This window comes from Diabrotica undecimpunctata, chromosome 5, assembly GCF_040954645.1.
Source record: "Diabrotica undecimpunctata isolate CICGRU chromosome 5, icDiaUnde3, whole genome shotgun sequence".
Lineage (NCBI taxonomy): Eukaryota > Metazoa > Arthropoda > Insecta > Coleoptera > Chrysomelidae > Diabrotica > Diabrotica undecimpunctata.
The window spans coordinates 99,126,860-99,187,807 of record NC_092807.1 but is presented as its reverse complement, the minus strand read 5'-3'; the positions used below and the strand labels follow the sequence as shown (position 1 = coordinate 99,187,807).

At 33.2% G+C, this 60,948-nt stretch overlaps 3 protein-coding genes across 4 annotated transcripts in view; 1 reads left to right on the top strand and 2 right to left on the bottom strand.

Annotated features, from left to right (window-relative positions):
• Positions 1–5,557: 5,557 nt before the first annotated feature.
• On the bottom strand, positions 5,558–10,919 carry LOC140440717 (cilia-and flagella-associated protein 96-like). The gene is made up of 3 exons (XM_072531081.1): positions 10,481–10,919; positions 6,146–6,314; positions 5,558–5,987 (listed from the first exon to the last, which is right to left on the bottom strand). Exons 1-3 carry the CDS (start codon positions 10,849–10,851, stop codon positions 5,580–5,582), a joined length of 948 nt encoding a protein of 315 aa, XP_072387182.1. The 5' UTR covers positions 10,852–10,919; the 3' UTR covers positions 5,558–5,579.
• A 3,680-nt stretch (positions 10,920–14,599) lies between these two features.
• On the bottom strand, positions 14,600–28,280 carry LOC140442385 (uncharacterized). The gene is made up of 2 exons (XM_072533459.1): positions 28,148–28,280; positions 14,600–15,402 (listed from the first exon to the last, which is right to left on the bottom strand). The coding sequence occupies exons 1-2, from the start codon at positions 28,278–28,280 to the stop codon at positions 14,600–14,602; spliced, it is 936 nt and encodes a 311-aa protein (XP_072389560.1).
• A 22,416-nt stretch (positions 28,281–50,696) lies between these two features.
• Positions 50,697–60,948, top strand: part of LOC140441537 (uncharacterized) — a 464,737-nt gene continuing 454,485 nt past the window's right edge. Inside the window, exon 1 of one of the 2 annotated variants that reach the window (XM_072532320.1) lies at positions 50,697–50,845. The gene's annotated coding sequence lies outside the window, so the exon portion shown is untranslated. The remainder of the gene's footprint in view (positions 50,846–60,948) is intronic. The other variant, XM_072532322.1, reaches the window with a different exon arrangement.

The following is a 60,948-nucleotide window of genomic DNA, read 5'->3' as shown; positions in this document are numbered from 1 at the left end:
CACGTAATTTAACCCGAGATGAATGTGCCCAAGCAGTGATACTATCGGAAGAAGGTTGGAGGTACCGAAGAATTGGTCGTCGTATTAATGTATCCCACACATCCGTCTCACAGGTGTTAGAAAGATTCTTCGAAACAGTGGATCATACTCGCAGACCAGGGCAAGGACGAAACCTGGTAACTACCCCTATTCAAGATCGATTTTTAAGAATTTCTGTCCTTCGACAACGTTTTGTAACACATCGAAATCTACAAATTCTGCTTCGAGACGTGCATGCTATACAAATTAGTACTTAAATTGTTCGCCAGCGACTTGGGAATACAACTTAATACCTAGGATTTCCGCCCGAGGTCCTCTATTAACTGCAGAGCATCGAAGGGGGAGACTACATTTTGCCAGAGAACACATTAATTGGTTAGAGGCTGACTAGAAACGAGTGCTATTTACTGATGAATCCCGATTTTGTTTTTACAATAACGACAGACGCGTTCGTGTGTTGCGACGACTCAACGAACGATATGCTCAGTGTAACTTCTCACACACCACATTTTTTGGTGGAGGATCCGTTATGGTGTGGGGTGGTATTTCTTTGACGGCACGTACGGACCTAGTGGGCACACAAAATTGAACTGTTACAGCTGAAAGGTACATATTGGAGATCCTGGAGCAACATGTAGTACCATTCGCTCCTTATATCGGTGAAAATTTCTTACTAATGCAAGATAATGCCAGACCTCACGCTATACAGATCGTCAGCAAATATCTAGAAGAAAAAAGAAGAAGAAGGTAGAAATTAACACTATGGAATGGCCAGCACATAGTCTAGATTTAAATACGATTGAAAAATCTCTGGGATATCCTTGGTAGGCGATTAAGAGCGACACCGATACAACCAAACAACTTACAGGAAGTGGGACAGAGGTTGATCCAGATTTGGAGAGAACTAAACCAAAATGAAATACGGCAATTAATTTTAAGTATGGGCCAACAATGTGAGGCTGTTATACGTAGTAGAGGTAGAAACACAGACTTTTTTCATATTTTAGTTTACTTTTCCTATCTTTATTTTTTTAGTGTATATATATATATATATATCTATATATATATATATATATATATATATATATATATATATATATATATATATATATATATATATATATATATATAAGTGTATATATATATATATATATATATATATATACCCATAAATTTAAACTTAAATTTAAACATTATTGGGAGTGGATGTTATTTGAAATAAAAATTCGAATTATAAGACAAATAAAATATCCATATGCTCCGTATTTTCTTTTAATTTACTCTACACGCTTTGAGAATTACCAACGGAAATAAATATGCAGAGGTAGATATAAATTTGAAATCAAAATAAGCAAAGATATTACATTCAAGATTTTTAATGAAGTTGATTGCTGGAATTTTTCTGACATGAGAGTAGGTTCAAGTCACACAAATAAGGAAAAATAATGTAGGTTTAAAGATGATTGGAATATTGCTTTGTAATATTTAACGATGAAAATCATCTTTGATGGTAATACTAAACGTAGTTTGAAAATTATTAATAGCACATTTGATTTTTGTTACATAGTTGTGTCTATATATGACACACACATACACATACATGTGTGTGTGTGTGTGTGTGTGTGTGTGTGTGTGTGTGTGTGTGTGTGTGTGTGTGTGTGTGTGTGTGTGTGTGTGTGTGTGTGTGTGTGTGTGTGTGTGTGTGTGTGTGTGTGTGTGTGTGTGTGTGTGTGTGTGTGTGTGTGTGTGTGTGTGTGTGTGTGTGTGTGTGTGTGTGTGTGTGTGTGTGTGTGTGTGTGTGTGTGTGTGTGTGTGTGTGTGTGTGTGTGTGTGTGTGTGTGTGTGTGTGTGTGTGTGTGTGTGTGTGTGTGTGTGTGTGTGTGTGTGTGTGTGTGTGTGTGTGTGTGTGTGTGTGTGTGTGTGTGTGTGTGTGTGTGTGTGTGTGTGTGTGTGTGTGTGTGTGTGTGTGTGTGTGTGTGTGTGTGTGTGTGTGTGTGTGTGTGTGTGTGTGTGTGTGTGTGTGTGTGTGTGTGTGTGTGTGTGTGTGTGTGTGTGTGTGTGTGTGTGTGTGTGTGTGTGTGTGTGTGTGTGTGTGTGTGTGTGTGTGTGTGTGTGTGTGTGTGTGTGTGTGTGTGTGTGTGTGTGTGTGTGTGTGTGTGTGTGTGTGTGTGTGTGTGTGTGTGTGTGTGTGTGTGTGTGTGTGTGTGTGTGTGTGTGTGTGTGTGTGTGTGTGTGTGTGTGTGTGTGTGTGTGTGTGTGTGTGTGTGTGTGTGTGTGTGTGTGTGTGTGTGTGTGTGTGTGTGTGTGTGTGTGTGTGTGTGTGTGTGTGTGTGTGTGTGTGTGTGTGTGTGTGTGTGTGTGTGTGTGTGTGTGTGTGTGTGTGTGTGTGTGTGTGTGTGTGTGTGTGTGTGTGTGTGTGTGTGTGTGTGTGTGTGTGTGTGTGTGTGTGTGTGTGTGTGTGTGTGTGTGTGTGTGTGTGTGTGTGTGTGTGTGTGTGTGTGTGTGTGTGTGTGTGTGTGTGTGTGTGTGTGTGTGTGTGTGTGTGTGTGTGTGTGTGTGTGTGTGTGTGTGTGTGTGTGTGTGTGTGTGTGTGTGTGTGTGTGTGTGTGTGTGTGTGTGTGTGTGTGTGTGTGTGTGTGTGTGTGTGTGTGTGTGTGTGTGTGTGTGTGTGGGTGTGCGTGTGCGTGTGTGTTTGTATGTGTGTTTATGAGTATGTGTGAGAGAGAGAGAAAATGAGAGAGTAAGGATGGCTGGGAAGCGGGTTCTTTGGATACCAATTTTTATTTGTTATTTTCTACTGTGATCTATTAGTGAAAGTGAAATAAAATGATGAATAAAAATGAAAATTATTTGATACTTATTAGAAAACACACTTGTTATTGTAGTAGATTATAATACAGATAACGACATTGTTTTGTTGACCATAGGAATTAAGTAGTAAGTAGAATTAAGTAAGTAAATAAATAATATGCTTCATTGTCACTGAAAATTGTACAAATTTTATGGACAAAGCTTATAACAATAAAACAAGAAAGAAGAAAAAAAATCAGAATAAGGATCGTTTGTACTTTTAAATAAAAAAAACAACGAAATTCTTCCAAACTTAAACATAAAAATTACTACTTAATTAAGAACCTACAAACTTCGTAAAATGTACCTAACAAAAAATAAAAATTAGGAAAGCAGATTAATGAATTAAGAGCTCAAATATTCCACCTCCTTGTGCTAAACAGTAACCAAATCTGTCATACAGATTTCTCCTCATATTTTGGAGTAGGGGTGGTGTAATGCTTGCAGAGAAATGAAGTATTTTTGTCCTTAATTCGACTAGGTTTGTGGCCCTTGCAAACTGATGCCTATAAATGTTTTCATTGAGAAAACGCTAAAATAGAAATCGTTAGGCGCTAAGTCACAGGATCTAAGGGGCCATTTAATTGTACCACGTGACCTTATCAGTCGATCAGGAAACGTTTGATTAAGGAAGTCAATAGTTGCTCTAGAGTTGTGAGCCTAACACCCATCCTGTTGGAAATAATCCTCCTGAAAATTAACGGGAAGGCGTCGAAATGCCGGAATGATCTCATTTTGTAAAAGTTGTTAATATTTGGGCCCGTTTAGGTTTCCAATGGATTGCCAATTGATTGACAATATGTTTGCCTAACATTCCAGTCCAAGCATTTAACTTCTGCGGATGCTGCGTTCGCACTGCAAAACTGAGGTGCTTATTTTCCTGAGAATAATACCTTGCAACGGATGGATTGTGTTTTTATGTAATGAAAATGAAGATTCGTCAGAAAATAAAATATATTTTAAAAAGTGTACATTTTCATTCTGTTTATCTAACATAACTTCACAAAACTCCATCCGCCTAAAGTTATCATCCGGAAACAGTTCTTGTGTTGGTTGTATCTTAAAACAGTGACACCCATTCCTTTTGGGAACTCGCTGGACAGTTCGAGCATTCACGTTAACTTCCCTATCAATTTGTACACTATTGCAGGGTTCACTAGCTTCCACAAAAACACAAATATCAATATCCCTGTTTTAACGATCCTCATCGATAGGTCTAACATAAATGGTTCATTACCTTCATGACACTTTTTACAACTTTTTACACATCCCGAAGTTTGAAAATGTTTAATGGTATTTTTTTTAACTCATTTAATGGTAACTGTTGTTATAATTGGTGAGGGTCTATTTTCGAAGGCAACAATAAATAAATCACTTACTTCGCGTATCGAATGACCCTGAAAGTACTATGTTACAAGTTGCACTTTTTCTTGGACGGTATACAACGTAGTAGGCATTTTATTAATTATTTGTTTATTCTTTTAGAACTTTGTTTGCAATTTTTAATGTCAATGTGACAATTACAACAATTCGTACCTACTGTGAAATGACTATAGAGGTGGAAACGTGTAACTTGTCACGGCTGTTGCCATTGTCTTGTATGGTCAATAAAACTATGTCGTGATCTGTATAATCTTTTAATCTAAATTTAATATGTATTTATAAATACAATTTATTAATATATATTATGATCAAATTGTGTAAGAAATCAAAACATAAACAAAATTCTTACTCTAAAAAAGCGGCAACACTTTAAACAACTTTGCTACACGCTGAACTGTCATTAAAATTTGAAGTATTCCCGTATCAGTTGCGTACAATTGTCTAATATATTTAATTAAAATTATTATTTTGTGGAATATTAGAAAGAGTTATTTTATAAAATTTCTGATTATTATGTTGGCGTCTATGAAAGTTCGAGCAGTTCCGTATGGGTTTCGTATTATTAGCTCTGTCAGGAAAATTTAAGGTTGATGTTCTGAAAATTTTAAATATAAGTGACGATACTTTATATAAATTGTGACGTGCACGCATTTTTATATGAAAAACACCATATCTGGTTTTTTCAGTAGATACCTTTAAGGCACCCAAAAAATGTACTTATTCAAATATTTTACAAAAATATAGGCCTTTAGTTTTGAAATATAGATCATTTTGTCCTACAGGCCACCATCGTGTGGTAATGTAAGTTTTAGAAATATGTACTTTCATATATTGGCTGTTAATTAAAATTACGTTGGATGCAGAATATAGCCAAAATGGAAGGCTAAAAAATTTGGGAATTATTAAGTTAATAAAAGGACAAATCGCGAAGTAAAATTATTCTCATTTAGTATGAAAAATTATTCTAATTCAATGTTTTAGTATAAATAGTATCAAAAATTATCTGTTTCAGTCTACAGTCTTGCCAGCCGCCAGCCGGCGGCGGTGCGAACTTACTAGCCTACGGTCCGGGTGCGAACCTCGGTCCGCCATTTGGTGACCTTTGACCTAAAGTAACGTCAAGCTCTCTTACGCATCTCTGACAGACGCAGGCCATACCCCCTCAAAGGATGCAAGCCCTAATTGGCAAAAAACTTGACATGACATGAAAAAGTAAGAACTGGTAAATATATAAATTACGAAATAAAGCAACAAGTAAATAATGTTACTCAGAGTTAGAGTTAAATTATTGCTACACAGCATACATTTTATTCCAAATATTTGGTATAAGTCGGTTGAACGGTACTTAAAGTTCTTTCATTTACTCTAAATCGAACATTTTCTTGTATCACAGAGACGGTGTAGAACGTCTTATCAGCTATTGACTGTGGAAGCCATGCAGTTCCCTTATATTTGCTTGGCTTATTCAAGTCCCAAATTGTAAAATATTTGTTGGGGTGGTATTCAGGGAACTTACTAAAACCACCACATTTGCAACCACCCAGTCTTTTCCCGGGACCTGTGGGTGTAATATATCCAGGTGGACGAACCACGAATGCTTTTTCTTTTGGTTTTATATAAACTTTTCCTGGTTTTACATTTGGAGGATCTGGGAATGGATTTTTATCGAATAACGCTGCAGGGTAGTGGCTAGTAACCATGGGTCCACCTAGAACCTTAAGAAAAATTATAGATTACAAAAAAAAATCCGGTATATATGATATATATAGGGATGTGATGTCATCTGAAAACTCATGTAATTCAGCTAAATGCCATCTATATCAATGAGCTTATTTCGCATTCCAAGTTTTAAAACTATCTAGTATGTACTTACATGTCCATATTCCTTATACTTCGGTTTTGCATCATATTTATTATATGAGTATTTTGGGAACGGATTAAGACAAATATTAACGTAACCATAACCGCCCTTCTTTCCGGGGCTGGTGAGAAAATTTCTTCCAAGATCTGGTTTAGTTGGCAGCTTCTTTTTTAGAAGAGGACTAGAAAATAAAAAAATATTTGTCTAGTAAATTTTAATATTTTGACTACATGTTAAGGACATACACAAGAATTATGGTGTACATCAATAGTCACAAGGCAACATATTCAAACGACACTTAAATGTAATGAATTTAAATTTTCCTTGTTGAGATGTTAATCGCGTAATACAAAGAACCGCTAATCTGCTAGTTTCTAGAAGGAGTAGAAGAAGAAGAGCAAAGGAGACCTTAGGGGGAAACGCTTTAGACGACTTTCAAATGATATTGCCCATATTGCTGAGTTGCGTTTCTGGGACGAATTTAGTGTAAATTTCATTCGATTACATAAAATCAACTTTAACTTAAGAATATTATCATCATCAGTGGCATTACAGCTCGTTATGAGCCAAAGCCTTCTTCAGAACAATCTTCCATTCGCCCTGTCTCCGGCAACTCTTCTGCATGGTTTAACTCCGATGGATTTTAGATCATCCTCTATGTTATCTTGAGACCTAAGTTTTGGTCTTCCTCTGGCTCGTCTTCCCACTGGTCCTCTTCGGTCGAAAAATTTTCTGATCATTGCATCTTCATCTCGTCTAATTACATGTCCTATTCATCGAAGGCGTGCTAACTTAATATATTTTACAACGTCAGGTTCCCCAAAAATTCTGTATAACTCAAAGTTGTATTTGTAACAAATTTTTTCTTGAAACGTTTAAGCAATTCTTGGTCGTTTTGTGTAAGTGACCACGTTTCTGACCAGTTTGTAAACACTGGCCCTATTAGTGTCTTTTATATGGTAACTTTAATTTTTCTGGGTAGTTTTGTGGCCATTTGTTTCCTTAAGCCATAATAGCACTTATTGGCAAACAGTATTTGTCTTTTAATTTCTTCGCTGACATTGTTGTCTTTGCAGCGAGCCCAGGTAGACGAAAGTGTCCACATCTTCCAGTTCCAGATCATCAATTAATCGTGTAGGTATCTGGTTGCCTGATCTAGTACAATACATATATTTGGTTTTCTGTGCGTTTATTTTTAAACCCATTCTCAATGCAGACGCCCTTAGTGATCGAAATCCTTCGATCAGAGATTCTGTGAACCTAGCAATATTGTCTATGTCATCTGCATATCTGACCACTTGTACAGATTTATTAAAAATGGTGCCTTTCGTATTAATATGGCACTCTCGAATTAGTGCATTATTCTAGTGCAAGATTAAATAAGAGACACGATCTCCCTGTCTCAGTCCATTTTTAAAATAGAAGAGTCTTTAAAAACGATGGTTTCTAAAGGTATAGTTTCCTCCCTATGGAAAGAAATTATACACTATCCTCGATATGCCATAACGAACAAACATTTTAAAACCCAATTTTTTGGTTTGTTCTTCACATATTGTCTTCTCGAGCCTGGCTTTTTCCTCTTGTATGAGACCATTATTTTATCCACTGAACATCTAGACTCTCATTCAATTGTAAGATTGTTTCTTCGTACACGATCTAATGAACACACATCAGAAGAGTTCGAAGTTAAAAGAGGAGTGCGACAGGGGTGTGTATTGTCACCACTACTATTCAATGCATACTCTGAAGAAATTATGAAAAGAGCTCTTGAGGGAGAAACAGCGGGAATCAAGGTCAATGGAACACCAATTAACAACATTAGATATGCGGACGATACTATCATTATAACAGACAACCTCCGAGACCTCCAAAAGCTAATGAACAAGATAGTTGAGTATGGAGAAGAATATGGATTATCAATAAACACCAAGAAAACCAAATTTATGAGGATATCAAAAACCCAAAATAATGGTGAAAGCCTGACAATTAACGGTAGTGCTTTAGAACAAGTTGAAAACTACCACTATCTTGGCACAATAATTAATCACACAAACGATTACTCCAAAGAAATCAAAGTTCGAATAGAGAAAGCACGTACAAACTTCAATAAAATGAGAAAGGTACTTTGTGCAAGAGAACTGAAATTGGACTTGAGAGTTAGGCTGGCAAGGTGCTATATTTTCTCGACTCTGCTTTATGGGATAGAAGCATGGACACTTAACGCGTCGACTGCTAAAAAGTTGGAAGCATTGAAATGTGGGTGTATAGAAGAATCTTGAAGATATCATGGACCGAGCATGTAACAAACAACGAAGTCATGAGAAGAATCAACAAAAGAATGGAAGTATTGGAAACCATCAAGACGCGAAAGCTGCAATACCTGGGGCATGTTATGCGTAATGAGAGATACAACCTACTTCAATTGATTATACAAGGGAAAATCCAGGGCAAGAGAAGTGTAGGAAGAAGAAGAATCTCATGGTTGCGTAACTTGAGGGAATGGTACGGATGCACATCAATTGAACTATTCAGAGCAGCAGCATATAAGATCAGAATAGCCATGATGATTGCCAACCTCCGTCGCGGAGATGGCACGTGAAGAAGAAGACACGATCTAAAATAGGCCTTATTTTGAAATATCTGTCATTATTAAACTCCTCATTGTTGACAAAATGTAGACTGTGTCGTATTGCTTGATACCTCTTTAGTGGCATTACATTTGCAATAAGTTCATATCGCGTCTCTTGAGACCAATAGTCCGTGTACGCCGGCATGTCAACAATCCCCATTTATTTGATCGTACATCTCATCTATACATATGTCACACATTTGCAAAATGTTTGTGTTGAATACGGGTTAGTTTGTTCTACGATTAATTCAACAATATCTGGACTAAAAAAGGTTTTACAATATTGCAAAGGTGTTTTATATTTTGGGGTTTTGTAAAATCATTACTTTGTTCTGTTGTTAACTCATATTCAAAATCATCAGTCATTCGGTTAAATGAAGGCTTATCTTTTTTCCCCTTTCGTTTTATTGAAGAATTTGCTTGTTTTTGGACTACTAGAGATAACTGTGGCACTACTGAGAAAGTAGCTGCTGCTAGTCTTTGTTTGCTGACTGAAACAGGTAATATTTCTACAGCTCTTCTCTTCCATATCTTCTTCAGAAGTTATATTTTCTTTAACATCATCTGTCTCCTGTGAATTCGTTAAAAAAATTACGAGATAATACCTCTTGTTCGTTCTCACTACTACTTCTGGGCTACTAAGCACCAACTGGAGGCAAACAAGCCATTATTTTATCAAATCTCCTTTTTTTCTCCAATACAAAAAGTTTTAGCACGCCTTTGATGGATAGGACATGTAATTAGGCGAGATGAAGATGCAACGATCAGAAAAATTTTCGACCGAAGAGGATCAGGAGTTAAAGCATGTAGAAGAGTTGCCAGAGACAGGGGCGAATGGAAGATTGTTCTGAAAAAAGCTTTGGTTCATAATGAGCTGTAATGCCACTGATGATGACAAAAAGTTTTGATTCGATTTTTGTTTATACATAAAGAGTATAATGCTACAAAAATAAGTTGCCAAAAATTTAGCAATGTTTAATAAAAGACAATAAACACTTACCACTTGTTGGTTGGAACAACAAGCTTGCTCAGCCATTTTTTAGAGAATGTATCTATCCATACCGTTAGAACTAAATACGCGAAATTAAGAAACGGGCCGATTTCCAGTCAGCTACATACGGTAGTATATACTCAACTATACAGTGCCAAGAACTGGGTTTCAAATACTATTGATTGACAAATAAAAAATTTGAAATATTATGTATATTATAACATGCGTTGCCAAGTTAAGGGTTACCGAGCCTGTTAATATTGATTTTAGCAAAAAACTAAAGTGATAAATATTATATGAAATAGAATTCTCTCCATTTTGGTTTATATACAATAATGTAATAATTATGCTTTCAAACCTTTCACTATTTTCACCTTAACTCAAATAATGTCGATTTTACAAAAAATTTTTACAAAATGTAAATTGTAGGAAAACAAATTCGCAACAATTTCAGTTCTTACCATTGTTGTCGAAAATTGTGAATATAGCGCAGATATTGAGCAAAAACGGTTCTCGTTAAAATTCAAGATGGCGACTCCGTCGCGATTTTAAATTTATACTACTATTATAGACCACCCCTAAAGGTTAGAACAACAAAATTTTGGTGATAGATAGTCATCGGTGTAATGATTATAAACCAATAAAAGCTTAACATTTTAAAACTCTATAATAAAGTTACATCTATAGTAAAAAGACTTCTGGTCTAATAAACAAAAACAATACTGACCTGAAATGTGAAATTTTTTCAAATGTACCATAATAGTCGCCTGGCGTAGCATGTTTCTTCGAAGGTCCAGATGGTATAAAATCACGACTATGTATACTTTTACCCCTTGGTACTTTTTGCTTCCTACCTCTCCCTTTTATCGCTTCTCCGGTATATATTCTTTTAAACTCTTTTTCGAAATAACAATCTGCTCTGCCTGTTTTTATTTTGAGGGAATCTGCTATAAAATTTTTGCCTTTCAAATAGTCTGGTTTTGGCCATGGATATTTAACACCGTGCATATATGGCATTTCTGAGAACAGACCAACTCTTTCCAAATCAGGCCTTCCAAATTTAGAGCCTAGTGTTTTATCTTGCTTAATTTTGTCCATTTTGCCTTTAATTTATAAACACACAATAAAAAATATCCCAACGTGTATTTTTTTCATTGACATTTATACATATAAAATCATATACAATACAAATGTCACTTTTATTTTATATTTCAAACTAGAAACTAAAATTGCATTTAAGAGATTTGGGGCAAATATCAATAGTCAGTGTAATCCAAAAAAAGAAATTCTATCAAGAATCAAACAAACAAGGAAAGCATTCATGAGCATGAAAACATTTTTTACAAGATCAAACCTTAGTTTGCACCTTAGAATCCGAATTATCAGATGTTAGGTTTTTCTGTCTTACTGTATGGCTGTGAAAGTTGGACAATGGACTTTGAAATAGAAAAAAGAATAGATACCTTTGAGGTGTATATATATACAGACGAATGCTGAGAATTCCATGGGTACAAAGAGTTACTAATGTTGAAACACTTTGTCACATGTGTAAAGGAAAATGCAATACTTGGGTCATGTGTTGAGAGTCGAAAGATACGAATTACTTCAAGTTATACTGGAAGGAAAAGTACAGGGTAAAAGATCAGTAGGAAGACGCCAGAACTCGTGGCTGAAAGACCTGAGGAGATGGTTCGACCGCTCATCCTCAGAAATCTTTCGCGCAGCAGTTTCCAAAACTACAATTGGCATTTGGATCGTCAACGTCAACCTTCGAAAGGAGACTGCGCCATGAGAAGAAGAAGAGATTTGAATTGACACTTGGGAATAAACGTTTCGAATTTTCAATTAATTTTACAAATTTTCAGAAAGTTAAACTTGATAATTATTTCTGTGATTGTCTTTTTTTGAAAAAGGTTGTATTAAAATAGTTCTGTGCAGAAGTGAATTACAATTCAAAATGCAGGTGAAAAAAAAAGACAAAACTAAATAGAGGTAACTAACTTCCTATTTTTATAAACTTTAATTTAACTGTTAGTTGTATATGTAATGAAATGCAAAACCTTTATAAACTAGGTTTTAATATACAAGAAATTAGCATTGTTTTGTTTGAATGAATAACATGACAATTACATATGACATTAACTAAAACTAAGATGACAAATGACAAACACAGTTCACAGACCACAGGATATTCACCCCAACTTTATTTTTGAACAAAGTCTTTAAGGTAAGCAGGAGTGTTTCTTTCCCTGGTACCTCTTCCAATAAGACTGTCTTTATTTTCTTCCTTTAAAACACTTTCAATATTACCTTGATCTTCCAGAACGTTAACAGGAGAAATATTTGGATTTTCCTCACATATACTCAATCTAGGGCTTGGTAGATCTTTGATAAACTGTTCATTAGAAACCGCAGATTCCGATCCACTAACACAGTCCAGTAGGGATGCATCTCCTCGTGGTGCAAGTTGTCTTAAGGCTACTGTTGTTTCTTTACCATCTTCACGTCTAACAACAGCATAGTTTGGATTTGCTTCAATTAGCTGTACTTCTTCAACGAGGGGTTCATATTTGGACTGCCTCACATTTTTTTTCATAAATACTTTTCCGGGGGTTATCAACCATGAAGGAAGCGCAGCTATATTTATAGCTTTTCTGGAATGATGAAACATTCGCTCATGAGGGGTACTGTTTGTAGATGTACACAAAAAAGAACGAATTGAATGAAGAGCTATCTCAACTACTTCTTCCCACTGTTCAGTTTTTAAATGTTTAGATTTTAAAGCAAGAGAAATAGTTTTCTACATAATTCCATTATATCTTTCTGTCTGGCCATTGCCTTCAGGATTGTAAGATGTTGTTCGGCTTGTAGGTATTTTTTGTGAATGGAGAAATGTTTTGACTTCTTGAGACATAAATGCCCTCCCTTGATCTGAATGGATATAACTAGGCATTCCAAATAAAGAGAATAAGTTTGTAAGACACTTCACAACAGTTTTTGCTGAAACATCTTGACATGGATATACAAAAAGGGGAATCGAGAATATTCGTCAACAATTGTTAAGATATATTTGTTATGAGATCTAGATGGAAGCGGTCCTTTAAAATCCAGAGACAATATTTCAAAAGGCGAAGTAGCTTTAATTAATCTCCCTTGAGTTTTCAAAAACTTTGGTTTTATTCCTGCACAGATAGGACAGCGATTGGTCATTTCACGGACTTCATCAATAGTATATGGTAAGTTACGTGTCTTTATCCAATGGACCATTCTGATGATTCCTGGATGACACAAGGATTGATGTAGTTCAAATAGACTTGGTCGAGGATTTATTGAACAGCTCACTCGTGAGAAAGTATCTGGCACTACATTCTCAACTCCTGGTCGGTACTGAATATCGAAACTGTAGCATGATAATTCAATGCGCCATCTGATAATCTTCTCATTTTTTATCTTACTAGTGTGGCGCATATTGAACATAAAAGAGACAGACTTTGAGTGAGTTATAAGTCGAAAATGTTTACCTATCAAGAAATGTCTCCATTTTCTAATAGCTTCCACTATTGCATAAGCCTCTTTTTCCACTGATGAATGATTTCTTTCACTTTTTGATAAGGTTCTTGAAAAGAAAGCAACAGGTCTTCCTCCTTGGCTAAGAGAAGCAGCAATACAAAAATCTGAAGCATCAGATTCAACGATAAAAGGAATCTTGTCATCAATCGTAGTAACGGCTGAAGAAATAATTTCAGATTTAAGAATTTGGAAACCTTCAGCTGCTTGTTCTGTTAAAGGAAAAGTATTGCATGTGACTGGTTTTTGTATCTTTTCTGAAAATTGTGGGATAAATTTGGAATAATGTGCAAACATTCCGACACCTCTCTTTAGTGATTGTGAATCGTTTGGCAAGGGTAACTTCTTTAATGGTTCAAGTCTTTCAGGATCAGGTTTTAAGGTCTGATTTTCTATTTGATAACCCAAAAGTTTGATTGAATTTAGTGTATAAGGACTTTTATTTTGATTTATTGTTAGATTGTATTTCTTCGCTACTTCCATAAATTTATTAACATTTTCATTATGTTGTTGTTGATTTAATCCACAAACCGTAATGTCATCAAGATATGCATATACACCTTTTAAATGTTCGGACTTAATAATACCATCGATAACCCTTTAAAAACAAGCCACTCCGTTGGTAACCCCAAAAGGAATCCGGCAAAATTGGTATAGTTGGCCGTTGGCTTCAAAAGCAGTGTATATTTTCTCTTCATTTTTGATTGGAATTTGATGGTATGCATTTTTAAGATCAATAGTACTGAAGACAGAATATCTTGCTACTTTTCTAACAATATCTTCAACATCTGGGAGAGGATAGGCATCTAAGTAAGTAAATTTATTATTCGTTTTTGAATAATCTACCACCATTCGCTTTTTGTGTGTTTCACATTTTGTAATAAGTACTTGTGCACGCCAAGGAGAGTTGCTTTCTTCTATAATTCCATTCAATAGCAGATACTGTATCTCGTCAGATATGAATTTTATATCTTCAGTTGAAAATTTTCTTGATTTAGTTGCCCTCGGTTTGCCATCATTTGATAGATTGGACCTATAACTACATCAGCACATAAATCTTGAATTATTGATAATTTGACATTTTTATAGGTATGTTCGTTTATTTCTAAATTAACAAAGCAGTGTCCTAAAATAGTCGTTCTGAGTGCTGTTGAAGCCATTATTATGCTTGCATGACTTCTAAATGTTTTCACGTTTATAGACAATGCATAATTCTTACCGATATATGACTCAGAACTACCTGTGTCTATAAAAGTTTCAGTTATATTTCCATTCACCTTTATCTCAGTGAAGCACTTTTAGATAAGCATTGAGGGGCAGCAGCAAGATTTCTAACATTGGAACTAGATGTAGTAGTAGCTAAAACAGCAGCTGATACTGAATTGGGCATCTGAAGCCTACATATCTTGGAAAAATTTCCAACTTTCGAGCATTTCTTACAAACTTTGTCTCTAGCAGGGCATAGGCTACGAGAATGCCTTTCAGTTGATCCACAAAAGTAACATTTCCAACTTTTCACAGAAGCAGAAGTATAATTAGTGTGCTCTCTGGTTTCGGAAGAAATTGCATTAATAATGTGTACAGGAGTTGTATAAGCCTCAGAGTGTTTTGAAGCTGACTCCAGAGACTGGGCTTTCACTATGGCATCTTGCAGAGTAATAGTGTTGTTTTCTAGTAAACGTTGTCTTATGTCATTAGAAAGAATGCCATTAATAAAAGAGTATCTTATATAATCATCTCTATTTTGGTCTGCAGAAACGGCTAGAAAATTACAGTCTTTGGAAAGCACTTTAAGATGTTGAACGTATTGACCTATATTTTCACCAGTTTGTTGTTTTTTTGTCATTAGGATATGTCTGGCAAAAATTTCATTTTTGGGTTTAACAAAAGCTGCTTCGAGAATACTTTTGGCTTCAGAATACTTTCTACAATCAGAGATGAGTTCATAGATATTGTTGCTCACGTAATTTACCAGTAGTTTGAATTTCTCTTCCTCTGAAACATCAATCACAGAGGAAATAAAGTTTTCAAAGGTAGCTTTCCAATGCATCCATTCTTGAGACGATCTAGGAGAGTTAGGATCTGCATCGAATTTGTCTGGTCATAGTAGCTTATCCATATTTGATATTTCTTGTATATTAAATTGTAATGAAATGCAAAACCTTTATAAACTAGGTTTTAATATACAAGAAATTAGCATTGTTTTGTTTGAATGAATAACATGACAATTACATATGACATTAACTAAAACTAAGATGACAAATGACAAACTCAGTTCACAGACCATAGGACAGTATATAAGTAATTTGGATTACATATTATCAATTTTAAAAAAATTAAGTTTAAAGAGGCTTAATATTTGGGGAAAGCACAGCGGGGTTGGTCCCCTAGTGTTGAGATAGCAGTAAGTAAGATAGATGATTCAGTTTTAGAATTGTGTGAAAATAATGGTAATTCGGAGAGCACTAACCGACATGATAATAAAAAGACAAAAAACAATATTCTTATCAGTATACCGACACTGGCTCATTCGAGGTCTATATACAATCAAAAAACAATAACATTGGAAGTTATAGTTTTTTAAAGCTAGCCAAATAGATACATTATAAAAAAATTGAGAATGTACAAAAAATTAATAAAAAAAGGAAAAACCGAATTAGCGTTATTTTTAAGAAAGATAATGTGAATGTGCTAATAAATTCGTTTCAAATTTAGAGGTTAAAAATGATGGATATGAACTCTTTATTCCTGCTAATAAAGTAACTTGTAGGGGTGTAATTTCAAAGACGTTTCAAAAGAAAATCAAAATATGATTCAGGTAAATATATAAATACAGAGACAGTTCCGTTTACCTTTTCAGGAAAACAAATTCCAAAAGAGGTTTCTATATACGGGATTCCCTTTAGGGGAAAGCCATATATGATTCCGGTAGTTCAATGCTATCATTGTTTTCGTTTTGGTCCAATGATTTCACCAAATCATATAGGTCAATAAGCAGTCAGTTTTTCTAGATGTAATGGTGTCTTAACATGCATTTGAGGATTATCTTTATTTCAAACAGGGCAGGTTTGTTTGTTGACGTTAAACAAAATTCGCTTATGAAAATCCGGATCAACGGCAATCTCGTCTTGGAACCACTCACCGAATCTAAGAATCTACGCCTTACTAGTTGGTAATGTAGCTTCAATTCTTGCATAATTAATAAAGTTGGATTTTCTAAGCACAACAAGCAAGATCATTTAGCAAAATCTTCCATAAAGTGGATGGACACGTATCTAACTACTGTGACGATGGCAGATAGACTGATTCTAATCTTCCTGTATGCTACACTCTACAGCAGTAATAACTAGTTCTGCATGCACTGTACAATATGTCTGTGAATGCATATTGTCATTTAGAGTATGTGGTGCAAAAACGTTTAATGGTTAAACGAATTACTTGCTTTGATGGACTATTATGTTGACCATAAAATGGACGTAGCGCCCTATACTCATTTCGAACAGAACAACAATTTTCAAAATAAATTTGTACAATTTGAAAGCGTTGTTCGGGCGTCAAGTCTATTCATGCTGAAATGCCAAACTGAACTCAACATAAATCACTTGACAGCTATCAAAATGGCCGACAGTTAAAAAAGTGTTACCAACTTACATTTCTATGCCTATAAAAAGAAAACAACCTTTATATGTATTTATTTTAATTTTAGTTAATATTTGAATGGTTGGATATATGACACATAAATGAACGAAAAAGGCAAATATTAAAATAAATTGATAGAAAGGTGCTTTAACAAAAACTTTATCTTAATAAATATCTTTACTTCTTCATAATTTACTATCGCGTTCAAATCGCGTAATCTAAATCGGGTCGAATGTAATTTAACTTTTACTTGGTACGAAATTATCGCAAAGTTTGTAATCGTAAAAGTGCTACAGCAAATTAAATTACTTTCTGTCTAAAATTCATGTTCTATTTGAACCGTGGACGTGACAAAAATCAGATTCATTTGCATTAGCTGATGGGGTTAAAAGCTTCCCAGCGACATCATAAAAACTATGCATTTTATAAAACTTTTGTAAATATGGAAGCGAGGACAGCTACTTTATTAATGTAGGCATGTTAAATTTGGACTAGTACGTAACAGTAGTTGGTTACCTGGTATTTCGTTAGTTAGGTTAAATATGTATAGTTAATTTTAAATTTATTTTAAGCTTCCGGACACTAGTAAAGTCCTATCGCTCTAATAGAAGTATTCAAATGCAAATCACACATTTACTGGATAACCACAAAAAAATTCTATGAGCGTGACTATTTCTCAAAGAAAATTAACTGTTATAACAATATGCTAATATTCTCTAAACAACAGGAGGAAGATTATCTTCTTTTTTATGTGCCGTCTCCCTGAGGTTGAATATCATCATCATTATCTTTACTCTATCTACTGCTGCTCTGAAGAGTTCTGTAGAACTGCATTTAAACCAGTCTGTTAAATTCTTCAACCATGACACTCTCCTTCTTCCTATACTCCTTTCTCCTCTTATCTTTCCCTGTATTATCACCCTTAGCAGTTCATATCGCTGTCCCCTCATTACGTGTCCCAGATATTGTAACTTTCTTATTTTTATTGTGTTTATTATTTAGCATTCTTTGCTTATTTCTCGCAATACTTCCGTGTTATTTTTCTTTTGTGTCCATGCTATTCTAAGCATCCTCCTGTAACACCACATTTCTTCACCACAAGGACTGTAACTTATTTATGTGTTCTTGATTTAATGTCCAGCTTTCAAGCCCATATTGCAGTATCGAAAATACGTAGCATCTCAGTGTTCTTACTCTCAGTTCTAATTTAAGGTCTTTGTTGCAGAGAATTGTTTTCATTTTTACAAACGCATTTCTTGCTATTTCTATCCTTGCTCTTATTTCGGTTGTTTGATCATTATTGTCTGAAATCCAGGTTCCTAAGTATTTGTATTTATCAACCCTTTCTATCGGTACATTTCCCAAATGCGTGTTTGTTGATATATTTGTTTTCTTTGTTATTATCATGTATTTGGTCTTTTTTATATTAATTTTTAGTCCATATTTTTGACAAAAACTGTTGGTTTTGTTTATCAGTAATTGGAGTAGTTCAGCAGAGCTTGCCATAATTACGGTGTCATCTGCATATCTTATGTTGTTAATAGATCTTCCGTTAATTATTATTCCTTCACTTTGAGATAGTAATGCTTCTTCAAAAATGGCTTCACCATATACACTAAATAGTAATGGGGACACAATACATCCCTGCCTAACTCCTCTCCTGATTTCAATTTCTGGACTGGGTTCGTTATCTATTACAATTTGTATTCTTTGATTCCAGTAGAGGTTTGTTATTATTCGTAAGTCTCTATGGTCTATGTCTTTTGTCTTTGAAGATTATCTATTATAATATAAAATGGTAATATAAATTTCAAACTTAAGTAGCATTACAAATTTTAAGCATTAACATAATTATTAAGGATAAGGTAGTGATAAACATGGTCACTTTTTTCTCGTCTAATGGCCCATTAAGACATTGTTTCTGAGACAAACTGGACTAGGTAACGTGTAGAAGTAAACGACAAACGGGGTAAACTATTACCATATAAGTTTTATATAAATACCTTGAAATTGGTAAATAGTAAATAATTTTATTTAACTGGTTTTAGAGGAGGTTTTCTTTTACTATTGCGATATAATTAATTTGTAGTCAATCTTTGTATTTCCGCAACCCGGTTGGCGACAAATGTACGAAGAAGATACGGCTGGGTATTTATCCAGTGAAGAGTGATTGTCGAGTCCGACCAAAAATAAGTACCTCTTGTAAAAGAGAATGCTGAAGTGTGGCATAGAGCCGAGCTAGAAGTAAAGCGCCGCATAACTCCAATCGCAGTAACGATATTGAGCTGATGGGGGCTTATCCATAAGGTTACTTTAAAAATGTACTAGATATTTAAACAATTTATCCACAATAAAACAAACTTTCCATGAACAAATTTCATGTTAGCAAAGTATATTGAAAATGCAATAATCTATATTTTAACAAATATGTTTTTGTTGAACAATCATGATATTTATAAAACATAAGAATACCAAAAGACATATAATTACCCTGGACAAATAAACCTATTGATTAATTCAATAAAGGAAATTATTATTCAACTCCATTGTTGAAATTGGAACATCGATTTGCTCTGTATGCAGATAATTTGTATTCATTTCAACTGCTACAATGGCATGTTCTGGCTGTTATTTGACTACAAAAGGATTCCGCTTATTCACGATGAAAGTGAATATCGACATATTAGGTTGAAATTGTCGATTTTCGAACAAGCACAGCATTATTATCCGTCTTGATAATCACTAACAGGTTAGTCATTAAACGATAACAGCTTTTTTATTAAGTTAACAATTGATTAAAAGATAGAAAAATCAATATGTTATTTAAAAGAAAAACTTCTTTTTAATTCATTAAGGACTTCATTAAGAACAGGCCCAGGACATGGAAGTAACAGAAATGAAAAACAGGAAAATAAGGAAAATCGAGCTTTCTTGTATATTAAATAACAAAACGTAAGTTAATTAACACAATTTACAACTGTACTAGTTCCAAAATTCTAAAAAGACAGTCAGAGCCTGAGATGGAGTCCTAGCGCCAATAGATACATTTTTTGTGTCCGAGATAAACTATTTGTTACTCACACTAATGCAGTTAAACTAGTCTGAGATAAGAAAATATGTGACGTGGACATGGCAGGGTCCGAATAAAAAAACCAAGAAACGAGATCGATTTTATCATCACTGACAAGAGTCAAATCTTTGATGTTACGTATCCAGGTGCATCAACGTATTCCTCACTAATTTGTTCTGGATTATTTGAATGGTATTTATATTGTATATAACATCAAGAGTCAACAACCATGTTGGTCTTAGTATGTGCTTATAGATTAACTATTTGTTATGAATTCTTCTTCTTTAAGTGCCGTCTCCCGATTGGAGGTTGGATATCGTCATCACTAAAGCTCGGATTTATAGGCAACAAAAATTGAAGAAAAAGGCGCCTATATAGGCAAAGATTTTTATTAAAAAAGGCAGGAATATTAACATTAAGGCAAAATATAGGCAATAAAGGAATATAACTTATTATTTATTGTATAAAGTGAATTAACTTAATATTAACTTAAGGCAGGTATATTTACACATCATAATCATAACATTAGTATAGATAAACTAGTAACTAAATAACTGAAAATTATTAATTAAACATTGTAACCACTTAAAATTTTATTATTAATAGAAACCAAATGTTTTTCAATATTTTCGGTCTTAAAACTATGTCTTCGATCACTTAAAATTAATTTGTACATTGAAAACGAACGTTCGACATCGACAGATGTAATTGGAGCATATTTCAGAGCGGATAATAAATCTGGCATAATTTGAAATTCCTCGGAAAATGTCCCATTCAAAACTTTAGCAACATTAGATAAAAACGAAAAACCTTCATTCTTGTCGAAAACATATTTCATTTTTTTTTTTTAAATTAATTGACCGTTACTTCCAGGTACCGATTTAATTTTCGTCTTTAAATTATCTATTAATTTTACTGACTCACATAAATTTATCTCTTATTTTTCTAATAAGGTAATTGTGGTAACTATTAATTTATAATTGTCATTGATATAAGCGAGTTCCTGTTTCAATTTGGGATTTTTTAATATTTTTTTTGCTTCTCGAATGACTTCGGAAAAATCATCATCAAATTCTGACATAACTAATTCTATTTCATTGTAGTGTTCAAAGTACAAAAAAAACTGCTTCGAGCCAGGTTCCCCACCATGTAATTACTGGTTTAGGTGGCAAAGGGACACCGGAAGTCTTTCTTTATATATTTGCACCCTCAACGGAGCCTTTACAAAAACTTTTTTCATAAAATTTATAAAATTATTTACCAACGGAAACAGATTTCTTATTTCTTCAGCAATTATATTTACCCCGTGGGCTACACGGTTAGTTAGATAGTTTGTTAAACTATCTTGTATAAATCGACTTATTGTTAAATTGTTTGTTTTTTCCAATTCTTTAACGGCAACTAAATAAGGTTTTCTCGCAAAGTTTTTGTTCAAAATTCCAATCATTAAATTAGCTATATACCTGCCGCATACATCTGTCGTTTCATCCACGATAATATACAAAAAATTGCCCTCTAACTCCCGCTTAATTTTTGAAATACATTCCACATAACATTCTTCCATAGTATGTTTTCTCAATGTACTCTCGTCCGGTAAGGATTTATTAAGATATTTTTCGAAAAAGCATTTAAAACTAGGGTTACTAACTTTATATAGAGGAATGTTGGATGCATTCATCATCTGGCATAAATCAAATTTAAATGCGTCTTCCTCCTTTTTTTTTGAACTGCTTAAACTATCCCGCAGAGATATTTGTGCTAACTTAGAGGAATTCAATTTTTCCAAATTACGTTTATGAAGTACTTTTTTCTACTAGAAATCTGAGAATTAAAAAAAAATAATTAGAATTCTAAAACCGCTTTAGAATTTAGTTATATTGTGGGACGAGAAAAAATAAAACTTACCGATTTGCTGCATGGTTTACAAAATGCTCCATCTCCTTCTAGAGAAAGTTCCAAATAAGGTGCGATCCATAGCCTTAATTTAGATGTCATCTTTTCATACAAATGTCTAAAACGTTTTAAAACGTGCTCTTTGCTTTTCGGTATACGCAACAAAACTAAACTAGGATATAGCAATTTGTGACTAAACTCTGATACAGTAACCGACTGTACAAGTCTCGATCAGGTACATTTTCCTAGAAATCTGTTAGATAAACAAACCATTGATATTTTATTATTGACCCAAAATTTTATTATAGAATGGTTTAGTAATAGAATAATATCATGGGTAGTACCATGAAATTTTAAAATAGGCTTAAAAAGGCACAAATAGGCGGAATTTACGAAAAAAGGCAAAAAGTGCAAAAAACAATTATAATAGGCAAAATAGGCAAAAAAGGCATTTTGCCTATAATCCGAGCTTTAATCATCACTATCTTTACTATATCTACTACTGCTCTGAAGAGTTCTATATAATTGCATTTAAACCAGTCCCTTAAATTCCTTAACCATGACACTCTCCTTCTTCCTATACTCCTTCCTCCTCTTATCTTTCCCTGTATTATCAACCTTAGCAGTTCATATCGCTGTCCCCTCATTATGTGTCCCAGATATTGTAACTTTCTTAGTTTTATTGTGTTTATTATTTCGCATTCTTTCTCCATTTCTCGCAATACTTCCATGTTAGTTTTCTTCTGTGTCCATGCTAGTCTAAGCATCCTCCTCTAACACCACATTTCAAAGCACTGTAACTTATTTATGTGTTCTTGCTTTAATGTCCATATTGCAGTATCGAAAACACGTAGCATCTTAGTGCTCTTACTCTCAGTTCTAATCTAAGGTCTTGGTTGCAGAGAATTGTTTTCATTTTTACAAACGCATTTTTTGCTATTTCTATCCTGGCTCTTATTTCGGTGTTTGATCATTATTGTCTGAAATCCAGGTTCCTATCCTCGATTATCCGTCTCTCTATTAACCGTCACCTCTGTTAACAGTCAGGGTCCATACATAGGTTATATTGAATACATAAGTAAAAATTTATTCATCAATTTATTTTGTTTGAGCATTGCGATAAGCCAAACGAAATTCGTTGAAATGTACACGTGCAGTTATACCACCACCCCCTTTTCTATGTAAATAATTTTTGTTCTTATTCAGGACTTTGGATTAATTTTCAATTTAAATAGGCAGTGATAAAAGATACCGTGCCTGTAGAGTTCTATTTTTAGAATGGCAAGCCGAAAATAAAAACGCACAGCACAATAATCATTACAGTCAATATCTGTGTGTCACCATAATTCAGTTTGATTCAAATTCGAACATTGATTGCGTCACGTAGTCGTTTGATCAATTAAGTTTTGAAAAATGGAGCCTTCACATCTAGATCATCAAAAAGAAAACGTGTTGTTTTGTCAATTGAAAAAAAAAATAGAAATTATTGCAGAACTAAAGAAAAGTGTTTCTGCTGTCGCATTGAGCAAAAAATGTGATGTTCCGAGAACAACAATCAATAATTTAAAGAAAAATGCTGAAGGAATTGAAAAGTATGAAAAGGAATTGAATAGCAATCCTTCATTTAAAGGAAGCAGCGTTTGGTTGGAAAAGTTCAAAGATCGCCACGGTATACGAGAAGTGTAAATCGAAGGTAAAAAATTGAGTGCCGTAAGTATTGAAGTCGTTGACGAATATAAAAAAAATATAGTTGGATACACAAGAAAAAAGCAATAAGTTTTTGTACGGGATCGTTTATTAATAAAAATTGTTCTTTTTGATTGGATGTTCCTTCCGGGGGATTCAGTGAGTCATGTACTTCCTGCACGGAATTTTGGGAATAAGTTGTTTTCTGCCTTTTTACATATGTTTCCAATCAAAGTACATCTTCTATAGTTCGTTTAATTTCGCTGTGTATGAACTTTTCACACAAATTATCCATTACCTTTAACTTAACATCACTACTTAATTTTTGAAATTTAACAGTGTTGCTATATTCAACTACACTGTTACAAATATTTAGTTTAAGCAAATGCTTTGCAACTTCGTTTTACACACTGCCAACGTTTGGTATTATTATCAAGCATTTTATAGAAGTTATACTTTTAATTGTCAATAACTAGCATAGACTTGTCCTTTTCGCTTAACATTTAACTCATTTCATTTTTCTCCGTGATGGACTAGACATTCAAAACGTAAGTAAAGTGATAATATTGACATACTGTTAGTTGCAAGATATTTCGGATCTAATCTTCTAGGTATAGTTGTATAGAGGGTCAAACTTATATACTGATACATTTTATCAAAATTATGGCAATCCCACAAAGTAAAAGAAAAATACATAATTATAAGTAATACTTTTATATTAAAATATATAAAGGGTGTTCCGTAATGGAATTTAGTTTTTGAATAAATGAAACTCCGTTACCGTACATGTTAAAATAGGTTTAATTAACAATTTAAAATCAAAAGAAATGCGGATTTTAATGTTTCAATAAAATATCTTTTAAATGTTGACCGTCTTGTTCCTGGCACTGCTCCAATCTGGATCTTAAGCTAGCAAAAACTCGTTGACACATATTCAAGGGGAATGTTCCCAATAGCGTCTCGAGTACGTTGTTTTAACTGTGCTGTAGTTGCAGGTGGGTCATATACCACACTCTTTAGGTACTCCCACAAAAAAAAGTCCAGCGGAGTTAGATCAGGTGATCGTGGCGGAAAGGGGATATCACCGCTTAATGCGATGACGGTGCCTGGAAACAATTCTCTAACCGCGTTCATCGAAAGAATGGCTGTATGTGGTGCGGCACCATTTTGTTGGAACCAGGTGCCGTCTTCATTATAACCCGAAAAATTCTGTAGTTCGGGGCGCAAAAAATTTCTTATCATGTCGACATACCGCTCGCTGGTTACACTTACATTGCGTTCATTTAAATCTTCAAAGAAATATGGCCCACTTATTCCATGTGCAGACATGCCACACCACACGGTCACTTTTTTAGAATGGAGTTGCTTTTGGTGTAATTGTCGTAGATTCTCATTAGCCCAGTATCGTGATCCTGCTTATTGACGTTTCCATCTAAATGCAAGTGTGCTTCGTCACTGAAAATAATGTCGATAATATAACTTTTTTTACATTTGACTAATTTTAATAGTTCTATAAGTTGTTTTTTTGTGTAAGAATCCATAAAATATATTTCATGTTTTGATAAAAATTTAAAGTTTATTTAAAGCTGGTAAGTTATAAACTGAATACATATGATATATTGTTTTCCGTATAGCTGATAAATGAAAATTCGGTAATACTTGATGGGTTCCAGAATCCTTTCTTTTTTTTTTCGGAACACTGGATCATCTTCGTACACAGTGAATCGTGGCATTGTGTCAAAAAACCGTCCTTTTCACCGCTTCTGATTTAATCATCTTCGAAAGAAGACCTACGAAAGATTTTGTAATTTTACTTTTTAAGGAATTCTGCTCGGAATTCTGTTTTTTATGAACTAATTAATCGGTAAATATGATTAACCTTCCTAATACCCGGTGGGGAAAATTCTCGCCCCAGGTCTAACGTTTATATTAATATTTGTAATTAAGTTTAATCAATCGCTTTGACGGTTTAGGACATTGGTAATTGATGTATTAAGAGTACAAAGAAGTAGTAAAACCCAAAATACCGCGAACAGAAAATTAAATATTCTCGTCGGATTTCGCGGAAATGTATGTGGCGCGAGAATTCGCCTCACGTGGTATCGAGTGTTTTCACGTTCTACAAATATAATTTCATCATTTTAGACGAAAGTTTTGGAAAATGGTTACTTATGACTGTACTATATTAGCAGTTTATTGTAATCTTTCCTTTATGTTTAAAATTCCATTCTTGCTATTACCCAGTGGGAACTTTTATAATTCCCATATTAGCACATTTTTGTCTAGATTCTTTCAAGCATCACTTTCTAGTTGGGATTGTCTATCTAAGGATAACTGTTAAAATAACCTATTTATTTGGCGAGTTTCTAAATGAGACTGTCTTCTGTCTCTGATTTTTAATTTGTTGAATTTTTACTAAACTAAGTATACAGACAATAAAGAGTTAAACATATTGTAACATTTTTTTTTGTGATTAAAATTTTAAATTATTGTTAATTATTTTACCCCCGTGCTGATACGCTCATGGTCGGTTTAACAGAGGCAAAATTTTTAGTGAAACTATCGACTACCTCAAAATACGGAATAACCGACTTATTAAAAACGACGGTTTAGGTAATCCTCGGTTAATTCCTTCCGGCTTTAAGGCCGGGTTCCTTTATGATAAATTTTATAAATATCGTCGGGGTACGTAGTAATGTTTTCTTTCTATAATAATGTAATCAAAAGGATTTTAATTTTCTCATGTCCAATTGCTGGTACCGTTGTTTAAACCGAAACTTTCGGAATTTTTACCTTCTTAGAAATACTACAGGCTGATCTGTCGTTTTTGAGGGGGAGATATCTCACCTTTCTTTGGTAGTTTGGTAAATTTTTGCAGAAGGAAGACCACTTCTGAGTGGACACTCGTTGAGAAAAGACCTACTTCTCGTGGGGCGCTTCGCTCATATTATTGTCTCTGTGTTACCTTCTCTGTGCATTTTCTTTCTAAGTGTGTATACACTTTTCTAATGTAAGCCTGTTGAGTTTTTTGATCTAATATCATATTAGATTAAATATTAGTATAGAGTACCTTTAATTTTAATTAACTTCAGTGCTTGATACAAGTAAGGTATTATAGTAAAGTAAATTAACTTCAGTGAATTAGTGCAGCAGTCACCAGGAATTACTGTAAGTTACCATAATCTTAGTATCTCCACTTATCTGGGCGAATAATATGGTATGGTATCATATTTTTTTTCAATCATCTGGGCGAATCTAAGTTCATCCATGTCGTCACCTGTAGTTGAGAGTAACTACTGATTTTTGCATTCAATTTAAAGAACATGCAATATTTTGTTACGAACTTTCCATCAGCTGCTAAGAAAATTCAATAAATAATAATTACGAACATTTAGTTCTCAATCATTAAATAACAGTGCGAGATAGATAATCAACTTAACCAAGTGCGGTTTGGTTAAATTTTTATTTCGGTAACCTTTTTGTATTCTTGTAAAGTTAGATTTGATTAATTTTTGTTATTTGCTATAATTGTTATACATTTTTAACCCAGTGTCTCGAGATATGCCCATTTAACAGCAAAGAGAGCTTCTATAATCAACTTTGGTTGAATTTTTTTCTTACTCACTCAGGCTCTCTTCGCTGATAATTGAACCTGTGCATTATTATATTGTTGCATTTGTAAAAGTACTTATTATTCATATTACTGCTTACTTTTATATGTACACCACCATTTCATAATTGATGGTGTATTTTTATTACTTGTATGTACATTCAGCTCCCGACATCATTGTGTTGTTGAATAAATTGTTTTTGTTTTATGTATGTATTTTATTTATCGACTTCTAACAAGTTTCCTGATATAATAATAACTCTGAATATTTGCTTATTATATTAAATTATTATTATACCTTCGACCAGTAGAAAGATCAGGCTGATTAAGTTTTGTAGGTAAGTAGGTGGACGAAGTCCACCTAATATATTTATTATTTGTTTATGTATTGTGTTGAGCAAATTTATTTACTAATTAACTGTTGGTATCTTTCCTTGGATTTGGTCTCAGAACCAAAATATCTTTTTTTATCTCTTTTGTTTTCTAAGGTTTCTTAATTTTCTCCTTAAATCCTAAAAAATTGAGTGACGCCCTGTTTCTATCTTATTGTATCTTTGGTAATTTTATCCATCTATCTTTTAGTTTATTTCTGTATCTTTTCTAATATCTCGTATCCTATCTTTACTTATTTCGTCCGTTGGACCCATTCTCAGTTCCAAAAACTAGTTTCGAACCCACGACTCGCTCTCCACCAACCATCTGGCTGCCGTCCGCAGTGTCTCCATTGGTGACCTTTCTAGCACCATCCAAAAAAAAAGGTTTCCGAGGTTACAAAATAATAAGAATAATGGAATACATAGAATCCTTGCTCTTAAAAGTGAATCAAACTACGAGAAGAGGCGAGAAGTCACCTCACCTGGTACTGGTCGTTTTAAAATTCACCGAGTATTAGGACGGTTAACTAAAGAGTATTTTTAACGAGTACTTACCGTTGTAAACGTTAAGCACGATTTGCTTTGCATCGTGTATGAGATGAATATAACCAGAACGTTTTTCAGGTTCAGCCTCGTCTTCACTTCCTGAAATAGTGGCAGGAATGTACAGAACATCGTCACTAATCATTTCTATATCACTTATATTTATAGTTATTACACTGACTTCTGTTCTAAATGAACGACAAAAGAAAAATAAAGTTCTTTTCAAATAAACTTTCTTCTCACAGAAGCCCATCTAGTGATAATTTGATATTAAGTAAACATTATCCTTTTACCTAAATAAAATTCCATTAAATTTCCAATCTCTTATAAACACTGGCTTTACATACATAGAAATTTGTAATTCTGAATTCCAAGTATAAATGCAATTAACTGATTAAATTTAAAATAGGTACACAAAATTATGCTTAAAATTTTATTGACCAATCGTTAACAACTCAAAATTGAAATACGTACCTGGCTACACCTACTTTGTATTATTTAAAAAAAGTACATTTAAACTTTGGATATAATTTAAAATTGAACCTAATGTAACGAAAGACTAAGGGTGACTATTCGTTACAGCATTAAGGGAGTAGTCATTTTGTGCTTGATATCGGCCCAGTCTCTTAATCTGGGGAATTCCATCCGAATTATCTTGCAACAGATACTACACACCACCCCTATTCCTTGTAATAAAATTTAAGGTAAAGAAACCCAATCAAATATTAATTGAACAAGGGAATATGGGCTCTAACTTCATAATACTTTCAATAACATCCTCTATTTACTCTGATCCTGGCTATTCATTATTATTCATTGTATACCTACTAGAGGTATTTTTAAACTATTCTAATAAATATATGGCCGGAACCAATTTACCCGTGACTCTCTTCTGTAGGGTATTAAAATCTTACCGCCAGATCGAATTTACCTGTGGCCTTAAACAATTGGCTCCCGATGTTGGTTGATGTTACATAATCACTTCCAACTTTCTGATGGGTAGTTATATTGCTACAGTTTTATAAACTTATTTATAAGAAATGTGAACTGGAAGAAGGGAAAACCAACATTAAAAGTGCATCCTAAACTAAAACAATTTTTAATTGAAGGTGATTACTTGGCAACATCGCACTTAACGAAGCCCTTAACGATAACTTTTCAACTAAATCATATTCCACTTATCAATTTTGCAGAGGCGTACCCAAAAAATTTTTAATTATTTATTTAAACACATAAGTAATGAAGTTAAAATTAAATCGAAATTAAAAGAACGATATAATTATTAAATTATCATGTTTTTTTGACAGGTACCTTGTTGTCTAACAAATTAAAGTAAAATTTTATTAAAATCGTAGACTAATTTTCGAAACCAAATTCAAGAATTCCGCTTTAATCTGTGCCTTCTTAGAATTGCAAGACAAAACAGACGTTGATAAAGATGTTAAGAGAGATATGGGGAATCTAAAAATTGCATTCCACAACATATCTCCTCAACTAAGCAAAATTCTTAGCGAATTGGTTTCTAGTACTCGTACAGAGTATATCGAAATAAAAAGGAAAAGACAGTTAAGATTTTATTTCACGTATAGGGAGCTTGCACATCCGTTTATACGTATTTTAGCCAAATAGGCATCATCAGAACGGCTTTCGCAAACGCTCTGAACGTGAAATAAATCTTTTCTGCCTTAGGAAGCAACTCTAACATGGCTTCGTATAGATGCAATGTAGCGACATCTAATAATAAAATCGTAGACTAATTTTCGAAACCAAATTCAAGAATTCCGCTTTAATCTGTGCCTTCTAAGAATTGCGAAACAACGAATACCGTTTGCGAAAGCCGTTCTGATGATGTCTATTGGGCTAAAATACGTATAAACGGATGCGCAAGCTCCCTATACGTGAAATAAAATCTTAACTGTCGTTTCCTTTTTATTTCGATGTACTCTGTACGAGTACTAGAAACCAATTCGCTAAGAATTTTGCTTAGTTGAGGAGATATGTTGTGGAATGCAATCTTTAGATTCCCCATATCTCTCTTAACATCTTTATCAACGTCTGTTTTAGAAGGCACAGATTAAAGCGGAATTCTTGAATTTGGTTTCGAAAATTAGTCTACGATTTTATTATTAGATGTCGCTACATTGCGTCTATACGAAGCCATGTTAGAGTTGCTTCCTAAAATAGAAAAGATTTATTTCACGTTCAGAACGTGGGCTGTGAGACTTGCTACCGTACGGACGCATATCACAAACTAGCCACCACGCTGAAGTCTAAGCGACTAACAGAGTACCCCAATTCAATTTGGTCGGATGACGAACTGAATTGTTCCAATCTGACCGTTGATACCGTTGAATTTTCTAACGATTTTGTAAATCAGGATATCTCTGATTTAGTCTTTTTCAAGACTAAAGAAGTAGATAAAACTGAGGTTTTTTCGAAAATAACTAATTTAATTTCAGATTCCAATCCTTTCCGAAGGGATTTTCCAATCCACAGACGTCTTTTCAAGACAAAGAAAACCAGGCCCACCTCCCGAAGAGGTGGTGGACCCGCCCAGGACCAGTTACAAAATAACGACTCGACCCAGACAACTCCAGGACAAGAGATATTGGAAATAATGTCTCAAAATAACATCGAAATCATGGAGGAAGAACCATTCCAGACGGTGAAGTGTAATAGAAGAAACTCGAGAGAGGACATTCAAGGGGCCAGACAAAGAACTTCCACCTCAACAAGCGCGGGAACCTCCGGATCCGGACTCGTGACCAGGAACCGTTACCAAATACTTGAGTCGGTAAGTATAGAAGAGAACTCAGGTGTCAAGAAGAAGGAAAGAATCCCTCCAATAGTAATTGCAGGCCAAATAGGAAGTTATTCCACGTTCATAAAGGAAATCAGGGAACTACTTGGACACAATAACTTCCAAATCGCCCCAGCGGGAAAAGCAGGTACAAGAGTTTTCACCAGAAACAATCAAGACTACGAGAAGTTGAAACAAGACTTCATCACCACCAGCACAGCATTTCACACATATACGAAAAAATCTGAAGTTACCAAGAAAATCGTAATGAATGCAGCACCAGGAATGGACTTGGACGAAGTAGAGGCAGAGCTCAGAGAACAGGGAATAGTCGCCAAAGTAACCGAAATGAGGACCAGGCAGCAAGGAAAAACCAGCAGATCATACCTTCTACAAGTAGATAAACAGCAAGACCTAAAAGAAGTCAAGAGGATAAACGGTCTCCAAAACATACGAGTAAGATGGGATACATATGCCAAACCAACCAGAGCCACGCAGTGCTTCAATTGCCAAGAGTTCGGACATTCAGCCAGGAATTGCTATAAAACACCCAGATGCATGAAGTGCGCCATGAACCACCCAACCAGGACCTGCCCTCTACCCAAGGGAAAGGTCAATAAAGTCAAGTGCTGCAACTGCGGAGAAGATCATACATCCAACAACCCAATGTGCAGGAAGCACATAGAATATTTGGACCAGCAAGCGCAGAGAAGAGCGAGAAGCCAACCACAACCCAAAGTTGCACCTCCACCGCACCCATCAGCATTCAGGACCACCACCAGCGGACTCTCCTACGCTCAATCAACAAGAGGGAACCAACAACAATCCACAAGTCACTCAGAAGGCATCAAGAACACATGGGCCGAAATTAACAAAATAGTAAACGTAGAAAAAATGATGGCACTCCTCCAGGATATGAAGAGAGAACTTTTAGCAGCAAAATCATTCACCGAACACGCAATGATTTTCATGAAATACGAAGACATCTATAATGCCGCTTAAGCACCTCAAGATACTCCAACTCAACATAGCTTCACTAAGGTTACGAATTAACGAACTGCGGGAAACGGTAATAAGACATACTCCAGATGTCATATGCCTTTCAGAAACACTCTACATGACGACCACACAGCTGCCAAGAATTACAAACTACGATGGATATGGAAGGAGAGACATACCCAACAAAAGAGGAGTGGCAATCTATGTTAAAAATAACATAGAATGGAATCAGGTTGTATTAGAAACTAATCAATTTGAAAATGTAGGTATTAAAGTAGGTACTACTAATATTTTTTCTATTTACAGGAAGAAGGGAGAAAATCCAGCTCTTGAAGAATTAGATGCCATGCTTAACTCAGCAACAACCGTAGTGCTAGCCGGAGATTTCAACGCTCAACATACATCATGGGGATGCAACTCGGATACAAGAGATGGAACAATAATACTAAGGTACTGTGAAGACAGAAACAAGATGTTATTCGCACCAGACGAACCGACAAGAATCAACCCTATTAGAGGACAAAACAACTCAACGTTGGACTTTTTCATCACTAAAGAAGTTATTATGGAAGATGTCAGGACCAACTTCGAATGCAGTTCGGATCACAAACCAGTTACAGGACGGATGACATCCAGAGTAGATCTTCCCACTATAGAACCAGTCGAAAGATGGCGTTGGAAGGATGCAAATTGGCCAAACTACAGAAGACAACTCAACCAAATCGAGATGAAGAGGGAATTCCAATCTACAGAAGAAGTCGAAAGAAAAATTGAAGAGATAACAAGAAAAATTCAACAAGCCATGGAAGACAACATACCAAAATCTATGACGAACAACAAAGGACTCATCATCCCAACCGAACTACAGGACCTAATAAAGGACAGAAATAAGGCCAGAAAAGCATTCCAGAGAACAAGAAGACAGGAATTTAAGGAATACGGAGATACACTATCTGAAGAAATAAGGGTAAGACTGAGAAGTCTTACAGAAAACCAATGGCACAACAACATTAGAAAAGCTGAAGAAAATCAAGGAAATATATGGAAGATGCTGAAAGCCAAGAGAAGAGGAAAACAAAAGATGCCACAAATTATAGACAATGACGGAATACACTTTGAAACCCAAGAAAAAGTGGATGCAATAGCAAGAAAAATGGCAGCTACACATAGGCAGAATCAGGACATGTCAGACGCAAGAACAAGAGAAGAAGTCAACAATGAATACAACAGGATCAAAAGAAGAAATGAATTCCTAATAGAAGAAGAAGACTACACCAGCCCTAACGAAGTTTCCAAAATCATCAGGAAACTTAAAGGAAGCAGAGCACCAGGTCCTGAAGGAATTCACAACATCACCCTCAAGGAACTACCAAAGAAGATTATAGTACAACTGTACTATATCTTCAAATTCTGCCTAGAAAAAGGACATTTCCCTAACAACTGGAAACACGCCAAGATTATCCCACTACTAAAACCTAGGAAGGATGGAAGAAGACCAGAAAGTTACAGGCCAATATCTCTCCTCGAAACAATAGGAAAAATACTGGAAAAAATCATTTACAAAAGACTGACGAAACATGCAGAAAGAAGAAGAATTATACAAGAAGAACAATTCGGATTCAGAAAAGGAAGGAATTGCGAACTCCAGCTAGCAAGAATTATCAGCGATACGAAGATAAGATTCAACAGAAAACAAAGGACAGGATTAGCTATATTGGATATAGAAAAAGCATACGATACGGTTTGGAAAAAGGCACTAATCTTCAAGATGGACAAAGCTGGTCTTCCTCATTACTTAATCAATATTTGTGATATGTATTTATCTAATAGAACTTTTCAAGTTTCAGCTGACCAAAAGATGTCAACGATACAAGAAATCCAGGAAGGGATGCCTCAGGGCAGTATTCTCTCACCCATCTTATACAATATTTTTGTTTCAGATCTACCAAATGATCCAAAAACCTCAACAGCACTTTACGCAGACGATACAGCAGTGTATGCAACCGGAAAAGATGACAGAAGAATAATCAGAAATATGGAAAACCACCTTGGAAAAATCACGGAGTTCACAGACAAATGGAAGATAAAAATCAACGCAGAGAAGACTCAATTCATCATTTTCACTCAGGAACATAACCCACCAGTACACGAAATCACAGTAGGAGGAAACAGGATCCAAGCAGGAGACGCAGTCAAATACCTAGGAGTTCACCTCGACAGAAAACTCAACTTCCGGTTGCATACACAAAAAACAAAGGTAAAAGCTAATGCTGCTAAAAAACTAATACTCCCCTATATTTTTAGGACCAGTCCACTAACGAAGGCCAAGAAGATCCAGTTGTACCAGGCCTACGTTAGCTCGGTGATACTATATGCAGTCCCAGTTTGGAGTTCAATAGCGGAGACCAACTGGAGGAGACTTGAAGCCACAGAGACATCATGCTACCGAATCATAGACGGATCAACATGGGAAGAAAGAATATCCAATGCAACTATCAAAGAAAGGCTCCAGTACACACCACTGAGGGAGGTGGCTGAGAAAAGGACAAGATACTTCTTCCACCAGGCCACAAGAAGACTCCGAAAGACCAGGGACATCCTCGAGAAAAACAGGAACCAGAGGATATACAGAAGCACCCATAAGCTGATCGACCACCTGATCAGGGTCTAGCCGGATGGTTGCCGAAGAACAGCCAACCAGGGAAGTAGGTACGATGCCACAAAAAGTACCTACAGAAGAAGACGCCAGGATGCAACCAGCAGAAGTCCAGGAATCCGAGAGAAAAAATTACCAATATCAGGCGGTGCAAGAGCGGGACGTCGTGAAGAAGAAAATGAAATATAAACAATTTGAAATGTAGACTAATAATGGCAATAAACGTTTTTATTTTTTATTTTTATTTTTATTTTTATTTATATCACGTTCAGAGCGTTTGCAAAAGCCGTTCTGATAATGTCTATTGGGCTGACATACGTATAAACGGAGGCGCAAGCTCCCTATGCGTGAAATAAAATCTTAACTTTCTTTTCCTTTTTAAAATTTTATTCTTATTAGAGAGTGCCTAATACAGAACTTCAAAAAACAGAAAACTTTGGAAAATAGTTTTTTTTCATTAGGCTAAATAATCTGAGATTATAACATACGATCTCAGCAATTATAGAATTGCTGCATGCTGTAAACGTTATATTTGTTTTTTTTTATCTTAATTTAAGTTTCCTTGTGTTTATTTGTTAATATAAATATAAAAATATATTATAAAGTTCATATAAATTAAAATAAAGTAAGCTAAACTATTATCATGTGAATGCGTGTATATAGTAGTGCATTTGCTTATTTCAGTAAATTCTCGAAATTTGAAATGAAGATGGCACTAAGTACTAAAGAGTTAATAGCTTGGTTAGAAGAAGACTCAAATTGTGAAAATGCTGACTCACTTAATGTGGTTTATTTGCCGCCGAGATTAGATTAGAAAGTTTCTGATATAGAAGACATTGATGATAATATTATTTGTGAAGAATCAATAAAATCGGATATTGCAGGTACATATGAAATACAAGTGATTGGGAATTCTGACGATTCTGATTATGATATTCCTCTGAACCACAGATAAAAAGTCAAAAGAAAAAAACTGAGCAAAAATAGTAAATCCAAATTTGTCTCGAGTTGTAACAACAGATACTCTTTCGTGCTCAGTAGTAATTCAACATCGCCCACCATGGAAGCCACCATGGAAGAAAATCATATATTGAAGTTTTTCACTTTTTTTTGATAAAAAAGTAATTAAGAGCAGTCTATATTTTACAAATATTTATGCATCGCAGAATAACTGTCACGATTTTAAAAGGAATAACATAGATTTAAAAAAAATATATAAGCATATGTATATTATCTAGTTCACACTCTGCTTTAAGTTGATATGGATTGCTCAAAGGATGAGGATAAAGAAGTGCACATTATAAGAGAAAGCATGAGCCGACATAGATTTATATTTATGATTTATACTAGTAAAGAAACCGCTACATCAGTGTCAAACTTAGTACATGGACGTCAATCTAAATTTGATTAACCAGATGAAACCAGATTCGACAATATTGGCCACATTACAAAAAGAGACGATAGTGCAAGAATGTAGGATGTGCAAAAGTAATACTATTTTTATGTACACTGAGCGGCAAAAAAAGTGGCCACCCTATAAATTTCCGAAAATAAAAATTTATTGCTATCATGTATGCTTGTTTTTGACAGTTTTGACATTTATGTTGTTGTTTTCTGTAGTCGCGGTGATTCTTCTAAGTTTAAGTTCACAGACCACTAATAACTAGACATTTCACGTAGGTAGCTCAAGGTCAAACTAAACTAAATGTCATTTGTAGTGCCGATACAAATCTTAAGATGTCGCTATACTCTGGCTATAGTATATACTCTGCAGTTTAGGTTTAGAGCCAAACTAAAAATTATAATTGTCAATCGCAAATTGTCAGTAATTGATTAGCGTTAATATAATCAGATTTCAGATGGTTATTATTCGTCTAAATTGTTTGATTTAATGGTTATTATTGCAAAAAAATCAAACTAAACTTGGTTTAATATCTCTGGGTTATTGTTAGCATCAACCTCAAATTAGTTTGTGTTTTAAATGTTCCTGGACTTCAAATAGTATTTTGCAGATTAATAATAATTAGTTAAATATAGTTTTTCACAATAAATGTTGTATCCTACAATGTACCAAGTCGTCAACAATTAGACCAAATTCTGATAAAGACATTATACGATTTAGGAAGTGGCTTAGTGTTATAAAAAATCCTAATTTTGATATGATGAATTCCACAATTCCACTACAGTTTTTAAAACAAAACGAATATGCCACAGGCACTTTGAAGATAAGTTTGCGTCTACATGGAGTCATAGCTTGTACCAAAATGCAATTCCCGAGAACAAATAGCTGATTGATTTTAGATTCCTGTTCTAATCTACATCCCAGAAGTATTTCAATGTTGTATGCGGAAACAAATGTAACAGAAAGTAAGTAACCCTCATATGTAATTAATAAAAATTATTTTGTTTGAAGTGAATCATGCTATAAATTATTATATTAACTTTTTATTTTAGTTGAAAGTTCTTCAACAAATAGAGATGCACAATCTACACACATGTTTCAATCATTTGAGATACCCCATTGTCGTAACTATTGGGAAGATAACAAATTAATAATTAATAATTAATAATTTCCATATTACAAAATTAATAATTTCCAATTGGTTACTATTTCATGAAACTTTTTAGTTGCAGAACACAAGTATGTACAGTTACCAAACGAAGAGATTTTAATTGTAAAAACTGTTGAGAGTAAGGATTTAAAAGGTAATTGTAGTTAAAATTTTATATTTTGTATTGTCATCAGCAGATTTGTAAACATTCTCTAATATGATTAAATATAAAATTAACAGTTTGATTAACCTTCGGATAGTGATACTAGAGTTTTTTAGTTGCTTCCGTGTCATAGACCAGTTGGGGCTAAAAACTAGAAATAGAAGCTTGCCTGTGTTCATAGTCTCCATCAAAAAAGAGTCTACTGAGTATCTCACGCAGTAATGCCACTACACGAAGGTTAATATAATGAATATGTTTTGCCTTGTAAGTATTGAATAAAGGAATTAAAATCACATTTACTTTTAGGTGTTTCCCTTAAAAATATCACACCGCTGAAAATATTGCAGCAGTGCAAGATTACAAGAAGTAAAATTACCCCTAAAAAGAAAAAATTATATGAAGCATTAAAACAACTACCCCATAAAATATTCTTTGGAAAGAAATAGTAAAAAGTCTGTTAAACGCAGACTGTTTCAAGCTAAAGAGTTTTATAAAGAAAATAAATTGGTTGACCTTCGGAACATTAATAGAAAGGCAGCTATGCTAATTCAAATTCAGTACAGAGAGAGCTGTAAAGCAAAAAAGCTAAGATGATTTACTCTTAATAAGAAATGTTTAACTTTGTCTTTATAAAAACAAAGTGCTCGTTCATATAGTATTCTTTCCAATCTATTTATCTTACCCAGTAAGTCAATATTAAACAAACTTCTGGCTTAAACTATTGCGGGCCCAGGAATTAATTAATTATTAAGTTAATATTTGAGTCACTAAAAGCAACAATATCAAAAATAGAAGGAATTGATAAGCATATAGCTATAATATTTGATGAAATGGCGATTATGCTAAGTCTTCGTTACAATGAGCATAGTAGGTGTATAGATGGCGTTAAAGACATAGGAGATAACAGAGATTCATATATAGCAGATCATGTTCTAGTTCTTATGGTAAGAGGTCTAAGAAAACAGTAAAAATCATCTATTTCATACCAGTTTCGTAGCAGAGGTGGTGTAAAAACCCCTCAAATAAAAAAAAGTGTTGGTGGAAGTCATTTCTAATTTTTTAGAAGTCTCAGCCTGCTAAGCAGTAAGATCTGTTTCGAAGGAAATCAATTTAGCATCTTCCAAAATAACATATTTTTCTTTGTTCGAGTCTCATCTTTGATATGGTCTTCTTTTTTGGGGTTCTAGAACAGCTGCTCCAATCTAATGTTGTTTTTAAATTTCAGAAAAGAGCAATACAGTATCTTTTTGGCCTCAGTAGAATAACATATTGAAAAAGGTACTTCAAAAATCACGGGATTTTAACTCTTCCCTTTTTATATATTTTAGAAAGTGTTTCTTAATTTGTAAACACCTATATGTTTTTCCAGCAAGACCTAATCATGACTACTCTACTAGAAATTCAAAGAAATCTATATTATATTCAGCAATAAAATTGTTCAACCACCTCCGTTTGCAATTTAAATCTTCAACTTCTTTCCTTAAGTTCCGTAAAAGGTCAAAAACCTATCTATCTGAAAGACCATTATTCAGTAGAAGAGTTTCTGAACGAATAGCTTTATGTACAAGTAACTAAAGTATTTGTATAAATATATATTTTAGTATCACATGTAGCAACTAAAACTATGCAATTTGCAATTCATTTAAATTTTGCAATATATTGTGTATTTTATTATCTTTTATTTTGTGATATTGCCGATTTATGTACTCGTAATTTCAGTACATTTTAAATTGCTGTTATTTTTCTGACTTTTTGTAAGCTTTGTCCATAAAATTGTACAATTCTCAGTAGTAATAAAGCATGTTTCTATTGTATTCTAAATTTATGTATGTACAAAGTTGTTTTACATGTATTAAATAAATAAATAAATAAATTATATTTTGTCTTATTTTTTCGTAAATGGTGTATATTTTAATTTAAAAGTAATTTGCACATTTTAAAATTTCAATTGCAATTTTTTTTTAAATACCAAATTATATTTAAATATTTTAAGCTTTATATAAATTTTTCCACCAAAATTAAATTTTGAAATTCCCGCGTAATTTCTCGCTTGAATTAGTTCCGATACAAATCTCTTGGAGCGCTGAATTTCATATCTAACTAAAGTATTGTCGTGAAGCATCTAGAGGTAGGTGATCTGTGTTTAAGTTCTAATAAAGAAAACATTTAATTAAACAGAAATTTAGTTTTTCAAACGTAGATTTCCACTAGTCGCTGTTTATCTTCTAATCTGAAAATATTTAATTAAACAGTTTTTTTTTCAACCGTTTATTTCCACTGAGTAAATAATTAAGATATGGTGTTATTAACAGTAGATGTTAATCGAATTATTAAGTAAGGCTGGCTGTTGTTCATGAATTACAACTCAAGACACTGTAGGAATCGATTAATTTTTGCTCGAAAACATCAACACTGGATTGGAGCCGAATTCTCTTTACTAATAAATCGCGGTTCTGTTTGAAGTCTGGCCATGTTCGAGAGAGTGTTTGGAGACATAGAAATAAAAGATATACTCAAGCTTATACGTCCCAGAGAAGAAAATTTGGCGGTGGTGGTGTTATAGTTTGTGCTGGAATCTCATTTGAAGCTCGAACTGAACTTATTTTTATCAATAGCCTCCTGGATGCTCACCGGTATATAGAGGATATTTTGACAAAAGCAATTATGGACAAATTCGTCTTTATGCATTATAATGCATACTGCAAGAATCGTGACAAATTAGTTGGGGGAAGTAGGAATTAATACTTTGGAATGGCCAGCCCGCAGCCCTGATCTGAATATCATCGAACATCTTTGGGACGAACTTCATCGTAGGGTAAGAAGTCAACCGGGCCAGCCAGAAAGTCTCGCAAAACTTCAAAACACGCTTTGTAAAGAATATAAATGTATTTCTCAAGTTTTTATTCAAAATTTGTTTCTTTTCCTTACAAACCGTATGCAAACTGTTACCGATGTTTTAGCGCAAAATACCCGATATTAGACAATTTTGTTCAATTTCACTCGTAATTTATATTGTTTGTAATTTATTTGGATATTACACTAGTTTCTTTTGTAGCCTTCTAATTAAATAAATTATGCTAAGGAATCAAGCAGCATTGGCCATTTTTTGTTTTAAAAGTGAAAGATGTTGAGTATATAATATGAAACAGTGTATGTAAAAGGTGTAGAATGCATCTACACCCCGAATGTTTCGAAAATTTTTACCTTATGTTCCTACATGTTCCTTTATTAAAAATTGTACTGTTTTCCTTGAAAATGAGAAAACAAAATTTTTTGGTTGTAAATTAGTCTTAATTTATGTGTTTTTAATCCAATCTAATAAATTAATTGTCAAATTTCTCTTTGTATATTGAGAGGCCGTTAATGGATTATTTTTTTTTATGGCCTTGGCATAGCCAATTGACCAGACTATTTTGTAATTTGTATTCACAGAACAACAATCGGAGTTCGAGTTAGTACTAAATGTAAGTTTTAATTTTTCTTTTTATTTTTTTTTTATTTTTATTTATTTTTTTTTCCCTTATATTACTTTTTGATATTGTATGTAATATGTATATATATTTTATATTTTGTTTTGGTCATCTTTTGTAATAATTTTGCTTTACATTTTTTTTTGTTTTTTTTATATATTTTTATATTTTTTTTTTTTAATTTTTTTTATTTTTTTTTCGTATTAAAAGGTTTATTACATGATTGGTATGTTCGCAAATTGCTTACAAGTTTCATCTTAATTCTATGGTTAGTAAATTATATTGTTTAAAATTCATATTTACAATTTCTTATTAACTGATAAATACAATTATAGATTTCTACGTTTCCAGAGAAAATTAATTCATTTATGTGAAATGGGAAACAGACATTTAGTTTTCGTAAGTTTTCATATAAACACGTAATATTTCCTTGTTGGTTTACACATTCTAACAGGATATGTGTTAAATCTCCATATTTACCACAAATACAGTTTGGAGTATCTACTAAATTCATTTTGTACATTCTTGAAGGTGTTAGAGCATGATTTGACCTTAGCCTATTAATAGTTTTAATAAAACTTCTGTTGGACTCTGAATGAAACCACCTTTTTTTAAGAAGTGTGGGTTGCCAATATTTAAATGATGACTGACTTTCGGATTCCGTATAATTGGCTTGCCATTTTAATTTGAGCCGATGTTTATTATATACATCTATATCTGAAACCGGTAAAATATTGTTGTCTATGGTTTCTCCGCTTGATAATGCTTCTTTTGCCAGAGCATCTGCTATTATATTACCCATTATCCCAGAATGGCCTTTGATCCATGCGATAACAACTTCTCCTCCGAGCTTTGAAACCTCGTAGTACAATTTTAAAATCTCTATATCAAGATGAGTCAATTGCTTTCTACTGCACCTAATCTTTCTACTGCACTTTTACTGTCTGTAAATATTACACAGTTCTTCATTTCGTTTGCCAAAGCGTGAGAAAGAGCAAACTTTAAACCCAGCATTTCGGATGTGTAGATGGTGGCTTCATCAGGTAACTTATATTTATACTGTAGTCCAGAATTCTGTTGGTATACTGCGCAAGCAGTGTTATTTCCTTTTTTTGAACCATCAGTAAATATATAACAATAATTAGGCCATTTCTTCTGAATTTCTGCGTTAAACATGGGGTCTTGGACATCATTGAGAAATTCTGTCTTGATTTTTATTGAGAACAGTACATGAGGCTTTTCAGTATAAACTGGTGGAAGATGACCTTTATAAAGTACCTCTTTGAATTTAGACAGATTTCTATAGCTTACCGCCACGAGTGGAGATTTTTTCTTAAACCAATACCTTTTAGTCAAATCTAAAACAGCCAGATTGTGTATATCTTTAAGAAATACTTGGTCTCTGCTAATGGTACGAGCTATATATTTGTCGGTAAGATACTGTCTCCGTAAATTCAATGGCGGTTCAACAGCTTCAATTTCCATTACATTAATTGGTGTAGATTTCAGATACCCAAGGCACAAGCGTAGGCACTTATTTTTTTGTACCTCAATTTTTGTTAAATGAGTGTTCGATGCGTTTCCATACAAGTGACAGCTATAATCGAAAACTGGCCGTATCATAGATCGATAAAACATTAAACTAATGTTGGGATCTGCACCCCAGTTTGTTTGACAGAAAGCTATTAGGATATTCATAGCTTTTTCGGTTTTTTTAATGATATGTTGAATATGGTCTTTCCACAAAAGTTTTCTGTCTAAATAAGTTCCCAGGTATTTGATACAGTTTTTAATTGGAAATTTGAATTGACCACAACTTATATACCCTTCTGGAATTCTATGTTTTCTAGAAAAGAAGCAGATTTCTGTTTTGGATTCTGATAATGTTAATCCATTTGATTCATAATATGCATGTATTGTTGAAATAGCTGTTGTTAAATTATTTTTAGAAACATCGATTGATTTGTCTGATGAATAGAGTACCACATCATCTGCAAATTGTAGTATTTTTGTGTTAATAGGAACAATGACTTCTAAATCTAAATTATATAAAATATATAAAAGTGGACTTAAAATACTTCCTTGCGGCAGGCCTATATTGGACAGTCGAGGAGAAAAAAATTTCTCATTGATTTTTAAGTAAATCAATCTCTCTGAGTACAAAGTTTTCAAAAAGGATGTTATACCTATAGGTATCCCGACTGACAATAACTTTTGTTCAAGGATATCCAAATTTATATTATCAAAAGCAGATGATACGTCCAGAAATGCAGCTGCAGTAGATGAGTTTTCCGTGAAATTGACTTGAACTGACGAGAGCAGTTATGGCATCTTGCGTGGATTTAAACTTGCGAAATCCAAATTATGAGTGTGGGAGAATGTCATTAAATTCTAACCAATGCTCTAATCTATTTTTAATTAGTCTTTCCAGGGTTTTAAGAAGACAAGAAGCTAGAGATATTGGGCGATATGAATTGTAATCGTCATCACGTTTGCCAGGTTTTCTTATAGGTATTATAATATACTCCTTCCAGCTTTCTGGAATTGGTGCTTGTTTCTGCCAAATATTATTTAGAATATGAAGTAGATGGATTTTATGTTCATTTGTCAGGTTAGAAATCATAGAATAAGATATATTGTCTTTACCAGGAGCAGTATTGTTATTTTGTTTGAGGACCCTTCTTAGTTCCCATAGATAGAACGGACGATCTAAAAAAGGTTATCTCTAGAAACAGTGGCTATGGAGTTGGTATTATCATTCGGAACCCAATCTGGAGAAATTGTTTGGTAAAACTCTGTTATCCATGGTTCGTCCGGGTCAATAGGTTATTGGATTGTTTGCGATTTTTGAAGCAATTTACTTTCCTCCATACCTCCTTGATGGGAGTATTTTGATTCAAACTTTCACAATACTCCCTCCAGTTTTTCCTTTTCTTCTCCTTAAATGTTTTCTTCGCTAATGCGTCCATCTTTTTGTATTCTATTAGGTTACTTATTGTGGGATTTTGCTTATATTTAATATAAGTTAATTTTCTGCGTCGGGCTGTTTCCTGGCACGTTTTGTCCCACCAAGGTTTTGGAATGTGATGTTTGTTGGTAATATTCGTGTATTGTGGTATTGCTGTATTGGCTGAGAAGTAGAAGTTTTCAATTAGATCACCATACGTCCTGGGTTGGTTTAGAGATGTAAAGAGTGATGAATACAAATTCCAATCTGCTTTGTTGAAATTCCAGATTTTGTGTAGTCTCTTGGTTTCTTTTCCCTTTGGGTGATAAATTGAAAAGATAATGGGTAGGTGGTTTGATCCATGGGGATCTTGTAAAACATTCCAATTCAGTAGCGCTATAATATCTTGAGTACATATTGTGAGGTCTATTGCAGATGCTCGTGAATGTGTGGTTAAAGGAACAAGAGTGGGTGAACCGTCATTTAAAAATACAAGGTTACACTGCTCGATAGCATCCAACAATGATTTTCCAGATGTGTCATCAACTTCACAGCCCCATGCGACATTGTGCGCGTTAAAGTCACCTCCCAAAATAAAGGGTTTTGGTATAATTTTAAAAAAGGATAGCCATTGCTGTGTTGTAGTTTTGTTTTTCGGTTCATTATATAGGGATACAAGATGAATGGTTTTATTTGTTGATGGTAGTTTAAAGGAAATACATGTGTATGTAATAGGAATATTTATGTTAAATCTAATTTCTTGACATTTAATATTTGTTTTCAATAAAATAGCTGACCCACCATATCCATCTATACGATCTGTTCTAAAGCAATTAAAGTTTTTAAAGTTATAATACAAACCAGGCTTAAACCATGTCTCCGATAATAAGGCAATATGAATTTGATTTTGATGGAGTAAGAATTCTAAATTTACTTTATTTGAGACAGCCGAACGACAGTTCCATTGCAAAACATTTAATTTTGAGTTTAGGTCTGCGAATTTGATAACACATCTGGATTTACATGTTTACTAATTAGCTGGATGATTTCTGATTTAGAAACATTTAAATTATTTGTTTGTTGTAGAGAATTAACAATTTTCATAACCAATTCTAAAATTACATTAATTATACTAGGATCTAGGACCTCTGACTGTCGATCTGTGATAATTGTTTTTTTGTATTGAGGGCTACTTAATATTCCTCCCGAAGTACTGGGAACAGGTCTTGGCCTTTTATTAGATTTATCTTTTAATTCGTTTGAGCTACTCTTATAAAGCAAATGGGAAGCAAATTGTTTTCTAGAGGAGTTGACTTTTGGAATATTCTGAACAGAAGTAGAGAAAGAACTAGATTGTAAATAGGTAGAAGAAGTGGGTTGAACAAGTAAGTCAAATGGATGGCTCGTATTGCTTTTATTTAAAATATCTGCATAGGAAGTTTTGGGAACTTGTTTATTGGCATCAAAAAAGTTTATGTTGGAAAAACTCATAGCTTCCTTAATTAATTTTTGTCTCTTAAACTCTGGACACACTGATAAATTTGTTGTATAGTGATTTCCTTGGCAACTAAAACATTTTGGGATATAGTCATTTATTTGGCATTCTTTTGTATTATGTGACTCTTAGCATTTACCACATCTTGGGCGACCTTTACACTGACTACCCAAATGCCCATATCTGAGGCAATTAAAACATATTAAAACTTTTTGTGTATAGTGTTCAACCTCTTTAATAACTTTATTTATTGAAATATAACGCGGCAATATCTGAGATTTAAAGGAAACAATACACGATTTTGTGGGAACGTAAATTATTTTTTTTGAATCATTTTCAATTACTTCCTGTTTGCGTTTAATTCGCCGAACGTTTACAATTTCAAAGTTACAATGACTATCATATTGTTTAATTTTTGATTTTACATATTCTTCAGAAAATTCTGTATCAATATCTCTAATTATCCCTTGTCGGAACAGAATGAATTTAGGTATATACAATTCTAAATTATTTTTAACAAATACTGATGAATTTTTTTGATTTATTAAATAATTTGCATTTCTGTAGTCTGTTAATTTAATCCTAATTCTATTACGACCTATAGAATCAATATTTGTAATTTTTGAGTCCAATTCAGGAAACGCAGAAACAATAATGTCACCAACTTTTAAAGCATTTAACTTACCGGTGAAAGATCCCGAGCAATTTTCTACGTAAATATGATATGGTCCGGTATCTTTATTTGTATATAAATAAACCTGTCTATTTACCTTCTCATTAACGTTAGAAACATTATCGTTTTTGCCCAAAGAATTAGACATTAAATTAGTACTTACATTCTGGTTCTCTTGTTTTTGTGAAATTGTTTCCATATTTGTAAATTCCATCATACCAACCTGATTTTCATCTTTATCATAAAGGGGAGGGTCAGGGGGCTTGCTGCCCCCATTTAATTCACTCATCTTTGTGAAAAAACACCTATAGTTTCACCAAAATTAATTGTTTATCGCAAAACAACAAAACAAATAGGAAAAAAGTTTTGTTATCGATACTATTAACGCCGATAATTTACACACGTCCGATCGATTTGAATTCTACAGAACAACTGTAGTTAATGAATTAATACTATATAAAGAATAAACTTGTCTCAAATTTACTTTACTTACCCCAAAACTATTTTATAGTTATTGATATATTCCCTATTTAATAAATATATTCCCAAGAAATAGAATACACTATGCCTATGCACATATAAAATGCGGAACGAATAAACTAAAATATCATATTTCTCTCATTCCCATTCTTTCTAAGAACGTAAATATATAAAGACCAGCAAAATATTTATAAGTTTAGCGATCTTTTAAACTATTGAATGAACTTGTCTCACTATACACTAGTGAATTGCACCAATTTATATTGTTACGGGGGCAAATTTTATGGGACTATGTTACTTTTTCACTTATTTACATGGGCGAAGCATACACAATAAAAATGACCCCGGTAAGAATTTACTGCTGACATTTTACATGGTTGCCGCTAGCGTTTAGTTCAATTTGTAGATTAGTTACCTTTAATTGAAAATTGTCCAACTATAGTCGATAGTATTTTGTTGTATTTTAAACCGGCTTTAAGCATAACAACAATATCCCAACTTATGTCAATGAATGTGAGTATTGTAATAATGTAAATGTATTTACTTTTTACGAATCCCTGTGTTCAAATAATCAATAGTTTTTAGCAATCAATATTTGAAATTAATATATCGCAAGTGCGCATTAACAGAAATCCATTAAACTGTTTGGAAATTACGTACCGATTAATTATGCATGGGCTTATTTGATTAAGGTCAATTGATGGTAAAGTATACATAAATAAAATAATCAACAGAAACGATAAAAGCAGGCTTCAATATAATAATTTCCTCTTTAATAACTATTTTTTAATCACGTATGCTACTTGGCAACTTAGAAATATTAAATCTAGCAGCAGCACCGTCAAGACTTTTAAGCTGCTATTGATCATATTTATGCTTGAATTTTTATTTTTGATATGCTTGAAAAAGATCGACAAATGAAAACCAGTAAGATTGTGCCATGTACGGATATTATTTTTAAATTGATTACCTTACGTTATTATTTATTACCATATTCGTGTACGATTAATATTATGTTAATGCTAGAATGTGGCCCGATTTTAACGCATCGCGATTCTAGAACGTAATGTGTTCTACTAAAATACTTTTTTTGTATTTTTGTCACACCAACAATATTCCATGCAGATCTATTTTGATATTAAAAATGAATATGAAAAATGTAAAATAAAACGGTTTAAGACGAACAAAACGGTACACTACAAATAAGCTATAGTATCGTGTTTGCCACTTAGTAACAAACAGATTTCGGTCTAATAGTCTTTATCGTTTCTCCACGGGTGGTAACATCTAGAATCTGATTTATTTAAAAATTGTCATTATATATTCGATATTTCCTCCCATTTTATTTTCTATGTCGCAAGTAACGATTCGAGCAGTTGTTTATTTTGTACTCAGTCAGTGGCAGTCTTCAGGTAAATAAAGCGAATTCACCTTATGGTGTGTTTATTGTGATACATACTATCATGTGATATCTCGCATGTCACTATAAGTTCATTATTAACGAAGATAAAGTGTGGTGCCCTTTTGTTAGTCATCTTAATTTTTTTTCTATCTATCGCTATCCTTTCTCTTTCATTAAACGCATTACAAGCTCCAATGGGATCAATAACAACGGATATATGATATAATCCCGGCCCTATGGGTTTTGTAATGGACAGACAGACATACAGACAAAATAAGCAAATTATATATATTGATACTATCATGTTATATCTCTTATGCCGGTATATGTTCATTAATAACGAAAATAAGGTGTAGTGCCCTTTTGTCAGTCGCCTTGTTTGGTTTTGTTATTTAAATATAATTGTTATCCCCTCCTCTTTCATTTGATGCATCACACCCTCCAATTATAACAATAACAACGGAAAATGATGTAATGCCGGCGCTAGGGTTTTCTTTACGGACAGACGAATAAGCTAATTATCCATATTGATACTGTCATAATGATCTCATATGTCGCTATACGTTCATCAATAACGAAGGTAAGGTGTGGTGCCCTTTTTGTTTGATGTTTCTCTCTTAATATAATCGTTATCTCCTTCCCTTTTATTTAACGCATCACACGCTCCAATTCGAATAATAAGAATGGAGATACGAGATAATGCTGGATCTGGAGTTTTCATTACGGACAGACAGACAGAATAAGCAAATTAATATATTGATTGCTAATTGTGAACAAGTAAAAGTTAATATAACAAATACTTGCGACTTATCAAAGTTAAAATTTAAAAAAAAACATCTTAAAAATGATAACGTTAACCACTGTTAACCATATTAACAAAAGTCTCATTTTATGTTGATAATCCCGAATCATTAAAAAGTCAAATAGATATGTAGTTTCAGGAATGTTGTAAAAAGGTACAACGTCTGCAGGAACTGATATTGCTTGTTATATTGCAATACTTGTCCGTATTCACACGTTGGTCGTCATTATGTTTTCATTTTCAATTTCCTAAAACCTTTCTCCACCGGGTGATGCACGAAATAATTCTCCCATTGTGGTACCACACCATTGCCTAATATAAGGCAGCCATGAAAGTTTCTTTCGAATTTTCCTTCTAAACTACAGAGCCATAAAACTATAAAACTACTAAGTTACACTATGAAAATATGAAAGAGAGCATTTGGTAGACAGACACCTGAAGAAACCGAAATATCCGTTAATCAGTTTAGCTTTATGCAAGGCAGATCAACAAAATATGCAATTTTTATTAAAAGGCTCTTCTATAAATCACTATCCATTTAGGATGTTGGCAATCAAGATAACTATCATAACTTTGCTGGTAACTATTCGAAAGAATCCGGTTGTAGACGTACTCAACCATTTGCTCGTAATTTTAAAGACCAGAAATTTTTCGTTTCCTTGATCCTCTATTTCCAAATAATTTACCTTAAAGACCGAGTTGCGACAAGCCATATCTTCTCCATTCTACGTACATCTTTAATTAAAAATTGCTGTGTTTTAATTTTCCTGAAGGAGAAGAAAAGAAAACCAAAGAAGACTTGGTTGAACATGTTTATAAAGGGAATTGATATTGGTAAGATCTATGATAGAAACTAATGGAAAAATGTAAATTTATCGCCAATCTGATTTATGTGTCTGAAAATTTGTCTCAGGGTTGTAATCTGATGAATTGTCGATTTACCGCATCTGAAAGCAGCCTGGTATTTTCCTACTATTCGTTTTACATATGGTGCTATACGGTGAGATAGTACTGTGGAAAATATTTCATACGCTACATCTAGAAACGTGTAATTCCTCTGTGATTAGAGCATTTAAAAACATCTTTTTTTTGTGTATGGTGCAAGGAATTCCAATATTTTCCTCACTGGGGAGATATTTCCTTATCCATTATTCTTTTATGAGCTGATGGGCCATTATGGTATCGTGGCCACCTTCTTCATAGTGTTCAGCTGGGAGATTATCTATTTCGGGTGATTTGTTTCTGGATAGTTTTTTAATGCATCTTTACGTTTAAATTTAAACTTCTTGTTCCTCTTAATTAAGTGCCTAGCTAATAAGTCACCATTCTGACTTTTAAATCTATTTGTGGTTGCTTTGAATTATTTTCTATTGATATTAGCTATATATTTAAGTTCCTTATTTAAGTGGTTCTTTTTCGTTTGTGTATCCTCTTTTTTTTCCTTCTCTTTGTCTGGCAATTCCCTGCCTAGTCTAGTTGTTCTAGTTAAGCATCTTCCTATAGTGTAGGCCTCATTTTATTTTATGTTTGTTGCATTATTGAATTAATCGATCGTCAAACCAATTATTTTTAGTGGGCACAAAAAATAGTGTCTGTTCCTATTTCATCTTTTGATGCTGCTTTGATATCCTGTCTTATTCTGGCCAAGCAGGAATCTATATCTGTCTGACTGCCTTTATTTACATCTTGATTCCTCAGCCTGTTGGTGATAATTCTAGAATACTGTTCTGCAATTATCGCATCCCTTATATTTTGCATATTACATTTTTTTCTATTCTATTCTAAATTCTAGCCCTCAATATTAATATCACTAGGCAATGATCTAACTCTATAACTTCTTCAGTTTATTACGTCTGTTCAATGCCTTAAATATATTAAGATCTCTTTGAAACACATTATTATAGTAAAATGTGTATTTTAAAACAATTTATCTTTTTTTCCTTAATAGCATAGCAAATACAATTTCTTTCCATTAAAAACTCGTCAATTAACCCAAATCAGTCACTTTGCCGGCCTTTTTCCTCCGTTTATTCCAAGAATTCGGCCAAACCAAGCCAAAAGTTACAACTTCTTATGCCTCCATCAGGTGAAAAGCAGATTTTGTGAGAGCAACAGCGAATTCCAGTATTGACCGAGCAACATTTGGTTTCGACGCCAACCGGCGCCTCTGTCGGATAACGTCGGTTAGCGTCGCTGCGTCCTTCAGTTGGCGTTTGCCGCGAGTGAGGGGATGTCTTTGTTTGAAAGTTCCGCAAAAATCGTGGATAATTGGTAAGTTTCTTTAAAAGCTATGTTTTATTAAATATTTTGAAAGTTTTCTTGCATATACGACTTAAAAATCTTTTTAAAAAATATTAGCATTTATTTATGATGTCGTATCCATACATATTTTTATTATTAAAATTGTATGCTTAAAATCTCTTAATTAGCATTTAAATTACTTTCTGATATATAAATTATTTTAAATTTTATATTTTTTACAAATATTAAAAAATATAAATCGGTGCTATATAAAATACAATTTTCTAACAGATTTTTGTTGCAATATTTTATGCCTCTTTACTAATATCGACTATATATATATATATATATATATATATATATATATATATATATATATATATATATATATATATATATATATATAATAGTTTTGAGTTTCTTGAACCGTACTATATTTAATATAAAATTAGTTTTTCTTGGGTTTAGGTTCAATAAATTATATTAAATGTGGAACTAGATTTTATTTTCCATAGAAATCAACGTTTCAGCAGGCAACCCTTGCCTTTGTCAAGATTCAAAACGTAAAACGTAAAACGTAAAACGTTTTGAATTTTTTCGTTTTTTGTTACTTCATTATTGTCCCAGTAATTTCCTACTGAAACGTTGATTTCTATGGAAAATAAAATTTAGTTGCATATGGAATATAATTTATTGAACCTAAACTCAAAAAAACTAATTTTATATTATATATATATATATATATATATATATATATATATATATATATTATATATATATACATATTATATATATATATATATATTTTATATATATTATATATATATATGTATATATATATATATATATATATATATATATATATAAATATATATATATATATATATATATATATATATATATATATATATATATATGTATATATAAAAAAAAATACGTAAGAAAAAAGAAGTACTTGTTGACGATTAGAACTATGTCATGTATAACATAGTTATACTAAGTATAACTATGTTTGGATTGGTTGGAGTCAAGGGGCTATTAAATAACTATTCTTTACTACTCGAGCTTTCAATTGTGCTTACAATTATTTTCAAGAGCTAAAATATATATACATATATTGTATGAAAAGTTCTTTTATAAACCGCACTATCATTCTTAGAACAGACATTTTTATGTGTTCCATAGTTTCAATTTTTTATCATTTAAAACATTATTTTCTGAATATTTATAAATAAAAAATTATCAGCCGAAAATATAAAATAGATATTATATTGTGAATTTAAAAGCTTGAAAACGAAAGAAAGGAACTTTTTCTCTGTAAAATTCTAACCCGACGGATAGCAAAACTATAACTTTTCTTGTGCCACTGCTCTTGCATTTTGTAGCTAGAGTTCTATGATGTTCAAATTGTACTGTAACTTTTATTATCGTTTTATTTAGGTTTATAGAATTTACGTCGAAAATAGGTTACATATAATTTTTGCCTTTCAGCTTAATTTTGTTTTTTTTTTAATTCTTTTACTTGCTCTAAATTTTTATCTTAGTCCTTAGTGTAAACGCTGAAGCCACTTGTTGGTTTTCTTTACTTCGGTTTATTAAATTATTTTTCATTTCTATCAACTAGTTTCTTTTTATTTATTCTGCACATCTTACCAGATGTATGATAAACGTTGAAAATCTTCCAGGAGAATTCACAAATCTAATAACTTTCCAAAGAAACATATTAATTTGTGAATATGAAGTAAGTGAAACGCCGTGAGTTGTTAGCTCATTCATGAGCTTATTAGTTTGTTTTCATATCAACTAAAGGTATTTAATACATTCATGTACTTAATATTAAACGCATTAATTCTTCTCCTTTCTGTCTGTTTAATGTACCAGTTTTATCAAACATAATTGAATGTTGGGAAAACAAGTAACAATGCTAAATTGATCTTGGTTTTTTTTCATATTTGAGGCTTTATATATTTTTATCAGGCCAGATATCTATATACAAAATAGTACTGGCGTCAATTATAGAGAACTTGGAATAATTAGCAACTGGGTGTCTTATCTTTACTACTTTTTTATCTATAAAAATGAGAAGATAGCTTGCACGTCGAGGTTTTCTCACTCAATCTGTCTTGAGTGCTAGCTTTTAAAAAATATGCAAAAAAAGTGAGAAATATCATTTTTAGAAAATAAGCATATTGTTAGTTGCAACATATCGATGACCTAATTAACAAACCACGTAACTCACATTATCATGTTTTTAAAGGAGCAACAAAAACTAAATAACATTGAAAAAGTAGGCCTTACTGACTTTATATTTTTAAAAACAAAATAAATATACTTCTAATATCAGTATGATCTTTTCTTTGTATAAATATACCTAAAATATACTTGTATATGGGAGTTAGGAGTTTTTCCAGATTTAGTTACGGAGTTACGTGGTATTACTTTAACAGATACGTGTTTTGCAAACTTTTAATTAGGGAGTTAAGTGATTTTAAACCTAACATTTTATTAATTTGGACTACCTGTATTTAACCCAATGTTACAGAATAATATCTACCTAGGAGAAATAAAATAAGGACAGTACAACTTGGATTAAAAACGTGTATTACGTTTGTTTTCAAAAAATTACAAAGTTTTATTACATGGGTAAATTATTATAAAATGAGTGATAGTCTTTTGCAATACTCGGTTTCAGTTCTTGGAAATGTTGATATTTAGCCGCAGTAATTTTCAGTCTGTCATTGTAGAGTAGTTGAAAGTTAACTTCAAGGAGTTCTAGAACTTCGTCCTGGTAGCTGGTGAAAGATTTATTTGGATCTTAAGCTTTTGTTTTGAATTTTCTAGATCCTTCATTAATCTTTTCTTTGCTATCATAATCTTTTCTTTGCTATCATCACACGATGGTAGTAGTTTGAAGTCATCGTTGAGGGACAGTTTGTAGTGTATTTTTCCATTAACATCATATTTCAAGCATTGATGTCTGTGACTTTGGGGTCCCCTTTTTTAATACCAAGACGAATTGATTTGAATACCAATGGTTTCGTAAAGTCTTTATAAAAAGAGTGATCCAATTACTCCACTTTGTATGGACTATTTTGCCTTGCATTTTTGCATGCGTCAATATAGTCAGCCGCCACATTAATTTCACTCCATCTGAGTGTGACTCTTTCGAGATATTTACTCTCTATACTTATTTTGTATTTAACGGCTACATGTAAGAGGGTGTTACTCATAACTGCACTTTTATATTGATAATTACATCCATCACTAAATATTACAATCTTCGATACATTGTTCCGCAGGGGAAGTTGCGATTCAACAAATTGTGTTAAAATGCTGGCAAATTCATTTGCTGAAAGTTACCCTTGCGTCTCGTTCCAAAGGTAGCAAAATCCTTCCTTTGTCTTCAGGTCAAACATAGTGAAGTTGTGTACCGAAAGTTTACGCCTGTAGTAAATGCCTGAAGCATTTAATTTGGGACATAGTAACAGTGATTGAAAATCAACTGTGTATACATGCTCTTCATTCATTTTATCGTTTGATTTCTCTTCTCTAGCTTCACCTTTCTTTGTTCTGTGGGTTTCAAAATCTTTTTTTGTAATGTGATTTAGCTTGTATGCCCTGCATAAATCGCATTAATCCTTTTTTGTCCTGTATAAAGACAAATTCAGGTCCTTGAAGGTCTTGTGAAATGTGCAAGAAGAAAGGGGCTTATAATCTTTTGACTTGCACTAGTTTTCTGCATAGAACTAATACAATTGAGCTTTTTATAACCAATTCGGTTCCAAGTAAACTATTTTTGAGCTCGCATGGCAATAGTGTTCGGTATCATGTTCGGCAAAGTCAATAAAAATTCTTTCGATGAATTCAATCTTTTGTTTAAATCATTGTGCCGTGACATTCTTTTTTGCATTTTGTTTCTTTGTTGTATTCTCATTCTTTTTTGTTGGATTCTCATTTGTATTTGGCTCATCATCTTTTTTTCGGCTATTTTCATGCCAGTTTTTAATCATCTACTCACCTAAATCCAAGATTGAGAGTAACGTTTTCTTGCACACACAACCTTTATTCATATTTTGCAAGTAGCAAAACCCGTAACTCCACTGAATAGGAAACTAGCCAAACGTTTTGATTTGTAAGCAAACCAAGTAATTATAATGCCCTTGAAATTTATCGATTTGCTAATATATTTGAGCTTAAACAGGCGCGAATAAGCTTAGATTACAATACACAGTAACTTACCATAAAATTTAAGAGTCATTTAATGAATTAATTACTATTTAAATGGGAATAAGCCACAATTAAAGGTTAAAATACGCTAAAATAAACGTGTTTTAACCTTTAATTGGGGCTTATTCCCATTTAAATAGTAATTAATTTAAAATGCCACAAGAAAATAGCTTCAGAACAACATTTAATGAAATGGACATATACAGTGAACGGCTAAATTATGGAATATTATCATTATTTCGAGAACCGTCGAGTTTTGAGGGAAATACCGAAATGTCGATTTTTGTTATAAAATACCCATCTTATAACGTACATGGAGTAGGTAGGGATGACGTCATCGCTGTGGGTGTAGTGCCATAACCGTTAATTTTTTTTAAATAGAAATTGGTATAATGCGACACCTCATTTGATGGAGAATTTAATTCTCTATTTAACGACATTACATTTTTAACTATAATATTTTTTTAAGGGTACAAAAACAATTTTTTTTTAAATTTAAATTCGACTAAATTACAACGAATGATTTAATTCATAATGTACTTTAAAGTAACTAAATTATGCATAACAATTATTTTAAATTATATGTTCGAAATGCGATCCATCGGTTCCTGCCATGACTTTATGAAGTAAATACTTAAAAAAGCAAAAATAAGTAAAAATAATAATGGACACAAGAAGTTATCTCATAAACACTGAAACTTTTTGTCAAATGTTAATTCAAGCAAGTGATAGTGGCATAGTTACTGCAATATTTATTGACGTAAATGTTTTGATTTTGTGAATTGTCATCAGCTGTCAATTGTAATTTTTACTTTTGAATACTAAATTATGGCTTACCTAAATGAAACACAACGCATAGAAATATTAATTCTTAGCGGATGCAGAGATAAAAAAAGAACACAACATGGTAGCAATTATTAAAAGGTAAAAAAGAAGAGAGAGAAGAAGAGAGAAGAGAGTAAAGAAGAAGAGGCAATTATTAAAAGGTAAAAAAGAACACACAGGTATGCAATTTATTCAACGCAAAATATCCAGATAGACCCATCAGCCAATTAACAGTAAATAAAATAGTCCGAAAATTTGAAGAAACTGGGCACATTAAACATATTCCAAACGCTGGGCGTCCTAAAATTTAAGACAATGTGAAACTTGACATTTTATTAAATGTACATGACAATCCTCAGTAGTTCAACATAAATGGGTGAATATGCTGAAGTTTCCCAACGATCGGTATTACGTATTTTAAAAAAGGAAAAATACCATCCCTACAAAATTCAACTACATTAGAAATTAAACGACGACGATCCCGATCTCCGGCTTCAATTTTCTGAAATTATGCAGGATTTATCTATCCGCAATCCACATTTCATTAATCAAATCCTTTTTTCCGATAAAGCCACATTTTTTATACATGGTACCATGAATCGTCAAAATTTTAGATATTGGAGTCAAGAAAACCCACATTGGATGACTGAGTCACACACGCAATATCCTTAGAAAGTAAATGTATGGGCAGGGATCATTAATGACAGAATCATTGGCCCTTTTTTCTTTGAAAAAAATCTAACAGGAGAACGTTATTTAACTTTTTTAAGAAATCAACTTATACCTGTCCTTGCTAACATGAATCCAAATGCCAATAATCCAAATTTATCTAGTGAAAATATCTGGTTTCAACAAGATGGAGCCCCTTCGCATTACACACGTGAAGTACGTCAATTTTTAAATCATTGCTTTCCCAGGAGGTGGATCGGAAGACGAGGTTTTATAGAGTGGCCAGCAAGGTCGCCAGATCTAACACCTCTAGACTTTTTCCTGTGAGGTTACATAAAATCAAAAGTTTATGTCAATAGACCCAAAACTTACAGGAAAGATAGAATTAGGCATGAAATGAGTCTAATTACTCCAGAAGTCATCCACAATGTACTTGATGAATGTGTCTTTAGATTCGCATATTGTCAAGAAACCGATGGATGGCATTTCGAACATTTAATTTAAAATAATTATTATGCATAATTTGGTTACTTTAAAGTACATTATTAATTAAATCACCACACAACTCACATGCTACACTATGGAAACAGGCTACTACAGCCATTCGTTACCAGGTTTGCAGTAACAAATTTCCCACCAAAAAGATACTAGGTTTATTCCATTTCCAATAATTGGAAAGTATTTTGGTTTATTCCATTTCTAGAATTAGTTATTTGTTTTTTGAGTTTAGCACTTAGGCAGCAATGTAGAGGTAACACAGCTGTATTTAACAATATTATATTTAATTTTTAGTAATTAATTTTTATTTGAATAATTAGAAAATAATATAATAGTAATTTACGTAACAAGTTTCGAAAGTGATATTTTGCGAGACGAGTATGAAGTTTCCAGGGCGAGCCCCAGGCGAGTCCTGGAATCCTGTGAGTCTCTTAAAATTACTTTTGGATCGTGTTACGTAAATTATTTTTTCCGCAGACGTTTTGTATGTTTCGTAAGATGTTTGTAGGCCGTTTTGTAAAAAGAATATATGGATAAACTTTACTTATGAACTTTTAATAAACACTTTAAAGTTACTCCCGTGAATTCAACATTAGAAAAATCTACTTATGAATGTTAATAACACAGTTATAACAATTATTTACATTGATATTGTTAGGCATATTAACAGAAGTGGCAGTATTGAAAATTAGTTTTAGACGTGTCAGTACTTTTAATATTTATTGAGATATTAACTTGGTTGCGGCCATTTTCAATCTGTGAAGCTATGTGAATTTTGTTTCTTAAAGAATTTTCCCCGTATCACTCTGCTACAGCAAACACCAGTTAACTTGGCGACGGATTACGCAGAACGTCACTGAGAAATAGATTATGTTTACGCCCCATGACTCTCCTATTGGTTTACTATTTCTGATAAGTAGTTTCAGTGGCATAACGGTATAGTTCAAAGAATTATTACACAATTAAAAAAGTAGTAATATTTTTTCGCAAGCTTTAATATATCATTAGAAAGATGAAATTGTTATTATTTTTTTAGTCAAATTAAATAGAAAGCCACTGGTTTATAATATCCCTTTAATTTAACATACAAACACAATAATAATTATGACTGAATTTAATTAACAAAAATATTAAAACGAGTATCAAGTGTAGAAAAATAGTAACTGAAAATAATTTTCTAATGGTTAATTTTCTTCATCTTTATTATAAAAAGAAAACTCTGTATTGGAAGATTCGCTGTTAATATTTATAATATTAGGAGCTATTTCCATGGCGTTATCAACCACTATCTCGCTGTCCATGTATTCATCTTCCTTCTTAATGACATAGTCACATCATTTTCTCTACTCATTTGCATCAATTTTATTGAACTCTTCCTCAGCCAGTTCTTGTACGTCAGCTAATTTAAATGTAACGTTTTCTGGCTTACATTATTTTTGACTGTAGCCCATATAAGTTCAATCGGGTATAGGTCAGGATGGTACGGAGGTAAACGCAAAGGAATATGGCCATGCTCGCGTAAAATTTCGTCGAACTTGTATTTTACATGACGGGGTTTATGATATTTATTGGTTTCATATAGGTAATTCCGGTTTTATACAACTAAAAGAGAATGAATTGTTTTAGCTGTTTCTTTCACAGTTTTCAAGGTATCTGCTTCAAGCTTAAAATTTTTGAAATAATAACACATTATATATGATCTCACGAGATTGTCCATTAATAACAGAATTAGTCTTTCTATTACTTTTTAACGCCATAATTTAAAGAAACTGCCACAAACACACTTAATTATCTAAAATAATAAGAAATCTGAAAAATAACAGCCGCACTTCACTTTTGTGTTACGCACCTGACTACTGGGAGGAGACTGATGACAACCACCTAATCCACCCTAAGCGGACTTCAATTTTTGGTTTGTGCGCCTCGCCAACTTAAGTGGCGTTGACAGTACATTAGTTGATTTCCATCCTTCGTGTCTTTTCTAGTGGTGGTACAGTATCACCACTATCAGCCAGTAAAGTGGCTAAGCTCCTTCGTAGACAGTGCCGGTGTATTTTTTTGGGATGTGGAAATTTAAGAAATTCAGAAATAGTGCAGGCGATTTTTCCAAAAGTGTGAATACCAATAGGTTGTATAGTACACCTTCCATTTTTGTAATATACAAATAATCTACGATGCGATGTGTTTGCTTGACGTAATGACAAATATTTTCTGTATAAAGAAATGTTATTTTCTCCAATAACCACAAAGGTTCGTTTTAGAATTAGGAATTTTAGTCACTAACATGGTTATCTTATCTTCTATATCATCTAAACTCATTTTGCAAAGCTCCTCACGATGACAAGCGCCTATCAAACCAATTACACAGGCCTACATTTTTTTTTCATAAAAAAGTGTTTTAAGTTTAATAGGTCTCCTATAGTAAATAGGATGTGCTGATCACGAATATGTACTTAGTTTTTTCCAGCACGTCAGGTTTTCAAGAAAAGTGTGTTTGAAATTTTTCATAAAAACTGCCAAAATACTGAGAAAAATGTATTAAAACTTTATTTAATACAAAATTACACTGCAAAATTGAGTTGTTCTTAAAAAAAGAATTCAGTATAACCTACGTTAGACAATATTTGTTTTTTTTTTAATAAAGCCGCTCTTTCTTTCCGTGAAAACTGCGTTTTGGGGTCTCCTTTTTATGGATTTTGTGATTGAGTCTCTCTTCAAGGTCCAGCAGTAATCAGCCATCATTCTTATATCCCATCTTCCTTGGTAACGTTTCTCCATCTCCTTTATATCTTGTTGGGACTTCTTTCTCTGCTCCTCGCTGACAGCTCCAAGATTTTCGGGAAAATAGTCAACGTAGGAATCCAGAAAATGAAGTTTAATGCTCATATTGCATTCCAATTTTTTTATCATTTTCAACCATGTTGGCTACAATTTCTTTATAGTTTGGAGACTTGTTGTTTCCAAGAAAACCGTCTATGACTTCTACGAAAGAACTCCATGCTTCAGATTCATCCTGGGTCATTGTATTCTGGAATAATCTGTCCAATTTTAAGGTTCGAATTTGGGGCTTACAAAAATTCCTTCTCTAAGTTTAGCTTCAAAAAAAGCAGGAATTTTTCGCACAGATATTTAAAGCAGTCACCTTGTTTATCTAAAGCTTTGACAAACTGCTTCATCAAACCTAACTTTATGTGAAGTGGAGACAAAAGAACTAATTTTGGGTCAAATAGTGTATCACGCTGCACATTTTTTTTTTGTCCCGGTACGTCTTTTTCTGAGTGGCCACTCTTTCTTAAAGTAATGTAAATTTCGTGCTCGACTGTTCCACTCGCACAAAAAAACATGGATATTTTGTGAATTCAGACTGCTGACCCGAAAGCATGAATATTATTTTGAGATCTTCACAGAGTTGCCAACAATATTCGCCATACTTTATTTTATTTAGCAACAGCTCAAGATTATCATTTGTTTCTTTGAGATGCACGGAGTGAGCAACAGGCACTGAGTCATAAGTATTACCATTGTGCAACAAGACACCCTTTAGACTTCTCTTAGAAGAGTCAATAAATAATTGCCATGATGTGAAATGACTACTTTAGGAATATTATGGCAATACACCAGTAAGCCCTCTTGAGAAAAATATTCCGCGGACACTTTTCACGATGCCTATACCACGAAAATGTGATAATGAAGCCAATAGATTCTTATCTTTCAGTCGTGATTCTGAGACTTGTGCAGTATCCTTCGATAGGCAAAAATCTCCCACTAAGTTATTTAGTTCAGCTTGGATAAACTTTTAAGGTTGTCTATCTTAGGATTGAATTCGTCTTCATCGGTTTTTTCGTCTGAACTTTCATCTGATGATTGATGTTGGATGGTGTGAAAAAAAGGTGAAGGAATAGGGATTCCCGGTC

Coding starts and splice junctions, on each gene's coding strand:
- LOC140440717 (XM_072531081.1), bottom strand. CDS start 10,851: ATGGACAAAATTAAGCAAGATAAAACACTAGGCTCTAAATTTGGAAGG. Junction 6,315..10,480: donor GAAAAAATTTCACATTTCAG/GTCAGTATTGTT, acceptor TTTATTTTCTAG/TCCTCTTCTAAAAAAGAAGC. Junction 5,988..6,145: donor AGTATAAGGAATATGGACAT/GTAAGTACATAC, acceptor ATTTTTCTTAAG/GTTCTAGGTGGACCCATGGT.
- LOC140442385 (XM_072533459.1), bottom strand. CDS start 28,280: ATGATTAGTGACGATGTTCTGTACATTCCTGCCACTATTTCAGGAAGT. Junction 15,403..28,147: donor CGTGCTTAACGTTTACAACG/GTAAGTACTCGT, acceptor AATTCGATGCAG/ATCCTAACTCTCCTAGATCG.